At 41.8% G+C, this 72089-nt stretch overlaps 2 protein-coding genes and 2 pseudogenes across 2 annotated transcripts; 2 read left to right on the top strand and 2 right to left on the bottom strand.

Annotated features, from left to right (window-relative positions):
* Positions 1-1941, bottom strand: part of LOC117709215 (oogenesin-3-like) — a 5796-nt pseudogene extending 3855 nt beyond the window's left edge.
* Positions 1942-7312: 5371 nt separating this feature from the next.
* On the bottom strand, positions 7313-10159 carry LOC117708383 (PRAME family member 12-like; annotated as a pseudogene).
* Positions 10160-35018: 24859 nt separating this feature from the next.
* On the top strand, positions 35019-37531 carry LOC117708382 (PRAME family member 12-like). Its single transcript, XM_034501978.2, has 3 exons — positions 35019-35305; positions 35628-36212; positions 37009-37531. Exons 1-3 carry the CDS (start codon positions 35019-35021, stop codon positions 37529-37531), a joined length of 1395 nt encoding a protein of 464 aa, XP_034357869.1.
* A 14582-nt stretch (positions 37532-52113) lies between these two features.
* LOC117708331 (PRAME family member 20-like) lies at positions 52114-63410 on the top strand. Its single transcript, XM_076933503.1, is given in 4 exon segments — positions 52114-52406; positions 53182-53751; positions 62841-63379; positions 63382-63410. Coding segments are annotated over 4 exon segments (1431 nt in total).
* The last annotated feature ends 8679 nt before the right edge of the window (positions 63411-72089 follow it).

Below are 72089 nucleotides of genomic sequence, written 5' to 3'. Positions count from 1 at the left end.
CAAGACTGTTATTGTGATATAATGAATATTATACACACACACAAACACACACATATATATACACACATGTATGTGTATATATACATTTCTTCCTGCAAGTTTGAGGACATCCTGGGTTCGATTATAATGAGAGGCTATTTATCAGTGAGCAAATGCAAATACCATTTGTTTTTTGATATTTTGTGTTTGTTTGCTTGTTTTACATTATTTATTTAGTTATATAACTATTTCTTTATTTAGTGTATATGAGTACACTGTCTCTGTCTTCAGACACACCCAAAGAGGAAGAGGGCATCAGACCACATTATAGATGGTTGTGAGCCACCATTTACTTACTGGGAATTGAACATAGTACCCCTGGAAGAGCACTCAGTGTTCTTAACCACTGAGCCTTCTCTGCAGCCCCTTGTTTCGCCTTTTCAAAAAATATATGTAATATCCAGCTATTTTGACACTCACAGCCTCCCTCTGCCTCCCTGTTGTTGGGATTGAAAGCACACCAAAGAATGCCAGGCTTAAACTGACAGAAAGATCAGCACTCAAGGCACTTGAGTAACTCATATCTGACATTCCAGACTAGAGTGCCGAGAATGCAAGATCACCCTGACATTCTTAGTGCAACTGTCTCAAAAAAACAGAATCAAAACTAATAAAACAAAAAAATTCTACAGAAACCACAATAACCCAGTTAATAATTAGATGTAATTGAGAACACACTTGGATATTCTGGTTAAACAGGCCTCAGGTGGCTGAGGTAGGAGAATTTCTGTGAGTTTATGGCTTGGTGATATTTTTTTAATTAATTTACATTCCAGCCATTGATTCCCTCCCCCAGACCCTCATCTAATTTTTTTCAGTGTTTCCTCCAAGAGAATGCTTCACCCACCCCTAAACCTTCAGGTATCTCTCTTCTCTAGGGCCTCAAGTCTTTCCCACTGAAGCTATATCATGCAGTCCTCAGCTATATATATGTACTGGGGACTTTGGACCAGACTGTGTATGCTGTCAGGTTGGGTGGCTCAGGCTCGGGGAGCTTCCAGGCTTTCAGGTTAGTTTAGACTAGTGGGATCACCATAGGGTTGCCCTGCCCTTCAGTTTCTTCAATCCTTCCCCTAATTCAAAGGTAGAAAAAGCTCTAAAGACCAAGAGGCACTTAAAGAAATGTTCAAAGTCCTTAGTCTGCAGAGAAATGCAAATCAAAATGACCTTGAGATTCCACCTTACAATAATCAGAATCACTGAAATCAAACCCTACAATGACTGCACTTGCTTGTGAGGATGTGGAGAATGAGAACACTCCTCCATTTCTATGGGATTGCAAACTGGTGCAAGCACTCTGGAAATCAATTTGGTTGTTTGGCAAAAAAATTAGAAACACTTCTACCTGAATAGGCAGCTATATTACTCTTGGTCAGATACCCAGAAGATGCCCCGCCATATCACAAGGACACTTGCTCCTCTATGTTCATAGCAGCCTTATATGTAATAGCCAGAAGCTGGAAACAACCCAGATAGCACTCAACTGAAGAATGGATATAGAAAATATCGCTCATTTCCATAATGGAATAAAATCCAGCTAATAAAACAATGAGGACATCAAGAATTTTTTAGGCAAATGGCTGGAACTAGAAAATATCATTCTGAATGAGTTACCAAAGACCCAGAATGCCATGCATGGTGTGTACTAATTGGTAAGTGGATATTAACCAAAAAGTACAGAATATCTAGGATACCAGCTAGGCAAACTTACTTAGAGAGAACTCATCTTAAAAAAGGAGAACCACCAAGTAGAAAATTATATGAACAAAATTTCAAGTGAGGACAAGGCTAGACTAGGTTGCATGAGATGAGGTATCCTCATGGAGCTGAGGGACTTACTTCATCTGGACACTGGGAACAGATCACCATATTCAGGCAGGGGAAGGTTGTAACTCCAGGCTTCAAGAGACTGAGGGTTTCTCTGCCTGCTCTGACTCTTTATATACCTCTCAGCTCTATCCTCCCTTTGTAGCCACACCCTCACCACAAAAGTAGGTCTCTGATTAAATATTGAGTCTCTACCCACTTCCTTATCTTCAGATTTGGATGGTGTAGGTAAATTGGATCAGATCTGTACACAGGAAGATTCTTAGACGAGAGAGATAGTTAAGAACGTATCTACTGAAACCAAGTGGTTGTGCCTCGTGCCTTTAATCACAGCACTTGCAAAGCAGAGACAGGTGGATTTCCGAGTCTACAAGCATAGGGTACTTATCCAAACTCTTTCTGACTATATATTGTGGTCAACTCCCAGGACATGGCCTTCTCTTGTGTGCTCACACAATTCATATTCTAGTCTGAGGCCTGTGAGTATCAGCTTGGACATGATTAAGAACGTGGCTGGAAATCATATCAATGGCTATATCAGGCCAACATGGTGCATGTAGGAAGGTGTATTGCATCCTCCATAAGCACTTCTCCTCATCCCGGTCCCCACCCAGTGATTCCTACGTGTACTCCCTGCTCCAGCACTTCATGGAAAATGAGATTGAAAAAACAAAGTTGGAAATTCTTACTCTTCTCTCCTGGGTAAGGCTTTCTCAACATTCATATTTGTTTGATTCCTTCTTTGTCTCACCATATAGCCCAGACTGGTCTTAAAGTCAAAACCATCCTGTCTCAGTGCACATAGTCCATAGCTACCCACAGAAAGAGAAATGAGAAAGGACAGGAGGGAAAGTGATGTAAGCAGAAGGGTTCACTGGCATGTCTTTCTCAAATTCACAGTCTCTCAGAGTACTCTTGTGTAGTCACATGACTCCAGAGCTGCTTATGGGAAACTTACATGTCTTTGTTCACTTTCAAATTTCAGACACAGTTTGGGTGTGAAGCCAGGTGGTCACTACTTCACAGAACTTCTACCTCACTCTCCAAATTAGTATCCAAAAGGCCAATGTCCCAAAGGACCTGGTAACAACTTTAAAAGTAAAGAGTAATGCCATACATTTCAGAGATTCTCCTCAGTCTGTGCTTGGCAGACTCAATGTGTGGAAAGCAGAACCTGGGTTGTTGGGCCTATGACAGTAGGACTGTCTCTTTTGAGGCCTTTATAGGTGATCAGTGTCTTTTTGCCAGAAGAGGCTGCTCACATCACCTTCTTTTGAATAACCTTTCCAAAGGGAAATGAGATTCAAAGGAGCAGGGTTTGGCCCCTGGTGGGACAAAGGTTAATTGTACCTGGGTCAGTTCTTATTAGAGTCTCCATTTGCTGAGACTGATGAGTGTTTGGACTTGATACCTCTAGAGAGTACAACAGGGCACACTGAGTCCTCTATTATTGCAGAGTGGGGACTCTGGCCTTGGGATGGTGCCTGGGATGGGGGAGACCTATACTTCCTAAGGCATAGCATGAATATATGGCACCTGAGTGCTTTACCAGACCCCCTCTGACTCAGACATGTCCCTGTGGACAGGTGTGCTGAATGATTTCCTGAGCTCCTGGATGCACAGAGCCTACAGGCAACCCAAGGCAGCCCAAGATGCAGAAACCAGTGGCTTCAATCAAGTCCTCTCAGCAGGCAGACACTAGGCAGGAACCTGTAGCTGTAGTTTAATCCTGAAGAAACCACCAGGCTTGGCAATTGGCTTCAGGAGATGGCATAGAAGCAGAAGCTGGCACAGGAATCTCACAAGCAGTTCTTGGCAAGTTTCTCTCAATAGCAGCCTTATTACAAGCTGAGCTCAACATTGCTATGTAAAGCAAACCAATACATGGGTGCTGTATAGTGGAAAAGAGTGGGAAGAGCAATCCAAACCAAAGCTCAGTGCTGGTCTCCTACTGTCTGTAGGGCCATAATTACTCCTTTATCAAGCAACCTTTACATGTCTGCTTTATTAAAGCATCCTTTCACTTGTGCCTGCTTCAGGAAAATATTCTTCACGTGTCTGCTTTACCAAGATATCCTTTCACCTGTGTGGCCCAGAAAAACATCATTTGTTATAACTAACTTTCCAGAGACACTAGTTTCTTCTTCACAAGGGAGGTAGATTCAGGGATATCCCAGAGTTGGAGGTCAGCCTTTTCTATATAGCAGTTTCCTTTACAGCCAGCACTAAACAAATATACTGTCAAAAAAAAAAAAAAAAAAAAAAAAAGAGAAAAACCAAAAACCAAAAAAAGCCAAAATAAAAAAATATGCTTTTTAAATGAAAAGTACTTGTGAGTATTTAATTACAAGATTTTTCCTGGCTACTGTGTATAAATAAAATAGTGCTTAGAAAGCATCTTCAATTTAATTTTACTGTATACATCTGTATATATACATTTATTTATTTATTTATGCAATCATTCATTCATTTGCTAAATTGCTGGAGTAATAATCTCATTTATCACACTTTAAATTTTTTTCTTATATTTAATTATGTGTATGTGTGTCTTTAATGAGAAATGTTAACATGGATCAAAGATCCCAGAGGCCAAAGAAGTAGAATCTCTCTGGATCTGGAATTTTAGGTGTTGTGAGCTACCTAATATGTGTGCAGGGAATTTTATTTGGGTCCTTTGAAAGACTAGCCTGTGCTCTAAACATGTGTGTGTTTGTCCATGCCTGGTTTAGCACAAATTATTGATATCAACCACTTAGTTTCCTAGATGGATTCTTCTGAGACATGCTTTTTTTACTAGGAGACAAGGACACCATCTGTATAAATGATGTAAATTTGAAACTGCTTTAAATGATCCATAATCCTTTGGTATGTCTGGGTCAATTAGGAGAAGCTGAGAAATTGCCTTGAGAAGGTATGACCCTTGAAGAAATATTTTCTCTTTAGAATGTCTGCACGTGGTGCTATGTGAGAGCATGCAGCTGCATTCATCTTGGTACTGAGACACTTCTGGCAAACCTGGAGTTTTTTCTTTTGATTATGCCTAGCAAAGTCAAAGGGGACTGAGATTGGTGTGGGTTGTCTGTTCCAATGAGCAGTAAGAGCAAGATAATCTTGGTAGCTGGAATCTTTCCCATTCCCAATTAACTTTGTATAATGTTTGAATAAACTAACTAGAGTGAGCTAGCTAGGTGTCAGTCTTCCCTGAGAGGCTGTAGCCCTCTGTTCCTTCAGTAATGAAGGCTTAGCATCTTAGTGAGTTTCTCTCTCTACTGTTGCACCTATGACCAAATTCAATTAAGTCCATTTGGAGACTGCATGTCCAGAACTGCTGCCTCACAACAGCAGTTGCAAGCCATCCTCCTGACTCAGCCCTCTTGTGTAGCTAGCTAGTACAACTGAAGAATGACAGAGCATCCAAGTCAGCTACACATTACAGGAAAGAATACACAGTTGTGACGATGTGTCACAAAGTCACATAGTCCTTAGAAAATATTTTTAGGAGAATCTGTGTGCATGTCTAGTGTCAGGAACAGAACAATGCCAATGGGACACACACTCAGGACCATGTGTATCACATGCAAAGGAAACTCAGCCAGGTGTGTTGGTTTACAACAGTCATCCTATCACATGGAATGCTGAGGCAGGAGTGCTGGGAACTGGGGTTTTACATCAACCTTAGCTACAGATCAAGACCTTACCCAAACACAAGTTAAAAATGAGTAGATAAATAGCTACTAAATTAATGAACAAAAACCTTATATTGGGGGAGTGGTTTAGTTAATGGGCACTTGAGTTCCACTCTAGTTTTAGTTTTGTGGTTTTCCCAAAAGGAAATCATTCAGTCTAGACACTATCTTATCAATGCATTTAGATCTGCCTGTTTCTTACTCTGGAGTGATGAGATTTTTGTGAGTGAAATGTAACCATGGGGATTTGTTTGTTTGTTTGTTTGTTTTGAGGCTAAGAGTCTCTATAGAGCTCTGTTTGTCCTAGAACTCTCCAGGTAGTCCAGGCAAGCCTCTTACTATTTATTTTTTTGCAGGGCAGAAAAACGGTTTATATTTTCCTCAGAAAAAAAAAACAGAAGTTAGGGAAACATTTATAACCCACATCAACTTGCAGTGGGTCCAACCCTTTTGAAAATAACTATTAAAAATATTAGGTGCTCTAAGCAGAATGAAGGTGTTCACTTCAGACAGAATGTACATGGAAGATGCTTGAAGATTGCATGTTTTTCCCTGAGAGATGTGTAAGACAAATAGAATTTGCTGAGACCATCTCTCCAAGCAGCCCCTCACTCTTCTCTTTGGAAGATGTGCTTCAACTATACATCTAGTCAGCACTCAGACCACATGCTTCTTCTTCCTCTAAATCAATCCCATTTTCAACCACTTGAGCTCTCCAAATCTCCATGGCCCTGCACTAAAATACCTACTAAGATCCTGTCTGTACTTCCGCTTTCACACCTTGTGAGCTGGGAAGTCAGGCTCCTAGTTAAAAAACTTCCATGACTAGATTATGAGAGGCTAACCTTTTAGTCACCTCAACTGACTCAAGGGCTCCCAGAGACTAGAGGAAAATGTCATTCACCTGGAATTGGAGATACAGGTGGTTGTGGGTACTGGAAATCAACTCTGCTCCTCAGGAAGAGCAGCAAGCTTTGTTTGCCTCTGAGTAACATCTCCAAATGATTCCATATAGGACTTTGAATAGGGTCTCATGAATCAATCATGAGATTACAAAATCTCCCCTAGGAAAAAACATGGTGGTCTTTATTTACTCTGAAAGATCCAAGAGAAGGAAGGGGCAGAGACAAGGGGACACATGATTATAGGGCCAGGGTTAGCACAATACACAAGTATAATGTTGTCAGAAAACTAACTCAGTAAAAGAAGAAAATAAACATGTTCTTACAGAACTGATTTATTGCAATCTATGACAGATTATAATTTGAATGGTGGTGTGAAAAGATAATATAAGGCTGCAGGAGCACCCCATGAAAGAGACACAGCTTAAAAGTGATAGCAGTCTAATACAAAAATACTCCTAGGTTCAGTTCAGCCAATAGGAGGATGTCATCCAGAGGCAGAATGGCACAGAGTCCTCCTAATCAATTCCATTATGCTCTTTATAATGTCCTCTCTATCACCTGTGCTTCCACTACGGTCCCTCATATTATGAAAGTGCTGGGATGGAAGGGCTACAATTATGGAATACTGTTGTTAACCAATGGTGGGTATGTACTGTAGATATTAGGCTGAAAATAAGATCATGGTTCTTCATGTCAACACAACTACTTTAAATCTGAAGAATATGATTGGAATTCAAATGACATGAAATAATTATTTTTCCACAGCTCATCCAGAAATGCTTTAGTACACATGGCCTATGTCTCTAATCAGTCACTTGAGTCCTGTCTTTCATTTATCAGAGCCCAGCAATGACCTTATTTTGTATATTCCCAATAAGAACATAGCCTGGCCTCCACATCATAGGTAAAAAATTTCCGACAATCTAAGCATCTCTTACTCACAAAGTAGACCTGTTTTGGCTGCCTTATACCTTTGAGTGTGTCTATAAACTCAGAACAAAGTTGTACAAATCTGTATGGAATAACATCACCAATGTCACCAGAGACTTCATCAGGGGCAGGGTACTTCTCCAGGGTCAGCTGTGTGAGGTTGGCAGTATGCTGCAGCAGCTTCCTCAGGCTGCCCATGGACAACAAGTTCTTCACAAAATTGACTTCAGTGAGCTGGGAACACTGGCTCAGTGCAGGCAGGAAGGCACTGATTTGCATGTTCATAATCATACAGCCCTTCAACTTTAATGTCTGCAGAGTAGCTCTCAGTCTTTGTTCCTAGAAATGCATCATTTAAATGTACAAAGATGGGGCTGGAGTGGTGGCTCAGGGGTTAAGAGCACTGACTGTTCTTCCAGAGGTCCTGTGTTCCATTCCCAGCAACCACATGGTGGTTCACAACCATCTATTATGGGATCGGATGCCCTCTTCTGGTGTGTCTGAAGACAGATACAGTGTATTCATTTAATAATTATATATAAATAAAAAAAATAAAAAATAAATAAAATAAATGTACAAAGGTGACACCACTCAGGTCCAGGTGTTTGAGCTGCTGGATGCTTGGACACTGGGACAGATACTTCATATCTGATTGTGACAGCAATCATTGAGTGATAGCAAGGGTCTCTAATTGACTTTCCAAGCCCCTAGAGAGAAAGAGAGAAGGGTAAAAGACTTTACAACATTGAAGTTTAATGGTTGCAGAGAAAAGACTGTGAAATCAACATTGCAGAGTCTCCTTAGCTCAAGGTCATTCTCAGACCTTTATTAAGGTCAAGGACAAGATGCTCCCTGTTGAAAAGCTAACAACTAATGTCATGTTCTTCTAGGTAGGACATAAGCAATCACTGTGTCTGCTACTGCCTTAGCTCCACACAGTTCCTTCTGAACTGGTAAGTGGAAAACATATTTTGGGACAGATGATGGAAGCACAGAAACCCAGTAGGATCAACTGGGAACCACTCAGAACAATCCTGCTAAAATTTATCTCAATGTACTCCAGCTTCCACACACACCCTCTGTCCTGTTCATAGGGTTTCTCTTTGACCACAGTCATTCACTCATTTCCCATCTACTCAGCCCCTTCCTGTGCTCAAATTTCCTCTGAATCATGGAAAGACAGGGGGAGAGGAGATGGAATCTGCTTTACTAAGGTGAGAAATCAGGATGCAACAACAGCATAAAGTACTATATCAATTATTCTAAGCTCACATTTGTATAAATTTAAGATGAGCTAGAAAACCACTATATAAACAGATGTTTAATGTAAAACAAACCAACAACAAAATACTTTGCTCACCCCAGCAAAAAGCTCTCTGTCCTTTCTTACTTGAGCACTTGGTCCAGATGACCATTCAGGAAGTAGACATCAATCAAATAGAGATGCTGGAGCTTATTCAGTTTGGAGAACTGGGAAAAGATCTCTGTAAAACAGCAGGCTTCCATCTCTTGGTCCCGAGGCAAATGCACAGGGACATAGATTTCCTTGAAAGTGAGTTTCTGGAGGTTTTTCATCTGGCCCAGGCCAGGGGCTAGCAAAGCAAGGGTGTGAATGTCCCAGCATGTGTTTATTTCCAATTCCTGGATTGAGCCTGTGTCAAAAACCTCCAAAACATCCAGTGGGTCATAGGCAGGAAACGCTCCAAACTCTACCTTCTGACAGATCACCTCTATCACATCTTTCCTCTGCTTGGCCCATCGATAAAAATATTTTAGATATTTGGAGGGACAGTGGGACCTGAGGAAACAGTTCATCAATACAGTCATGGCCTGTTTCCCACCTAGGATGCAATGATTTCCCACTGCTTGGTTGTTGCCATTTACATCTGGAGAGCAAATGATATGCTGTCTTCCAGCCCAAACATTTCCAAAGTTATGGTGCTCATCATGTAAATCAAGCACTTGTAGTTTCCACGTTCTGTGGGTAAAGTAGAAGGAAGTTCATATGACAGGAGACACAATGTGTAATCCGCATAACCCATAATTCAAATTCCCTTAAATCAATTCCTTGAAAATACTTGGGTCTGCCTGGTGGTGGTGGCGCGCACCTTTAATCCCAGCACTTGGGAGGCAGAGGCAGGTGGATTTCTGAGTTCAAGGCCAGCCTGGTCTACAGAGTGAGTTCCAGGATAGCCATGGCTACACAGAAATTCCTTGTCTCGAAAAGCAAAAAAAAAAAAAAAATACTCAGGTCCCATTTCTAGTGCCAGAGCCAGAGGCAGAGACAGAGTCATTGCATATTGATTCTTTCTATTCTAAGCTGTCCTACATACACCACTGTACTTTTTCTTCATTTCTGTTCTAGAAGATACTGACCACTATGATCAGAATCCTCTTCTTCACCTAGGACCACATTGTGAGTACTGTATAAACTTCCATCCATACAAACTTTCCCCCTCCCCCATGCTACCAAGGTCTTACTTACCTGGGTCAATCCTTTTGTGCCAACAGCAAATCCAGGCCATCAAGCAGAGCTTTCAAGGTCTCCAGGTGAGGCATCTCCATCAGGGATCCCACAGGAAGGCATGGGAAGGGCCATGCTGCTACCATCTGCCTCAGGATGTTAGGTTGTTTGCTGGTGAATGCATCCTTGAAGAGTGGTGGGAAATGTTGCAAGGGCAGGTCCTCCAGAGCAGAGATGGCCAAGGCTTCATCTTTCAGCAGGCTTCTTCTTGCCAGCTGCTGGAGTGCTGGTGGGGCCATGAGGCTCATCATGATTTTCAGTTATGCAGATGCTATGGAAATATCCAAGGAAAGAAAATATTTCATTTAAAACTCTTTTAGCAAGCCTTTCACACCCTACCCATGCTAATTACATGAACCAGGAAGGGGGACCAATCGCTGGTCTGGTGACATTGCAAACCTTGTGATTCAGATTACTAGATATCTGTCTTTCTTCTTGTCACAGTTCCTTCAAGGTCCTCCTGGTAATATGTAAGCACCCATTTCAACAGATCTTCCCTGATATTCTACACAATCTAGTGTAGTTTTCCTGTGAGTCCTGCTCTAAGATGTAACAGGAGAGTGACACATGAATCTGACACTTTTGTGGGAAACAATTAAAGTTTTACTATAATCAGTGGAACAATATATTGTATAAAATGAATAAAATTTTTCTTCCATGATATTTAAAAGCAGGAGCCATGCTAAATGCTAACCTGTTCTTTGAGAGACTGAATGCATTGAGGCCCTGAGCAGCCTTCTATCAAAGGCTTCCTTCATTCTTCCCACCATCTTTCCTTCAACCTTCATCAGACCTGGGGAACCTGAACCATTCAGGTAACCCTCCCTTCTCCACCATCTTCCCTGCTCATTGAGTCCTCTCAGGCCTCCTAATCTGCATTGAGCACCGTGTTCCCTCTGGATATGCAATCTCCTGCCACCTTCAGCAGACCTGTGGATCAGAAACCATACAGGTAAGCGTCCATTCCCTCTCACATCTTCTCTGCTTGTTGGGAGCCGACTTTTAGCAGAAAGCCCCTAGAAAGCAGCTATCATCTTTGCAGCCATCTGGAGCCATATACCCTGATAGAGACTTGCTTATCAACAGCCTACAACAACTGAGCACACTCTGACAAACATCTTGTTTATCCCACATAGCTTGTTTTTCTGTTTAGTGACCCCACCTGCATGGTGCATGTGGTAAAATGCCTTCAGCTGTGTTCTCCTGCTTGTGCTTATAAATACCCAGGATTTTCTTGTAATAGTGTCAATAGAGTCAATAGTAGGAGGTCAATAAAAGAAGTCAAATAGTGTCAATAGGAGAAGTCAATAGGAGAGGTCAATGAGAGATAAAAGGTGGTGAATATAGTCTATGGGAGACAGTAAACGATACTTGACCACACACCCTGTCTTGTCTCCATTCTTCAAGTCTCTTGCCCCTCCATCCCCACTCTCTCTCTTGACCAGAGCACTTAGCCCCAAAGGTGGAGCAGTGTGGACAGCAACATAGTAGCCCCAAAGCATGGGGCAGTGTGGTCCCCAACACCTGCTCACTAAGAAGACCTCTGGGACAAATCAAAATACCTAGAACATCCTTCTATCTCAGGGGACCCTCAATTCTCTTGCCACCTCTCCTTCCACGTAAACAGACTTGGGTGTCCTGAACTATACAGAGAAGCCACATGATAAGCCAAGTTATTTTGCCACATGATGAGTCCTCTGGGCCAAGTTAAGCCATCCTAAGCAGAGTAATATCCCAATGATATGCACATTCTCTGGTGACCTCAAACATGCTCCCCCATGTCACAAGGATACTTGTTCAGCTATGTTTATAGCAGCTTTCTGTTAATAACTACAAACTAGAAACAGCCAGAGATGGTCATAGCTGAAGACTGCCAAAGACAATGTAGTACATCTGCACAGTGGAATATTATTCAGCTATTAAAATCAAAGACAGTACAAATTGTGCAGGAAAGTCAAAGGAATTTGGAAATATCATGCTGAGTAAGATAACCCAGTTGGAAAAGGGAATGCATCGTATATACTCACTAAAAAGTGGACATTATACAATATACAGGACATTCATGCTATCCTCCACAGACCCAAAGAAGCTCAACAAGAAGGCAGGAACAAGTGAGGATGCTTGAATCTCACATAGAAGGAGGATAAAATAATCATAGGCAGATGAAGGAGAAAATGGGGTGGGAGTGAGGGTGGGGAAGATAATGCTTGGGGTCAGGATCAGGTGTGGGCAGAGACAGGAAAGATATAAAATGTCAATGAGAATGAATGGAAGTTTCAGCTGACTGGGATCAAAGTTGGGATATGTTCAGGATCAGGCAGTAAACTGACATAAGGCAGGTGCCCAATCATATATGGGGTTGACCTTAGCTGTTACTCTCAGCATAGGAGAAATTGAACATGAAGTGGCCATCTACTTTAGCCAGGCAGAAACACCAGTAATGGGAACAATAACCCAACTACAAAAACATGACTACAAATGTATCCTGTGTACAAGAAATGCCAGGATGCTACATGGAACAGAGACTGAATAGCAAAATAACAATGTCCCCCAACCAGAGACCATTCCCATGGACAACCACCAATTCCTGACATTATTAATGATACTGTGTTCTGCTTGCAGACATGAGGCTAGAATTCCTATTCTCTGAGAGGCTCCACACAGCAGCTGATTCAGAGACTCATGGACAAACAGTGAATGGAGCTTGGGGATTCTTAGAAGAATAGGAGTTAGGCCTGCAGGCCTCAAAAGGGATAGAATAGCCACAGAAAGATTAGCACTGCCAAGTAATGTAGACCCTTGGGGCTCTCAGAGACTGAACCACCATCAAAAAAATATACAGAGACAAAACCTAGGGCTTTACACATATGTGTAGCTTTAATGCAGCTTGTTTCACGTAGGCCCAAACAATTGGTTAAGCAGTCTATCTCAAAGGCAGTAAACTGTATGTGTGATTTATTCATCATGCTGCTCTGCCCTGTGGGACCACAGCAGGGGAGGAAGCACCTAATCTCACAGACTTGATGTATCACCTTGGGAAGATACTTACCACAGGCCTGCACACTCAGAGCAGAAGACTAGAGGAGTGGGAGAAGGGTTGAGTGGGAGTCAGAAAGTAAAAATTAATCACTTGATTAATCAAAAAACAGATTGAATGCTTAAAATTGTCAATTTGATGATTTCCAAGAACTCATGCTCCGGTGTTCTTCCATATAAAAATTTTCTTCTTGTTGGGAGCCGACTTTAGCAGAAAGCGGCTAGATCAACTTTGCAGCCATCTGGAACCATATACCCTGACGAAAGATTTGGTTTTCAATAGCCTACAACAGCTGAAGCACACTCTGATATCCCACATATTTTGTGTTGCTGTTTACTGCCCCCAGCTGCAAGGTGCACGTGGTAGCCACGACTGCAAGGTATTGCAGTTCACGTGCTGTCCACATGCTATCTACACCATACATGCCTGTAAGGCACACATGCTATCCAAGCCTGCAAGGCATTGCAGTGCACGTGCTGTCCACGCTATAGACGCCTGTAAGGCTTACGTCATATCAACACCTGCAAGGCACGTGGTATCCACGCGCCTACAAGGCACGTGGCAAAAGCCTATAAATAGCTCAGAATTCCCTTCAATAAACGAGACTTGATCAGAATCTCTGTCTTGTCTCCATTCTTCGCGTCTCTTCCCCTTTATCCCCACTCTCTCTCTCGCTAGACCCTGACCCTCGGACCGGAACGGGCAGTACGGGCTGCAACAGTTTGGCGTCCAACATCGGGCTCCAGTATGTGCAACAGTTTGGTGCTCAACGAGAGGCAGCGGGAACGAGAGACCCAGTGAGGGACGTTACTGGAAGAAGGTGATCACGAATCTGCTGCATTGAGAAAGGTAAGGAAAATGGGACAAGAAATTAGTCAACCTGAATCCAAAATTAGTCAGCTTGAATTCAACTCTCTGTTTCGGTTTTGTTTGCTGCTCACATGTGTTAATTTTCTGTTTTTGTTCTTGAATGCTGTCTTTTTTGTTCAAAATAAAAAGAAGCGTAAGTTAGAATCCAAAATACAACCAAAGGTTGATGACAATTTGTCAGAGCCAGATTATGCTGACCAAGAGGAAGAGGAAGTTAAATTTATGACGCTGAAATGCCCTCTTTCTATGTGCCTCTACCTCCAAGTGCTCCCCCAATGGAGACAATGGTTGTAGATCCTAAAAAGGAGTTACAGGACAAAATTGCTACCCTTAAACAACTGATAGAGTTAGAAAAAGAGTATCAGGGCTTAAGTAACCAGTTACAGAAATTAAGGACAGGGAAGAGGTCTCAAGAGACTAACTGCGAAAATCCCCCGGATTTTCATGTTCCTCAACCTGGTGTCCAAAGGCAGTCCCTATCCTCTAGCTTTAGTTCAGCTACAGATCAGCCAGAGGAGGGAGACGCTAAGGCTTTCCCTGTATCAGAGACCAGAGACGCTCAAGGGGTTGCTTGGAGACATCACACAGGGTTTAATTTTCAAATTATTAAAGAATTAAAAAATGCAGTATCTCAATATGGTGCCACTGCTCCCTTTACTCTTGCAATTTTAGAATCTGTTGCAGAGGAGTGGCTAACTCCTAGTGATTGGAATATGTTAGTGAGGGCAGTTCTTAGTGGTGGAGACTATCTTATTTGGAAATCAGAGTATCATGAGAATTGTAAAGAGACAGCTAGGAGAAACATTCAGGCAGGCAATGGTTGGTCCTTTGATGCCTTAGTAGGAGAAGGGCAATTTGCTTCTAGTGATAACCAGATGCAATATGACCCAGGTTTATATGCTCAAATTCAAAATGCAGCCATGAAGGCTTGGCATAAACTCCCGGTAAAGGGAGACCCTGGTGCATCTTTAACAGCAGTCAGGCAAGGGCCTGATGAACAATTTTCTGACTTTGTTCATCGATTAATGACAACAGCAGGGAGGATTTTTGGCAATGCAGAGGCAGGTGTAGATTATGTGAAACAACTTGCATATGAAAATGCTAATCCTGCCTGCCAAGCAGCCATTAGACCTTATAGGAAAAAGACAGACCTTACGGGATATATCAGACTCTGTTCTGACATAGGTCCCTCTTATCAACAGGGCTTAGCTATGGCAGCTGCTATGCAAGGAAAATCTGTAAGAGATTTTTTGGCAAATAGAGACAGAAAGGCATGTTTTAAATATGGTAAGCCTGGACACTTTGCAAGAGATTGCAAAGTAGAAAATGAGTTAAGCCAGAGACAGCCCAGAAAACAGCCTGGGCTCTGCCCACATTGCAAACGTGGAAGGCATTGGGCTAGTCATTGTATGTCTAAAAGAGACGCACAAGGTAACACCCTTTCCCATAATCAGGGAAACGGGAACAGGGGCCAGCTCCAGGCCCCGAACCGACACAAGCCAAAACAGGCTTATGGAGCAGTCAGTGTCCTACCAGCAAATACCAATCCCTTTCTGAACTTAGTCGAGCAACACCAGGAAGCGCAGGACTGGACCTCAGTTCTGCCACCCACACAGTATTAACCCCAGAAATGGGACCTCAGGCTTTACCCACTGGAGTGTTTGGACCACTCTATCCAAATGTGTTTGGCCTGATAGTGGGAAGAAGCAGTACTACTCTGCAGGGATTACAAATTTTTCCTGGAGTTATAGATAATGATTATCAGGGTGAGATTAAGACAATGGCCCAGGTTATACAAGCTCCAGTTTCCACCAGTTTTGTGAAAGATTGGGAATACTACATAAAACGGGTATTCCATATAATCCACAGGGCCAAGGTATAGTAGAAAGGGCACATCAAACCATTAAATGTCAATTTGAAAAAATTAAAAAGGGGGAATGGTACCCTACCAAGGGATCCCCCAGAAATATCCTTCATCATGCACTCTTCATTTTAAATTTTTTAAATTTGGATTCTGAAGGAAAATCTGCTGCAGATAGATTCTGGCATCCTAATACAAAAAAAAAAATTTGCAACAGTCCATTGGAAAGACCCATTAACTGGAACCTGGAATGGGCCAGACCCAGTGCTTATCTGGGGAAGAGGTTCTGTTTGCATATATTCCCAAACTGCAGATGCTGCAAGTTGGCTGCCAGAGAGACTGATTAAACAAATAGACAACAATAACAAATCCAGGGAGGAGAAACCTCCTGAGAAGAGTATTTTTACTTCACAGGAAACATAAAGATGCTTCACAATTGCCTTCAAATTGGAACAGATCAACGAGTAAACCTGACTTGGGAAGTTATCAGTGCTGAAGAAGACATCACCACCCATATCTCCAGGGTGGCTCTATTGGACTCTTGATTCCCTGACTTATGATTTAGTGGGGAACTAGATTGTTTTAGATTTAGTGGGAATTTAGATTAGCAGGAAACCCACTACCACAGTTACTATAGTTGTTTTTTGGGTTTGAGATTGACTAGAGCAGGAACAGGGATTTCCTTAGTTTTCTTTAGATCAAAGCTATGATCAGTTTTGTATTTATATAGATTTAGATTCTAATACAAGACATTTATAAACAGAATAGAAGAGGCTTACACTTTTTACTCCTCTGATAGAGGGAGTTATGTGTTACCCTTAAAAAAGAGTGTTGCTTTTATATTGACTGTTCAGGCATTGCTAAGTCTCTTGTCTCTTGGGTTAATAAGGTTCAACAAACTGATGGCTTTTGTACGAGATACTATTCAAATGAAACCCATACAGGTCCACTATTACAGGCTGGAAGTAGGGGACTCTGAAACCTCTGTCATCAAGACTGATGAGGATTAACCCCTAACTTACGCGCTAAGCCGGATAGTCAGTGACGGGTAAGAGAGCATACGGAGACCCTTGCCCCTAAAAGAAGGGAGGCCTCACCATCCTAAGACAGGAGCTCAACCAATGGCTGTTGAGTATCCAAGGACGGAAAAGGGAGGCTGGGGTCCTTTGTTCCAACCTAGGACAGGCACGGTTTCCGTAAGTTTTCCCAGCCTTCCCTTTTGAAAAAAATTTAAAAAGGGGGACCTGTTGGGAGCTGACTTTAGCAGAAAGCGGCTAGATCAACTTTGCAGCCATCTGGAACCATATACCCTGACGAAAGATTTGGTTTTCAATAGCCTACAACAGCTGAAGCACACTCTGATAGCCCACATATTTTGTGTTGCTGTTTACTGCCCCCAGCTGCAAGGTGCACGTGGTGGCCACGCCTGCAAGGTATTGCAGTTCACGTGCTGTCCACATGCTATCTACACCATACATGCCTGTAAGGCACACATGCTATCCAAGCCTGCAAGGCATTGTGGTGCACGTGCTGTCCACGCTATAGACGCCTGTAAGGCTTACGTCATATCAACACCTGCAAGGCACGTGGTATCCACGCACCTACAAGGCACGTGGCAAAAGCCTATAAATAGCTCAGAATTCCCTCCAATAAACGAGACTTGATCAGAATCTCTGTCTTGTCTCCATTCTTCGCGTCTCTTCCCCTTTATCCCCACTCTCTCTCTCGCTAGACCCTGACCCTCGGACCGGAACGGGCAGTACGGGCTGCAACAGTTTGGCGTCCAACATCGGGCTCCAGTAAGCAACATCTTCTTTGTCATTTTATAAATTTATATTTACTTTGAGTGAAAATTTTGTAAGGTAGATTAGAGTAGATCAGGATATGTGGTACTTGTCCAGTATGCCTGAGTCCTTGAATATTACCTCCTTAGCCCACTATACACATGCCAGGCCTGGCTTTATCAGGTCTCAGCAGGTAGAGGATGACCATTTAGAGTTTCATGACACTTGGCTACATATGGACTTGTGGCTATCTATCTCTAAATGAGGACAGCTGCTTCAAAATAACCGCACAAAGAATGCAAGCAAGCATACAATGAAACAAACACACACAAAAAAATTAAGATAAAATGGACACTGTCAAGCCAAGTCAGATGTGGTGTCCTGACTTGTGAGCATAAGTGACTTACCTGCTTTGGACACTGCTCTCAGAAGCTCCAATCTCAGCAAGGTCAGACAACCACACCAGACTCCAAGACTCAGATGGTTTTGTGAAGCCATTTGAGTCCTTATATACTCCTTTCCCCTCTCACCTCCCCTTTGAAGCCACACCTCTCAGGCCAAAGTGGCCACCTGATAGGATGATGAAGATTCCAGCCATTTAATCTTATTTTGACCCAGCTAGAGTGAATCAGATCCTCATGTGGGAATGTATAAAATCTGAACTTATGGTCACAATCCAAGCACAGCTAGGATATGTCTCCTCTAATTCTGAGCTCTGTGATTTTTTTTGTTCTCCCACATCAATTTACAACCTATTTCTCAGGTCTCTCTGGAATGATTAGGTAGCCTGAACTAACAGGTAAGTCTCAGTAACAGGATTTAGTGTGGAGATATGAGATAGGGTGTGTCCAGTATGATTAGGTCTCCAGAGAGGAAAGGGAAGACCCCTAAATGAAGAACCATTCAGCAAGACAATGTACAAACACTAAATATATCACTGTTAGTCTCTCTTCCATTTCCTGTCTCTATCTGTCTCTCTGCCTCATCTCTGCTTCTCTCTTCCCCCCTTTCTGTCTCTCTCTGTCTCTCTATTTCTCTGTCTGTCTCTCTCTGTCTCTCCTGTGATTCTCTTTCTTTGATTTTATCTGTACTATCTTTGCCTTTGATGAAATAATTGCAGGAAGTAAGTTTTAAACTGTTTAGGGACTGTATGAATGGTTGAGACTTTTCAAGAAGATCTGTTCTTCCACAGGACGGGGATTCTATTCCTAGCTTCCAAATGCCAGCTCATAACCAACTACAACTCTTCTCTCACTCTCTTCAGCCTTCTTAGGGTAGGGTATGCTAACATGTCTGCAGGGAAACATATATGCCTAAGATAATACAAAAACTGCTTGATGTGTTTTTGCAGTTATTATCATGTTATATGCCTTTAATACAAGTTCTTAAGAGGCACAAACAGGATGATCTCTCTGAGTTCAAGTCCTTTATAGTCTCTCTGGAGGGTTCAATAATGGCCTTGGATAGACAAAGACACCCTAAGTTAAAATAAGCAAGAATCAAAGAAAACAGAGAACCCAGTGTTTACATTTCACACTTTAACCACATCACACCACAGGAAGAAGCAGGAAGATCTCAATACGTTTGACACCAGTCTGTATAAGATATTTTTCCTTATTTAACTTGAGTTTCTTTTGGATAAGCCAAAAATCTGAGACTGGCTTGATAGCCAAGAGCCCATTATCTAAACCAGACTGATTCGCTTAGTTTTATTTATCCCTTAATTTAGTAGTTCTTTATATACTGCTTTTTAAATTAATTCTTGAGGAAGAGACTTTCACTCTAGCATAGGTGATCTGAAACTCCAATTAGCAAAAAATCCTCCTGCCTCCACATTCTACTCAGTGAGCTGGCTGTTGTAAGCCAACACACCTGGTTGAGTTTTCTTCACATGTGAATTTCTCATGGTTCTGAGTGAGTACCACATTGGCTTTACTCTGTTCCTGACATTAGACATGCACACAAAACCTCCTAAAATATGCTCTGAAAATTTGTGACACCCGTATTGTCACAAATGCACATTATCTTCTAGTATATATAGGTGACTTGAATCCTCTGTCCTCTTAGCTTCTTATCTACTTAGAGGACTGAGGAAGGAGGATGGCTTGCATCTATTTTCACTAGGCAGTTATTCTCCAGAGGCAGTCAATTGGAAATTATTCCTTAGAATCAGGACACCTTAATTTCTCTCTACAGCTCTTTGGTTTCTGTTCTCCGAATGCATTTAGTGAACTAAACATGCTGGATTCGCTCTCTCTCTCCTCTCTCTTCTGTCAGACTCTCTCTTCTCTCTTTCTGCGTGTGTGTGTGTGTGTGTGTGTGTGTGTGTGTGAGACTGAGTGTGTTTGTATCATTTTGTGTGTTTAGACTGTATCACTAGGAATCTCTAGGAAACCTTTAGCTGGTGGCAATTTTGGCAGGGATGACAGGTATTGAACTTTAATAATTTCAAAAGCTGACATTTAATGATGGTTTTTAAATACTTTAACCTCCATTTTATCCCACCATGCACCATAGATAGTGAGAGAGAAAGGGTAAGAGGGGAAGTGGACCTGTTTAGAAAGGTTTTCTGGAACAAGTGTGGTCTCTGTTCACAGGTAGGAAGTGTCAGGTCAATCCAGTCACAAACACTCCATGGATACACCAACAGTCCAGTTCAGTAGAGTCTGGTTAGCAAACATGAAAGAGCAGTGGTAATACTACCTAGCAGAAACAGCTAGGCGACAGCATGGCCTGGAATCAGCAAGAGGGACCAAGAGGAATTCATGGAGAATTTCTTTGCTGTTCCTCTCTCAGGGAAGCAAAGATCAGCAAACAATTGTGACTCACAAGCATTGCAGAGATACATCTAAAAACAACCAAGCTCAGCCTCCATCACTCTCTGTGAAATCCTCTTTATACTCTTTCCAAACATCATGTGTCCTTCATGGGTCTTTCTTCAACACATTCACCTTTCTCGGTGACATCACTACCAAACAGCTCAAAACCTCAGAAGTTGTAAGAAACTGCTATATACAACAAGATTTTTTTTCCCATACCTTTTTCTCTCTGGATTCCAGACCAATGCAACTCAACTATGCCATGTAAAGCATACCAATACATGCATATTATTAGCATAGAATTTTTCATCACTTGTATTTCCCTATGCTTGCATTAGCAGAGTATCCTGTCTACTGTGTCTGCCTCAGAAAATATTTCTTCAGGTGTCTGCCTTAGTCTTTCACCCCTGTCCATTTCAGCTAAACAATTGTTCATGTGTTGCCCCAGCAAAACACCACCTAAACTGGTTTCCAAAGAACAGGTAAATTTCTGCTTCACAGATAGGAAAAACTCAACTGCTTTTAATGCTAGTTTTTATTTCAATTTAGGCCTGAAAATCTTGGATGTTTCTTATTTCCAGCAACAGGTAAGCAGAGGCCAGATTATCCCTGCCATTTCCTTTTTTAGGCTGTCCTGGTCTAATCAGTTTCAAATAGGCTAGGTTAAAACTCTGTCTAAAAACATATCAACAAACATAAATATGAATATGCAATATAGGCAATCTTATGGGTACAATGAAAGTGGTGCTAAGAGTAAGTACATAGAATTAAATGCTTACATAAAATATAGAGAGATCCCATACTACCATATTAACAACACAACTGAAAACTATAGAATATAGAGAAGTAAACATATCCAAGAGGAGTAGATGGCAGGGAATTATCAAAGTGAGGGTTGAAATGAATGAAATACAGAGAGAGAAAGAGAGAGAGAGAGAGAGACACAGAGAGACAGAGAGACAGAGAGACAGAGAGACAGAGAGACAGAGACAGCGAGAGTGATGGGGAGAGGGAGAGGGAAATGAAGAGGGATGGGTAGGAGATAGGAAGTGAGGGAGGGAGGGAGAAGAGATACCAGTAATCAATGAAACAGAGTTGGTTCTTTAAAAAAAATCACCTAGAGCAATAAACCCTTATTGAAACTAACTGAATGATGGAGAGAAACTATTCAAATTGATAAAATCAAAAGAGAAAATGAGAACATAACAAATACTTAAGCAAAATCACAAATAATTGTGTTATATTTAAAATCATGCAGTGACAAACCTAGCAAATCTAAAAGAAATGGGTCATTTTCTAGGTAAATAACACTTACTAAAGTTAAATCAAGACCAGATATACTAAAATTTTGTGTTTGTATTCATTTTGATATAAATGTCCTTAACTATATAGTGTATGAATGTACTCATTTAAATATATAGATGTAAATATAAAATTACTCAAACTTATAATAGGCAAAAAGAAGAAGAAAGCATTAGTGTCTCTGCAGTGACTCTGTGAAAGGGTTCTCATATTCAAGAGGTCTCAGTTTATTTTATTGTCTTCACAGAGATCTAATAAAACTGTATACATTCTATTTTATAACAGTACCCTGAGGCCAGAGGATTACTTTGACCTACAGGTTAGCATAGGCTACATAATGAGTTGCTTATAGCTTTTAGGTATACTAGGAGAAATTACTTGTGGAAAAAATGTCCAAGAGGGAGCCAGTCAGAAGATACTAGAAGGAAAAGTCCAATACAAAGAGGCTAACTGCACTGAAGAAAATACAAGGAATAAATGATTTCACATCACTAAAATCAAAAGAAGAGAACCACACATACATATAGTTTTGGACTTAAACTCTAAAACCAGGGGACATCCTCCCCCAGAAACTCACACAGATGGGATTCGCTGCAATAGCATGAGGTTTAATGATAATAATAATCCAGTGCACTGGGGTTCTCTCACACACAGACAAGAAGAACCCTGAGTTGAGATTAAGAGCAGTTTTTATACAGTTTAAGGTGTGGATGAGAGAAATAGCAACTAGGCATGATATGATTGGCCGAGCAGTGTGACTTTTAAACTGACTGTGAAGACCCCCAAACTCAGGAGACCCTTCCTCAAGTCTTGGGATATCACAAACACCCAAAATCACAAGAAACCATACCTGGATGTGATCAGCAGAGGTTTATTGGGGAGTTGGCTAGCCAAGGTCAAAACTGCTCATCCACGTAGGAACAGAATTTTGACAAAGGGCCAGCAAGCTGAGGGTTTTTTTTTAATAGCATGGGGTGGAGAAAGGAAGGAATTTTCGCGCAATTACACATGAGCGGTTGCATTTTCGTTTTGTTACACATGATTTGTTGTTTTACAAATTTTGAACATCAGGCTGTAACACTGGGAAAACCTCAAGGGGGAGTAACCAAGAACAGTGGAAAGTTAGCTAGTTCTTGGAACCACCCAAATGACTTAGAGCCACGTGAAAATCACTCTGCATTCTCAAAAATGTAGTTTTACCATGTCACTGTGCCCTACCCTGTCATTACCAACTAGTTCAGGTTAACTATTTCTCACTTGTTATAGGCCCACCCTGAGGCTTGAGGAATGTTAATCCAGCAAGTGTCCTCTGATTCAGGGATAATGTAATGTCCTCCACCCGGAATATGTCCCGGGACAGTTAAAATCTTACATTCAGTTCTGCTTTCTGGAACTTGCATTTTTTTGCTCAGGTCCAAGGGCAAAAGGACAATTGGTCTTTGGGGAATGAGGTGCCAAGGGATGGTCTATCTACATGCTCTGGGCCTTCCCCACAGGCAGGTGGGTTTTCTTCCCTGTGGTTTGAGGAATGTTAATCCCTTGTTCCTCTGAATGGTAATCTAGCTGGGTAATCCAGCAGGTGTCCTTTTACTAAGGAACTTGTTTCTCCCAGGATGTGTCCTGGAGCAGTTAAAAATTACCTTTAACTAAAAATTAAGTTTAACCAAATTCCTACAGTACTAGCACCAAAAATATACCAGGAATTAGAAAATATTGGCCATGGTAGGTGTGAAAATAAAATTTGAAAGCAGCGTTGAAACAATAACAAAAAAAATTCATGGTCAGCAAAGACCACCAACAATTTGCTAAATTTAGTCATAATAAAATATTAAGTCCCTGCAGGGGCAGGGTGACCAAAAATAAAGGCATGCAAGGGTGTGCCCAGACAAGTCCAAACAAGCCCAAGTGAGTAATGGGCTATCTGGTGTTTACTTCTCTCTCCCTCCCTTTCTGAGAGGTCCGAGGTTCTGAAAGTTCTGCCAGTTCTGCAAGTTGCTGATGTTTGAAATATCCAATCATGTGTAGCAGCACGAAAGTGCAACCAATCATATGTAACAGCGCCAAATTTTCCTGCTCTCCCCAACCCCTACCCATAAATATCCCAAGTTTCCTGGGTTTCTGGTAGGAACCTCTATCTCCTGCATGAGATATGTTCCGGCCTGAGGGTCCTCGTCATTAAATCTCCTCTGCAATTGCATCAAGATGGGTTCTCATGTGTCCTTGGGTTGGTGCAGGTCCAGACTTGGGTGAGGGTCTCCTTTTGGGGGTCTTTCAGTAGGCAGTGGTGGCACACGCCTTTAATCCCAGCATTTGGGAGGCAGAAGCAGGCAGATTTCTGAGTTCCAGGCCAGCCTGGTCTACAGAGTGAGTTCCAGGACAGCCAGAAATTCATAGAGAAACCCTGTCTCGAAAAACCAAAAGAAATAAAAAAGAAAAAAGAAAAAAGAAAAGAAAACGAAAGAAAGAAAATATTGGCCATTAATGTCTCAGAAATCTGCCTGCCTCTACCTCCCAAGTGCTGGGATTAAAGGTGTGCACCACCACAGCCTGGCCAAATCTTGCTTCTTCTTGATCATTTTTGCAAGTGGTTAGAGAAAGATAGAGATTAAATGTTAGAAAGAGCATAATGGGAACACCAGTGCCTTAATTAGGGGAGAAGGTACACATATAGGTTTATAATTGTCTATTCTTCTAATTATATAAATAGTATACACATCAATATGAGTGCTCTACATGTAACCTTTGCTTTGAAAGTGCATTTCCCAATAAACACATTATTTTATTGTTTATGTGTGTGTGTGTGTGTGTGTGTGTGTGTGTGTGTGCACGTGTGAAGCTTCAAGATGGATTATGGGGACTCAGGCTTTCTAGACATGCATACAAGCACAAGGGCACACCCCATTCCTGTACTTGAATTATTCTACAGTCTTAAAGTCACCCAGTAAATAAAAAACATAAGTTTGAAAGGATCAAATTTTGAAAGAAAGTCAGCTTGTGGGCTGAGCTATACACATCTGACAACTGTAGCTCCTAAGGTATCTAAGACTGCACCTCCATGTCTTCCTGCAGGGACAATAAGAGGCTGAAGTTGTTTGAAGTCAGAAAAACATAGAAAATACTTCCAGTCAAGCCCCACTGTATGAGTTGTACACACTCCCTGTTTACATTAATGTAGTTAGCATCCCAGCACCTTGATATGCATGTCCAAGACACACACACCGTTTTACAAATAATTCATCAACAGCATGCACAAACTTTTCAGCCCTCCCTATACAAAGCTACACATACTTCAACTTGTAAAGTATAGTTTACATTTCTCTGCCCCCAGTAATAATCAATTATAGGGAATTTCTGTTCAAGTGTCTAAGTAAGCATTTCTGGGTATCATTCAATTTGGGGCCAAATCAGCCTGAACTGGATTGAGTAGTGTAAATGAAATTATTTTCATTATTTTGGAAATCTGTGAAGCTCTAAGTTCACTTCTGGACATATCTGTCCCAGACGCATACAACTTGTAACCCTTGCATAACCACTCATTCTTTCATTCCTGAATCCATCCAGGAGAGTGTTTTTCTCTGTAAATGGACCTGACCATAAAACCCCTGTTTTTAATTGTCTTGGGCCATTCACAGTGCTTCATGAAGAGCATCCAGGCACAAACAGTCTCTTTTAAGAAAAAGAGCCCAGCATGGTGGTGCACATTTTTAATCTCAGCATTCCAGATGTTGCAGAGGAGAGGGACCCATAACAAACCTGTAAAGGAGAGGCTCAGGGCATTAAATCCAGAGCAGCAACACCAGCCTGGATGTGAATTCGATTAACTAAAGTGAGGAAGGAGATAGAGATCAATCCTAAGACAATGTCCTCATTTCTTCAGCATTCTTGAGACACTCCACTGCATGGTGTTTCGCTGTGGCAAACATATGAAGGAATGTTTCACTGATGCAGAAACAGGCAGAAGGCTAAGGGAGACTGGTGAAGGAATGTTTAGCTGAAGCAGACACAGATAAAAAGAGCTTCTGCTAACAATAGCATGAGAAAAACCCTACATAATGATGGTGTCTTTGTTAATTCCATCCATATGTTGGTCTTCATTACATTGCCTACTTGAGCTCTGTTTATAGGGACTCCACAGAGAGTTTGTTTATTTTTTTTTTTCCCCAAACAGGGTTTCTCAAGTGTGTAGGTCTAGTATTTGTTTTTCCAGACAGGATTATTCTGTGCCCTTGGATATCCTGAAACATGCCCTATGGATCAGAATGTCCTTCAACTCAATGATCTGCTTACCTCAGTCTCCCAAATGCTGGGATTAAAGGTGTGGATCAACCCTGGCTGGCTGTATCACCAGTAATTGGCCTCAATAGTTTCAATGCCAAAATTCTCCTCTCTAGGCTATGAAAACTCTACAAAGTCTCCTTCTTCCCAGAGACCATATTCAAATCCAACCATAACTTGGGTGAATACATCTGGCTGGGAAAGGATCACCAGGAAAATTTAAGTCTCAGCCCATGATTCCATGATGAATAGCCAGTGCTAAACTCTCCAAGATAGTTGTAGTAAAAATTATTTGGGAGTTTTTACACCATTTTTGATCATTCAGATTCCAAATAAGTGACATAGAACCTTTATATTTCTAGGAAGCCTTAATAACACTGGAGCTTGGCACATATAACTGTCTATACTATTTTGACCATGTCACTGTCACTATCCCAAGGAGATAACTTATCATGGTGTCTCTGCTCTGCTCCTACTTTATCAGGCCAACCCTCTTGCTGTTGTGATTCTTTCTTTTCTCCACTTCTCCTCATTTACTCTCCTCAGACCCCAAGCTTGGGCCAAAGTCTCACACATCTCTCTTCTGTCCAGCTATTTGCTGTAGGTATCTTTATTTAGACAATAGTGTTGAGGCAGGAGGATTGTTGCTAATTGGTGTTTCAGATCACTTCAGCTAAAATAAAAGTCTCTTCCTCAAAAATAAATGTAAAAAGCAATGTATAACGAGCTACAAAATTAAGGAAGAATTAAAACTCAGTGAATCAGACTGGTTTAGTTAATGTGTTTTTTCTATCAAGCCAGTCTCAGTTTTTTGGCTTTTCTTAAGAAAAAACTTTTAATCTAGGTAATAAAAAATATCTTATACAGACTGGTGTCAAACACATTGAGATCTCCCTTCTTCTTCCTGTGCTGTGTTGGTATTAAAGTGTTAAATGTAAACACTCAGTTTTCTGTATTCTTTTATCTCTGTTTATTCTCAGTTAGGGTATCTTTGTGTAGCTAAGGCTGTCCTTGAACTCTCAAGAGAGAGCATGCTGGACTGAATTCAGAGAGATCAACCTTTCTGTGCTTCACAAAAAAGTCGTATTTAAGGCATATAACACAATAACATCTCCAAAACCACATTCAGCAGTTTTTGTATTATTTTAGGAATATTTGTTATCCCTGCTTATGAGTTAGCATGCACTACTCTCAGAAGGCAGAAGAGACTGACAGAGCTCCTATAATTGGAGTTGTAGATGGTTATCAGCTGGCATGTGGAAGCTAGGAATAGAACACTGGTCCTATGGAAGAAGATCTCTGCTTGAAAAGTCTGAGACATCCATACAGTCCCTAAACAGTTTCGAACTCATCTCCTTCAATGATTTCATCAAAGGCAAAGCTGGTATAGAAATCAAATCAAATCAAGATAGACGAGGATTGGAGAGAGAGAGAGGCAGAAGGAGAGGGAGAGGGACAGTGGGGGAAAGAGAGAGACATAAAGAGAAAGAGAGAGACAGAGACAAAGATAGAGAATGACAGAGAGAAAAGAAAGGCAGAGACAGATAAAGTGACCGAAAAAGACAGACAGACACAGGCAGAAAAACTTAGAGAGACAAAGAGATAGAGACAGAGAAAATGACAGACAGATAAACAGAGAGGTATATTTAGTGTTTGCACACTGACTTGCTGAATGCTGCTTCATTTATGGGTCCTTCATTTTCTGCCTGGAGATCTAATCATAGTGGACACACCCTATCTCATGTCACCATACTGAATCCTGTTACTGGGACCTACCTGTCAGCTCTAGCTACATAATACTTAAGGGAGACCTGAGAAACAGGTTGCAAATTAATGTGGCAGACAAAGAAATATCACAGAGCTCAGAGTTTGAGAAAAAGGATCCTGGCTGGACTTGGATCCTGACCATAATATGAGATTTTGTGCATTTCCACATGAGGACATGATACACTATAGTTAGGTCAAACTAAGATGAAATGGGTGGAATCTTCATCATCCTATCAGATGGCAGCTTTGGCCTGAGAGGTGTGGCTACAAAGGGGAGGTGTGAGGGAGAAATAGTATATAAGACCTCAAAAGGCTGCACAAGACCCTCTGAGCCTTGGAGTCTGGATTGCCAGCCTGACCACTCTGGGATTGAAGCTTTTGAGAGCAGTGTCAAAAGCAAGTAAGTCATTAATACCCATCAGGATACCCCTTATGACTTGGCTTGACAGTGTCCATTTCATCTGAAGTGGTTTTTTTTTTTTTTTTTTGCATTTGTTTGTTTCCTTTAATGTTTGCCTGCTTTCTTTGTTTGGTTATTTTCAAGAAGCAAACCTCACTTAGCCCAGGATAGCCAAAAGTCTATATGTAGCCAAGTACCATGAAACACTAAATGTTCAACCTCTACCTTCTGAGACCTGAGTCTTTCCTGTCCTGCTTGTTTATAGTGGGCTAAGTTGGGTATGTGGTGCTCGTGCGTGGGCATGGGCATGGGTCCCATTGGGTGAATTGTGGTTCCTATGTCTCTGTCTCCCATGTGTCTGTGACCACAGCTCAGGGAGGGCTAGAAGCTCAGGAATTTGACTGAATTCACTCCAAGCAGAGCCATGAGAAGTCATAGAACATTGCTTAGGGTGTGGGGAGAAAGCAGTCTGAGACCAGGAGGTGCAGAGCTCTTGGGTGTGGCCCCTGGGCAAGAAGGCATGTGAGGATTGACTGGCCTCAGACTCCTGGGCTCCCAGGTACCACTGGGAGCCTGAGGTCAGGTGAGACTTGGGGCTGGATTGGCCTGCAGCTCAGGGGGACAAGGGAGAGAAGCTCTGGTGGCACCCTGCAGGGTAGAGACTCTTGGTCTAGGTGACTTGCTTGGCTAGGTCATAGCTGGCTCAGCTAGCTTGCTTGAGTTGGTGGCCTCCATGGCTGGAATGCAAAGAGGTCATCAGGCAGGAGATTAAGCAGTGGCTCATTGGTTGAAGGCCCCCTTTAAAGTTCCCTGTTGGGCAGCCATCTCAGGCCATATATACTGACAAGAGACTTGTTTTCAACAGCCTACAACAGCTGAACACACTCTGATAAACATCTTGTTTATCCCACATAACTTACTTTGTTGTTTAGTGCCCCCAGCTGCAAGGTACATGTGGTATCCACTGCTGCAAGACACATGTAGAATCCACGCCTACAAGGCACATGGCAAATTGTATAAATACCCAGGATTTCCTTTCAATGTGAGAGACTAGAGACTTGATCAGACCTTCTGTCCTGTCTCCATTCTTTGTGTCTCTTGCCCTCCACCCTCACTCTTGCTAGATCATGTTGTCTGATCCCCTCAGGCCAGAGTACTTAGCCCCCAAGTGAGGGGCAGTGTGGGCCTCAACAGTTCCCTATGGCTGGCCCCAAAGTCAAGAGGAATTCCATGATTCTAAAACGGTTATTGTCATGGCAGAAAGTGAATAAAGCTGTACCCCATGTCCCCAAGGGAAGCCTGAGGTTAAATAACTTTTGCAATGAGGAGGGTCTGGGGAGGAATTTTTAATTGGCTTTGCCCTCTGGCCTTTAGGTATCTCATTAATATGCAGATTTCTTGAGGCTCTATGGCCTGTAGTTATTCTCTCTTCCTGTACTACCTGTGCAAGTTGACCTAAGGTCACAAACCTTTCTTTGGGAGGGGTTGTAGATAAGTTAAAGGAACCATGGCCCAGGAGCAAGGCCAAACTCCCTCCTTTTTAGAGTTCTGGGGTTCTAGGCCTGCACTCGCCAAAGTACCCAGCTGCCTCTCACAGCCTACCACCCAACAGGCTAAAGAGGCAATATTCAAGGACTCAGGCACACTGGACAAACACCTCATGTTCTGATCTACTCTAATCTAACTTACAAAAATTTTCATTCAAAGTGAATATATTGATTACATGACAAGAAAATTCTTTTTTGTTGTTTTTTTTATTGGATATTTTATTTACATTTCAGATGCCATCCCCTTTCCCCATTACCCCCCCCCCATGGAAAACCCCTATCCCATACCCCCTTTTCCTTTTTGCTTTTATACACTTTTTAAAAATGTGAATCAGAGGCTTTATAAGTTTAGTAATCCTCAATCAGAAGTGTAACCGAATACACAACCTAGATATTTCAACTATCTTTGACTAGTGGAGACATGTGGACATCTGCCTCCATATCCTCCCCCCCCAATTTCTCTCATCACCTAGCTTCTCCTTCTCCTCTCCTTACTCCTTCTCTTCCTCTCAGTACTCCTCCCACCTGAGCTCCTCCTACATGTCACCCTTCCTGTTAAAATAAATCTTTTCTCTCAAAATACAATTAGAGCATAATTATGCCAATTTGTACCATTGAGGTACAAGATAGTCCTAATACAGAGTCCTGGGCTGGAAGGCTGAAGATCAGATGCTCCAATGTTTTGTAGTATAGGGACTGTCCAGGTGTTCAGTGGTCTCTATAAATTGTCTAAGTTTTAGAAGCTATGCTTTGTGCCTCCCATAGTTTTGGTAACTCAGTCATTCTGGATTTCTTCTGGGGTTGAAAACTTATAGTCTCATAGCCAATCTTGGCTATTTACTTTGAGAGAAAAGATTTGAGTGGATGGTTTTCAGCTGACATTCATTCTAAAGCCAAGAAAAAAGCCAGGTTCAGAACTAAATCTTTTATTTCAGAGAGATGACAGAGGTTCTGGTTAGTCAACAAAATGGACTGGGTATTAGAACTATCTTGTACCTCACTGGTACAAATTGGCATAGTTATGCTCTAATTGTATTTTGAAAGAAAATTCTATAGAAAGCACAAGTCTATGAGTTCTAGGAGAGCACCAAATTGATAGTCTGAAGCATTCAGTCTCTTTGTTTCTTTGCTTGATTTTTTACTTACTAACATTATAAGACCTCCCATTAACCCCTTCCCACAACCCTTCCTGCACTCCCCTCCTCTTCTGCTCGGAGTAGGTGTGCCCATACTGGGTATCCCCAGACCATGGCACATCAAGTCTATAAACATAGGTGCTCCCTCCCCCATTGTGGTCCAAGATGGCAGATAACCTAGAAGAATATATCCCACATACAGGCAAATTATCATGGATAAATCTCTTCTCCATTTGTTTGGGAACTATGTGAAATCAAACTGGATTAAAGCTATATAGATTGTGGGAGCCCTAGGCCCTGACCCTGTATGTTCTTTGATTGCTGGTCCCATCTCTGAGAGACTTACGTGTCTATGATTTTTGAATGTGTTTGTCTTCCTATGTAGTTCCTATTCCCTTCAAAGCCTGCAATCCCCCTATACTCTCTAAGAGTCCCCAAGCTCCATCCACTATTTGTATGTGAGTGTTGTAAGACCCCCACACAAGGGGACCCTCACCCAAGTCCGGAACTGCAGAAACCCGAGGACACACGAGAGACCTTCTTGATGCAATTGCAGAGGAGGTTTAATGACGAGGGCCCACGGGCCGGAACATATCTCATGCAGGAGGTAGAGGTTCCGGCCCAGAACCCAGGAAATTTGGGATATTTATGGGTAGGGGTTGGGGAGAGCAGGAAAATTTGGCACGCTTACATATGATTGGATATTTCAAACATCAGCAACTTGCAGAAGTGGCTGCGTGTGAGCTGGCAGATGACTAGTTACTTTTGACCATGAAACCTTGGACTTTTCAGGAAGGGGGAGAGAAAAGTAAACACCAGATGGCCCACTACTCACTTGGGCTTGTTTGGACTTGTCTGGGCACGTCTTAGCATGCCTTTTCATTTGTGTCACCCTGCTCCTGCAGGGGCTTAATATTTTTATTATGACTATATTTAACAAATTGGTGGGCTTTGCTGACCATGAATTTTTGTTATTGTTACAATGCTGCTTTCAAATTTTGTTCTCACAGTAGTCTTAGTCAGGTTCTGGGTGAAGCCTCTCAGGGTATAGGCATTCTAAACTCCTGTCTGCAATCAAAACAAAGTATTGTTGAACTATAAAATCCAAAACCAGAAAGAAAGACGAGAGACAGACAGACAGAGAGAGAGAGAGAGAGAGAGAGAGAGAGAGTGCTTTTGGGGCTGCTTGGAAGGAATACAACATTGGCCAAAGGCAAGGAAAAGTACTTTAGCTAGGAATCTGATATTGGGCCATGATAAGGAAGTCAGTTCAGGCAGGAATCTAATTTTAGGCTAAAATAGAGAAGTTATTTCAGTCAAAAATCCAAGTCTTAAGTTAGAACAAAGAAGTAGGCCTCAGACATGAATATAACTGTGGTAAGACAGGGAAGCAGGCTGTAACACTGGGAAAACCTCAAGGGGAGGTAACCAAGAACAGTGGAACATTTCAGAGGAACCCACCCTAAATGATATAGATCCACTTGAAAATCACTCTGCATACTCATTCTTCTCAAAAATGTAGTTTTACCATGTCACTGTGCCCTACCCTGTCATTAGCAACTATTTCAGGTTAACTATTTCTCACTTGCCATAGCCCCACCCTGAGGCTTGAGGAATGTTAATCCAGCAAGTGTCCTCTGATTCAGGAATAATGCCGCCCTCCATCTGGAATGTGTCCCAGGGCAGTGAAAGCCTGAAATCTTACATCCAGTTCAGCTTTCTTGAACTTGCATTCTTTTGCTCAGGTTTAGGGTAAAGAAAAAGCCTATATATATTTCATAAAATGGTCTTTATAATTTTTCACTCAACACGGCCTTTAGATAACATTAATAACATAATAATAATAGCATTAATATTTTAATCTCTGGAGATGGAGACCTACTAATCATGCCCTCAACCTGTGTGTTACGTGACTGAAGGTGCAGGTTAAATGGAGTTACCTCATCCAAGGCCTGACACATGCTTGCTTGCTTTCTTTGGTTATTTTAAAGCAGCCAACCTCATTTAGCCCCAGATAGACTGAAGTCCATATGTACCCAAGTGTTGTGAAACATTAAATGTTCAGCCTCTACCTCCTGAGACCTGAGGCTGCCCTGCTCTGCTTGTGTATAGTGGGTAAAGGAGGCAATATTCAAGGATTCAGCCATACTGAAAAAACACCACATATCCTGAACTACTCTAATCTACCTTACAAAGATTTTCATTCAAAATGAACATAATCGATTTATGAAATGACAAGGAAGAAAATTCTCTATGGGAGAACACCTGGGTATGAGTTCTTGGAAAGGATCAAATTGACTATTTTAAGCATTCAATCTGTTTTTTGATTGATTGCTTTGTTCTTTCTGACTCCAATTCACTAACCCCTCCCTCAGCATTTCCCTTACTCCCCTAGCCTTCTGCTATGAGTAGGTGGGCCTGTCCTAGGTATATCTCCACCCTGGCACATCAAGTCTGTGAGATTGGGTGCTTCTTCCCCTGCTGTGGTCCCATGAGGCAGAGCAGCCAGATGAATAAATCATACATATAGTCAACTGCCTGAGATAGACCACTTAACCATGTTTGGGACTATGTGAAATCAAGCTGCATTAAAGCTATGTACCATCCTGGTATTTCTTGGACACAAGATAAATTTTTAGTCATGATCTTGTAGTTGGGCATTGTCCCTATTGCTCTACTGGAGTTTCCACCTGGCTAAAGTAGGTGGCTACTTCAGGATCAAATTCCCCTAAACTAAGAGTAACAGACAAATTCAACCCCATATTATTGGGTACCTGCCTTATCTCAGTTTTATGTCTGATCCTGGAGATACCCCAACTACCCATCCCTGTCAGATTTCCATTCATTCTCATGGCCAATTTGCATCTTTGCTTGTTTCTGACCACAACTGGTCCTGACCCTAAACATTATGCTCCCCATCCTCTCTCCCACCCCATTTCCTCCTACCATCTGCCTCTGATCAGTATTTTATCCTCCTATGTGAGATTCAAGCATCCTCATTTGTTCTTTCCTTTTTGTTTAGCTTCTTTGTGTCTGTAGAGCATAGCATGCTTATCCTGTATATTGAGGCTACTATCTACCTTTTAGTGAGTATATACCATGTATATTCTTTTCTGACCGGGTTATCTTACTCAGCATGATATTCTCCTGTGATATCCATTGGCCTCCAAAATTTATTCTGCCTTTGTTTCTAATAGCTGGATAATATTCCATTGTGTAGATGTGCCACAATGTCTTTGTCAGTCTTCAGCTGTGACCATTTCTGGCTGCTTACAGTTTGTGACTATTAACAGAAATCTTCTATAAACATAGTTGAACAGGTGTCTTTGTGCCATGACAAAAAATGTTTGAGGTCACCAGGGATTGTACATTACATTGGGAGAGAATTCCACTCAGGGCAGCTTAACTTGCCCCAGAGGATTCATCATGTGAAGAAAATAAATGGCTTATCTGTATAGTTCAGGACACACAAGTCTGTTTAAGATGAGAGAAGGGCAAGAGAAATGAGGGTCCCCTGAGATAGAAGGATGCTCCAGGAAGCTTGATTTGTCCCAGAGGTCTTAGGGAGCAGAAAAGATGTGAGAGGGAATGGATGCTTACCTGTATGGTTTCTGATCCACAGGTCTGCTGAAGGTGTTAGGAGATTGCATATTCAGAGGGAACACAGGGTGCTTAGGGCAGATTAGGAGGCCTGAGAGGACTCAATGAGCAGGGAAGATGGTGGGGAAGGGAGGGTTACCTGAATGGTTCAGGTTCCCCAGGTCTGATGAAGGTGGGAGGATAGGTTGTGGAAAGAATGAAGGAAGCCTTTAATAGAAGAAAACTGTGGAGGGTCTCAGTTCATTCAATATTTAGATAACAGTTTAGAGCTCCAGTTATGGTTCCTGCTTCTAAACAGTATTTAAGTAAAATTTTATCCATTTAATACAATATACTGTTCCATTGATTTTAGTAAAACAATAATTGTTTCCCAGAAAAGTGTCAGATTCGTGTGTGAGTCTCCTGTTACAGTTTAGTGTAGGACTCACAGGAACATTATGTCAGATTGTGCAGATTTCAGGGAAGATGTGTTTACATGGTGCTTATATGTTACCAGGAGGACCTTGAAGGAACTGTGGCAATGAGAAAGACAGATATCCAGTAATCTGAATTACAGGATTTGCAATGTCACCAGACCAGGGATTGGACCCCTGCCTGGTTTATGTAATTAGTTGGGGGGTGGGGTGTGGAGAGGCTTGCTGAAGTTGTTTTAAATGAACTATTTTTTCCTTTGGGTATTTCCACAGCATCTGCATACCTAAAAGTCCTGATGAGCTTCAGGGCCCCACCAACACTCCAGCAGCTGGCAAGAAGAAGCCTGCTGAAAGATGAAGCCTTGGCTATCTCTGCTCTGGAGGACCTGCCCTTGCATTTCTTCCCACCACTCTTCAAGGATGCATTTACCAGCAAACAACCTAACATCCTGAGGCAGATGGTGGCAGCATGGCCCTTCCCCTGCCTACCATTAAAAGCCCTGAAGAAGACTCTCCACCTGGAGTCTTTCAAAGCTGTGCTAGATGGCCTTGATTTGCTGATGGCACAAAAGGATCGACCCAAGTAAGTAAAACCTTGGTAGTATTGGAGGAAGTTTGTATGAATGGAAATGAATATAGTATTCAATGTCCAAAGTGAATCAGAGGATTCTGATTGTGGGAGTCAGTATCTTCTAGAATGGAAATGAAGCAACAGAACGGTGGTGTATGTAGGACAGCTGAGAAGAGAAATGGCCAATATGCAGTGAGTCTCTCCCTGCCTCTTCCCCAGCACTAGAAGTGGAAGCTGTGTGTTCAAAGAATTTATTTAGAAGAAGTTGAATTATGGGTGATGCAGATTACACTTTGTCTACTGCCATATGAACTTCCTTCTACTTTACTCACAGGAGGTGCAAACTACAAGTGCTTGATTTACGAGATGCCCACCTCGACTTCTGGAAGGGTTGGGCTGGAAGACAGCATATGGACTGCTCTCCGGATGTCGTTGGCACCAACCAAGCTATGGGAAATCATCCCATTCCAGACAAGAAACAGCCAATGACTGTATTGATGAATCATTTCTTCACATACCACCATCCCTCTAATTATCTAAAGTATTTTTATCAGTGGGCCAAGCAGAGGAAAGATGTGATACAGGTCATCTGTAAGAAGTTAGAGTTTCAGGACTATCCTACCTGTGACCCACGGGATGTTTTGGAGGTTTTTGATACAGACTCAATCCAGGAAGTAGAAATAAGGACACAGTGGGACATTCACACACTAGCACTGCTAGCCCCTGGCCTGGGCCAGATGAAAAACCTTCAGAAACTCACTTTCAAGGAAATCTATGTACCTGTGCATTTGTCTGGGGACCTAGAGATGGAAGCCTGTTTTACAGAGATCTTTTCCCAGTTCTCCAAACTGAATAAGCTCCAGCATCTCTATTTGAATGATGTCTCCTTCCTGAATGGTCGACTAGACCAAGTGCTCAGGTAAGAAAGAACAGTGAGCATTACCCTGGGGTGAGCAAAGTATTTTGTTGTTGGGTTGCTTTACATTAAACATCAGTTTATATAGTGTTTTGCCAGCCAGTGTTAAATGTATATAAATGTGAGCTTAGAATAATTGATATAGTACTTTATGCTGCTATTGCATCCTGATTTCTCATTTTAATAAATTCAAACTGTCACGACTGTGTCCATGAATTAGAAAAGGTTTCTTGAAAAACCCAGATCACAGGAAAATGGATCTATAAAAGGTATGAGATCTTATACCACATGTCCTCTCATGTCAACTCTGTCCTCAAAAGTATATGAACAGTTTCCACCTTCTTTGACTTCCAATGGTTCAAAGGAAGTTTGAGCACAGTAGATGGGAAATGAGTGAATGACTGTGGTCATAGGGAAACCCTATGAACAGATCAGAGGCTGTGTGTGGAAGCTGGAGCACATGGTGACAGAGCTGGGGATGGTTCTGAGTGGTTCCCAGTTGATTCTACTGTGTTCTCATGCTTCCATCATCTGTCTCCAAACATGTTTTCTGTTTACCAGATGAGAGTGAACTGTAGAGCTGAGTCAGTAGCACAGACAGTGATAGCTAATGTCCTACCTAGAAGAACATGACATTAAATCATTAGCCATTCTTCATGGAGCTTCCCGCCTTGATGTTAATAATGGTCTGAGAATGACCTAGGAATAAGGTGACTCTGCTACCTTGAAGTTACAGGTTATCTTCTGCCACTATTGATCTTGAGTGATATAAAGTTTTTATCTTTGTCTTTCTCTCTAGGTTTTTGGAGAGTCCATTAGAGACGCTTGCTATCACTCACTGCTTGCTGTCACAATCAGATATGAACTACCTGTCCCAGTGTCCAAGCATCCAGAAGCTCCAACACCTGGACCTGAGTGGTGTCACCTTCGTACATTTAAATGATGCATTTCCAGGAAGCCTGTTACAAAGACTGACAGCCACTTTGCAGACATTAAAACTGAAGGGCTGTATGATCATGGACTCGCAAATGAGTGCCCTCCTGCCTGCGCTGAGCCAGTGTTCCCAGCTCACCGAAGTCAATTTTGGGAAGAATGTCTTGTCCATGGGCAGCCTGAAGAAGCTGCTGCAGCATACTGCCAACCTCACAAAGCTGACCCTGGTGAAGTACCCTCCCCCAGATGAGATCTATAATAACATGGGTCTTCTTCCAGACAGATTTATACAACTTTATTCTGAGCTTATGGACACTGTCCCGAATATAAGGCAGCCAAAACAGGTCTGCTCTGTAATTAATATGTCTAGATTGTTAGGCTCTTTATAATTTGGTGGCCAGGCAATGTTCTTGTTGGGGATATATAAAGTGAGGTCTTTTCTGGGCTCTGAGAAATGGAAGGCAGGAGTCAAGTGATTGATTAGAGGCATTGGCCATGTGTATTTAACCATTTCTGAATGGACTTTGGAAAGAATTATTTCATTTCATTTTAATTCTAATAAAAGTTTTCAGATTTAAAATAACTGTGTAGACATGGAGAACCATAAGCTTATTTTCAGCCTTATGTCTACAGGAAAAACACACCATTGGAGAGCAGCAATATATGAAATTTGTATAGCTTTCCTCCCAGCACTTTCATAGAATGAGGGACACTAGAGGAAGCACAGGAGATAAAGAAGACATTATAAAGAGCATAATGCAATTAAATAGGAGGACTCTGTGTCATTCTGCCTCTGGATGGCATCCACATTTTGGCTGTCCTCTTAGATACTCTTCTGCACTGTATGGACACATTTTTATAAAATATAATTCTGACTTTACCCAGGAGTCTCTTTGTATTAGAGTGTTATGATTTTTAAGCTGTGTCTCTTTCTTGGGGAGGTCCTGCAGCCTGATTTGCTCTTCTCCCACAACCAAGTATAATTTGTCATACATTCCAATAATCAGTTCTGAATATGAGCATTTTTGTTTTGTTTTACTGAGTTAGTTTTTTGACAAATTCATACTTGGGTATTGTGCTTACCCTGGGCCAATAATCATGTGTCCCCTTGTCTCTGCCCCTTCCTCCTCCTGGATTTTTCAGAGTAAATAATGACCCAACATGTTCTTTCCCCAGAAAGACTTTATAATCTTATGACTCATGAGACCCTATCCTAAATGCTATATGGAATCATTTGGAGATATGGCTCAAGGGCATACAAAGCTTGGAGCTCTTCCAGAAAAGGAGGGGTTGATTCCCAGTACCCACAAGTACCTGTATCTCCAATTACAGCTGTCTGACATTTTCCTCTATTCTCTAGGAACACTTGAGTCACCTACACATGCTAAAACACAAAGTCATTTATCTAATTAGAAACAAATTGAAATAAATATTTTAAAATGTAAGTTAATGCATCAAAACAAACATTGGTTAATTTCTTCATACATTGGTTAAACATATTGCGATTACTTTTTACAAAATACAAAAATCTAAAGGTAGTTTAGCTGGTGATGGACCTTCAGGACAGAGGCTGAGGAATATGTGTTTGTGCTTAATGGCTATGGTTCCAACTCAAGAATGAATATGTTCTCTGGATGAGGATTTTATAAATTCTAGCCATGTCCTCCATGAAGAAAGATGACGTTTAGTGCATTTAGGATGCAGGACACAATTTTTTACTCTTGAGAAATGACAAGACATACACAGAAATCTCATCCCAGTCCCTGCTGTCTTGAATGCCTCATAACAAAAGCTCCACAGCAATGTTCTCTTGCTGGCTGTCTCTCTTTCCTTGTCATTATGTCTCTGTCTATCTTTGTCTTCTTTCTTTTTCTTTCTGTCTCTGTCACTGTTTTTCTCTGTTTCTCTGTCTCTTTGTCTCTTTCTTTGTGTGAGTGTGTGTGCTTGTGTGTGTGTGTGTGCACGCATGTGTGTGTATGTATGTGTAGCTCTATAGCTCTATATCTTGCCTGTCTGGAACTCATGGTAAGAAGACTAGCCTCCAGGTCATGATATTCACATGCAATCTGAGTGTGGGGATTAAAAGTGTGTACTACCAGAGCTGGCAGAATAGCTGTTCCCTAGCCCAATGAAAGCCCTGGATGCAGTTATCAGTACTATGAAAGAGGAATCCAAAGAAAGAATGGAAAACAGGAAGCCAAGCTGTAGTCTGGGTACAGAACTAGTATAGAATGTATGCTTGAAGCTTCTCTACATTTTGAGCCATCACTGATTTGAGAACCAACTGTGATGTAAATCAATTATTTTTTGTTTTAAAATTGGGGGATTTATACTGGAAGACCCAGAAGTATCACTTCCTAGCACATTCCCAAAAGATGTTCTACTATGCCATAAGGACACTTCATTAATAATATTCATGGCAAGTTAATTTCTAATAGGAATCACAAGAAACCTACATGTCCCTCAAATGAAAAATGGATAAAAAAATGTGGTACATCTACACATTGGACTACTATTTAGAGATTAAAATCAAGGATATCGGGAATTTTGCAAGGAAATTGATTCAAATAGAATATAAGATAGTGAGTGAGGTAACCTAAACACAAAGACATGTATGCTATGTACATGTATGATAAGGGGCTTCTTTGAAATGGCTCAGCAAGTAAAGTTGATGCCTGCATCAGCATCATCACCCGACTTTAATCTCTGAAAAGAGGGTGCTGATTCCATAAAATATATACTTGACCTCCATGAGAGTGTCATGGAATGGTCACATGCACCAAATCCCAAAACTAAGAAAAAAAAACTTTGCTTTTATTTAACTAAAACAAAAATCTGTCTCCAGTTCCACCAACCTATTGCCCTTTGCTAGCTTCCATGTGATCCATCCAACCACACAATGCAAAAATGTAAAATACAGGCAGGCAGACAGGCATCCATATAGGGGAAACAAAAAGAAAGAATGTTAGGACTTTTTAATCACATCTGTATTCAGACACTGTTTCACAGGCCAACTTTGAGGCAGCAGAGGCAGGCAGATCTCTGATTTCAAGATCAGCCTCTTCTACAAATTCCAGAAAAATAGGTGCTACACATAGAGATCATGTTTCAAAACAAAACAAATATCAACAAAAACCATCAATAACAACAACCACAATAAGAACAACAACACAAAATGAAAAGTAACAAATACAACACGAAACAAACAAATTAAAAATCAAAACTAACACAAGAAGCACAATGAGGTTTACATGTGAAATGGTGGGTATCACGGCCTTTCCCTAAATATTTAAAATAACTTTGATCATATTCCTGGAGAGCCCCCACTTATCTTCCTGTGCCTCATTGCTACTCTGCCAAAACGCTGGGAGTTCATTTTGCATCATTAAGTGGTTTCTCCATTTATGCACATCCAAACCTATAAGATAGGGAAAAAAATGGATAATTTTCTAGATACCACATACCAACGTAAAATCAGAATCAAGTAAACTATCTAAACAGACCCATAACACCTAAGGAAATAGTAGCAGTCATTAAAAGTCTACAAATGAAAAGAAGCACAGGGACAGACCGTTTTAGTGCAAAATTCTTTGACTTTCAAAGGAGACATAATGCTAGCACTCCTCACACAATTCCACAAAATAAAACAGAAGAAACACTACCCAATTCATTTCATGATGTCACATTTACATTGATAACTAAGACACACAAAGACCCAACAAAGAATGAGATTTTCTGTTGGGCCTTGGATGAGGTAACTTCATTTAACCTGACACCTTTAGTCACGGTAGGACACAGGTAGAGGGCTTGATTAACAAGTCTCCACCTCCAGAGATTTAAATATTAATGAATTATCAAAAGGCCAGGGGCATAGCTAATTAAATTATTCCCTCCCCTTTCTCCCTTAAGAGTTTGGTCTCCCTTGGCTTTTGGCGGGAGAAGCGTGTACCACTTACATCCAATAACCAGGTCACGAACAATAAAGCTTTGGAAAACCTGACTCCACGTGTAGCATGGTCTCTCCGCCTGATTCCCAGCTTTTGGAACCCTGGAACCTTGTTGATGTAGCCGCCGGCCCGCCCACCGACAGCTGCATGACCTCCGCTGGTGATGTGGGAAGCCCGCCCGGGACCCTGCTGCTGGATTCCCTCCCCCCCACCCTCGAGATTTCTTCATGTTAAAAGTCTTGAAGAGATCAGGAATTGAAGGCACATGCCTGAACTTAATAAAGACCATAAAGATGAAATCAGCAGCCAGTATGAAATTAAATTGAGTGAAACTTGAAACATTCTCACTAAAATCAAAGACAAGTCAATACTCCCCAGTCTCTATTTTTTTAATACAATACTAGAACTTCTAGCTAGAGCAAATAAGACAACAAAATAAAGTCACCGGGATACAAGCAGTAAAGAATTCTAGGTATTACTACTTGTGGATGATATGATAGCATACATAAGTGACCGCCAAAATTCTGCCAGAGAAATCCTACATTGAAAAACAGGTTCAGCAATGTGGGTAGATATAAAATTAATTCAAACAAACCAGTAGCCTTCCTCCATACACAGGACACATGAGCTGAAAAAGAAATTAGTGAAACAAAATCCTTCACAATAGTCAAATAATGTAAAATATCTTCTTGAAACTCTAAACAAGTAAGTGAAAGGTCTTTATGAGAATAATGCAAAGTCCATGAAAAAGGAAACTGAAGATGATCTCAGAGGAGGGAAAGCTGTCTGATGCTCATAGAATTGTAGGTTTACTATAGTCAAATGGCCATCTTACCAAAAGCAATCTACAGATTCAGTGCAATCCCCATGAAAAGTCCAACTCAATTCTTTGCAGAGCTAGAAAGAGCAGTTCTGAACTTCATGTGGAATAACAAAATAACCCAGGACTGAAAAACAATTCTGAACCATAAAAGCACTTTTTGTTGGAATCACTATCCCTGTCCTCAAGCTCTACTAAAGATTAACAGTGATAAAAACCACATGATATTGGTAATGACACAGACTAGTTGATCAATGCAATAGAATTGAAGACCCAAAAATATACCCACATGCCTATGGATATTTTATCTTTGACAAAGACTCTAAAACCATACAATGAAAAAAGAAAGCATCTTCTACAAATGGTGCTGGTCTAACTTGATGTCTGCCAGTAGGAGAATGTAAAGTGATCTATTTCTATCTCTTTATAGAAAGCTTGCATCCAAGTGGATTAAGGACCTCCACATAAAACCAAATACATTGAATCTAATACATCAGAAAGTGGGAAATAGCACTGGACATGTTGACACAGGGGAAAGTTTCATGAACAGTACAACAGTTACTCAGTCTCTAAGATCAACAATTGACAAATGGGACCTCATGAAACTGAAATACCTCTGTAAAGCAAAAGACACCATCAATAAGACCAAACAGCATCCAACAGATTGGGGAAAGATCTTTACTAACCCTACCTCCAATAAAGGGCTAACATCCAAAAATACAAAGAACTGAGTAAGTTAAACTCTAGAAAACCAAATAACCCAATTAAAAATTGTAATACATAGCTAAACAGAGAATTCTCTTGTAGGAATCTGGAATGGCCTAGAAGCACTTAAGGAAAATGGTGAAAGCCCTTAGTCATTAGTGAAATGAAAATCAAAATTACTCATAGATCTCACCTTATAACAATCACGTTGGGTAATATAAAAAATTTAGGTAGCAGCAGATGCTGGGGAGATCGTTGAGAAAAGCTACACTCCTCCATTTCTTCTGGAATTGTAAGCTGGTACAAACACTTTGGAAATCAATATGGCAGTTCCTCAAAAAAAAAAAAAAAAAAAAAAAACAACTTGAAATAATTGTACCTGAAGACACAGCTATATATCTTCTGGGCACATACTCAAAGATGTTTCACCATACTACAAGGGCACATGCTCCACTATGTTCATTGCAGCCTTATTTAAAATAGCCAGAAGCTGGAATCCACCCAGAAGTCCCTCAATGGAAGAATGGAAACAGAAACTGTGGTACATTTACAGAATGGACATACACCAGGGGCAGACTCAATATGATCCTGTGGTGGCTTTTATTGCTCTTTCCTGTGTACCCTTGTGGTCCTAGGGGCAGCTCTGGGTGTCTGCCTGTCACTGAATAAGTGTAGCTGACAACTGTGCACTCACACACTCCCACATTGACGGTGACACTCATCAGTCTACAATTGAGTGATTTGAGAAAACAACTCTAACAGGGTGAACTGGGAGCTCATTGCCATTCCTGGGTCACTCTGTCTTGGGCATAGTCTCTTTCCCTCCCACTTTTGATCAACATTGCCACTAGGAGAAAAAGTAAGCCCATAGTGCTGCCTTGAGCTGTAAGCACTCCTCCTGCCCTTCCAGACTACCTAGTTCTAGCACTGGGGACAGGAACAAACAGAGGCAGTCTTCTATTTCCTTTAATATGTAACTTCTTGTCTGAGCAATTAAACTCTTCTAGTTATCCTTCTGGTAAATGGAAATACTTTTGTTTCATCATGATCAGGGTCTATTTATTTTTATTAAATGATTTAAATAAAACTTTTGACATTTTTGGCCCAGGCAGTGGTGGCGCATTCCTTTAATCCCAGCACTTGGGAGGCAGAGACGGGTGGATTTCTGAGTTCGAGGCCAGCCTGGTCTACAGAGTGAGTCTCAGGACAGTCAGGACTACACAGAGAAACCCTGTCTCGAAACACCAAAAAAAAAAAAAAAAAAAAAAAAAAAAAAAAAAAAAAAAAAAAAAAAAAAAAAAAAAAGAATTTTTGATATTTTTGACCAACTTTCCCAAGGTTAAATGCTTCATCTAATCCTTTTGACCTTGAACTGAGAGTCTCAGAAATTCTCAAAAGAATTAATGGAGCAGCATTAAGCTAATCAGCCTTATTTCATATGATGGAAAGAACACTAAAAGTCATATGCAGTGGCACACAGCTATAGTCCTAACTATGGAGGAAATTACACCAAAGGTCATGTTAAAGTGCAATAGCCTTCTGGGAGTCCCAGAACTATGGTTAAGAAGAAGATCTAAGATGGGAAGGGACCAGAGCCTGAGAGATGGAGGGCTCAGGGCTTAAGAGGGCTTACTGCTCTCTGAAGAGCCAGAGGTTAGGTCTTGCCACTCACATTAGGGATGACTCTGGAAACAGTAGTTCCACGGAATCAAATGTCCTCTTATGGCCTCTACAGGTAACCTACACACACACACACACACACACACACACACACACACACACAGCAAAATAAACCTTTTTCTTTTTTAAACATTTGGGACCATATCATGAAGGCCTCTGAAAGGATGAGCATTGTTTCTTGAGACAGAGTGTTGTCTTGAGCTGTAAGCACTCCTGTCCCTTCCAGACTACCTAGTGATAGTTCTGGGTAGAGGAACAAACAGAGACAGTCTTTTATTTCCTTTAACATATAACTTCCTGTCTTCACTTTTAAACCCTTCTAGTTATCCCTCTGGTAAATGAAAAGGCTTTTGTTTCATCATGATCTGGGTCTACTTGTTTTTATTAAGTGATTTAAAACTTTTGACATTTTTGACCAACTTTCCCAAGGTTAAATGCTTCATCTAATTCTTTTAACCTTGAATGAAGAGTCTCAGAAATTCTCCAAAGAATTAAAAGAGCAGTATTAAGCTAATTAGGCTTATTACACAAGATGGAAAGAATACTAAAAGTCATGTGCACTGGCACACAGCTATAGTCCTAACTCTTGTGAGGCAGAAGCAAGAGTATAAGAAGTTCAAAGTCACGTTTAGTTACACAGAGAGTCTACGGACAGTCTGGGTTACCTGAAGCAATGATACACATTGCCTGGAGATGTGCCCAGCATGCCTGACACCTGGTTCAATCCTCAGCACTAAAGAAAACACACAGCAGCTCTTAGCATCTAATCCCATCATTTAGGGCACTAGTTCTCAACCTGTGATCAAATACCAAATGTGCTGCACATCAGCTATCTACATTCCGTTCCATAACAGCAGCAGAACTACAGTTGTAAAGTAACAACAAAATAGTTTTATATTGGGAGGTCGCCCCACCTGTCTTAAAGGGCTGCAGGATTAGGATTGAGGAGGTGAAAGTGGAGGTGGGGGCAAGGATCAGGAATTCAAGGTCATCCTTAGCCAGACAGCAAGTTTAAAGGTGGATTGTGCCACTGGACACATTGCTTTGGGGTGGGTGGGTGAGTGGGGTAATGCAAAGAAAATCATGAATGTGTAGATGAATCTTGTCAAATTCCGTTCTTGGACTAGTTGAGATAGCATTGCATTTGTTTTTGTTGATTTAATTAAGTATAGAAATGGATTTCTTTTCTTTGTGGTTTTGTTTTTCAAGGCAGAGATTCTTTGTGTAACCCTGGCTGTCCTGGAACAAGCTCTTGTATGTTGAGAGCCGACTTTTAGCAGAAAGCGGCTAGATTATCTTTGCAGCCATCTGGAACCATATACCCTGATAAGAAATTTGGTTTTCAATAGCCTACAACAGCTGAAGCACACTCTGATATCCCACATATTTTGTGTTGCTGTTTACTGCCCCCAGCTGCAAGGCGCACGTGGTAGCCACGCCTGCAAGGCATGCAGTTCATGTGCTGTCCAGGAACTATCTACACCATACATGCCTGTAAGGCACACGGTGCACGTGCTATCCATGCTATAGACACCTGTAAGGCTTAGGTCATATCCACACCTGCAAGGCATGTGGCAAAAGCTTATAAATACCTCAGAATTCCCTTCAATAAAAAAGAGACTTAAGACTTGAGACTTGATCAGACTTTCTGTCTTGTCCCATTCTTTGCGTCTCCTGCCTCTGCAGCCCCACTCTCTCTCTTGACCAAAGCACTTAGCCCCCAAGAGCCTTGAGGCAGAGTAAAGGCCTCAACACTTGTAGACCAGGCTGATATGGAACTCACAGAAGTTCAATTGTGCTTGTCTCTGGAATGTTGGGATTAAAGGCCCACACCTGACAACCAGAGTGAAATCTCAGGAACCCAAGTAACAGTAGAAGGTGCAAAATGTGTTTGATGCCTATTCTCATGGAGTGACAGGCTTACCACTCCTACCTGACAACCATACATGACATACAGCACACAGAATGTGTAGTTTAGGTGGTGGTGTTTTGAGACAGGTCTTCACTATGTAGGCAGGTTGGAATTTTCTATATAAACAAGGCTGGCCTTGAATTTATAGGTCCATCTGCCTTCTGAGTGCTGAAATTGGGTTGCCTATGCCACCACACCACACTAGACAACAGAGAGAGAGACAGAGAGAGAGAGAGAGAGAGAGAGAGAGAGAGAGAGAGAGAGAGAACAGAAAATCTGAATCCTTGATAATTAAATCAGATGTTAAACATAACTCACCTTTTGTACTTTCAGACTTAGAAACTGTGGTTCTACATGTTGGGATAACAGATACATAGGAACAGCTGTTCTGTTCGAGATGCCAAAATGGCAGCAAAGCTGAATGGTGAGGCCAGAAGACAAACAAGCAGTTTACAGACCCACCAACAGACATTCTCTACCCAGTAGTAGCAGCTGCTATTAACCCAACAGCAAATCCAAGTCTGGATATAACAGTGTCCTGTCTGAAGGGAATCAAATCAAGTGACACTGGCTGCATGGTGCCTTTCTGTGGAGGGAAGGCATGAAGAATGGCTGTCTTCATAGACCTGTTTCTCTATGGAATATTTGTAACCTTTTGATGTCAAAGAATGAAAGGTTTGGGGTTTTGTTATTATTATTTAGATTTATTTCTTTGTGTGTGTGTGTGTTTTACCTGTGTGCATGTATGTCTGTGCACCGTGTGTGTGTGTGTGTGTGTGTGTGTGTGTGTGTGTGTGTGTCTGCAGAAAAGTTAGTTCCCTTGAAACAGGAGTTATAAAAGGTTGTGAGCTGCCATGTGAATAGTGGGAACTGAACCTGGGTCCTCTAGGAAGAACAGCCAGTGCTCTTAACCACTAAGCCATTTCTCAGCCTCTATTTCTATTTAAGGGAATTGTTTGGTAATCGGGCTTGACATAAAGTATCTTTTCTAGCTGAGCCATCTTCTTAACTCTGTGTTTGAGACAGGGTTTCATGTAATCCAGACTGTCCTCTCATTATGTAGCTCAGGCTGTCTCAAACTTCTACTCCTCTAGCTTTTACATCAAAAGTGTTAGGACTACAGGCCAGAGCCTGCAAGTCCACTGTTGTTTGGTATTGGTTTGGTTTCAGGTTTCAGTCTAGGTAAACAGACTAAATGCTTTGTTACATCTGTTCCCTAAGGCCTAAGGCAGTGCTCACTCACTGGGAAGTGTAGGTGTTTGTGGTGTGAATTCCCAAAGGTTTTGAAACTCACTTGGATTTTACAATTGAATTTCACAGTTTCCCTTTTAATTACTAAACACAAGGAAAACCAAACCTCCTTAAGAGGTTTGCTGGGTGGAGATTCCAACTTCTAATCAGCTAGTAGCAGTTTGCCTCTGAGTTCCAGCTGTGAAGGGGAGATTTGAGTAGCAAGGTGTTAAGGCTGCAGCAGAACCAGAGAAGACTTCTGGGAACTTGGAGTCACAGGCAGGCAGCCTGGCTTGGATAGAAAGTTCTCTGTCCCATCTGGTGAGTCACTCACTTCCACTGAGACCCTTCTTCTCTCTTTCCCCCAAATGAGGCCCTTGGTAGTGCCACCTAGAATCCTGCTCCACTGAGGTTGGAGGGTCAGGTTACTTCTTGAGCTCAGGAGTTCTAAGCTAGACTGAGCAATATAGCTGGGCTGCAAGGGGTGCTGGAGGATCTCAGCACTGTCTACAGCCAATCTCTGGTAGCCAAGTGCGTATTCACTTGGTATGCTATGATCTTGATTCAGACCCTTAGGTAAATGGAATATTTCCCTGGTTTGGGGACAATCTTGTTATGTATCCCAGGCTAACCTGAATCTTACAATGGTTGATTTCCTGCACTGTGTATCACATGAATGCCTGGAGCCTGTGAAGCCTAGAAGAGTCCTAGAATCAGAGCTGTAAGCCATCATGTGGCTGCTGAGAATTCAACCCAAGTTCTCAAAGCAGCCAATTCACTTAGGCACTGACCTATCCCTCCACTTTCCGAACCCCTGTTTTTGAGGTCTCACTATGTTACCCTGGCCTGGCCTTGAATTCAAAGATATCAGCCTGCCTCTGCCTTCCAAGCACTGCTGTGGTTAAAAACATTTACAAACATGCTCAGCCTTGCCTAATCATTTTAATTTCTGCTTTTCGCTTATTTTGCATTATTATTATTATTATTATTATTATTATTATTATTATTATTATTATCATTTTGTTGAGAACACAGTCTCTACATAGTCCTGGTTGTCCTAGAACTCATTAGGGAGACCAGGCTGGCTTCCATGTGATCATCATGTTTTTGCCTCTGGAGTGCTGGGGTTAAAGACACAAAACCCCCACACTTGGTTATTTACATTAAATTTAAAGCAAGACTTTAGTGGCACAGGCCTGTAAACTTGCAAAACCGAACCAGGAAAAATATGGGTTAGAGGCCAGCACAAAGTAAATAGGGAGACTCTCATGTTAGAAAAAAAAATAGTAGAGGTATGTTGTGAAATGCTGTCCTGGTGCCCACGAGCCATTAACCTCTTTATCATATCAGCTGTGGTTACTTGATCATGTCTATTGACCTTCCATTCAGGGAGGGACACTAGCCCCTCACCTGTGGTGCACCCATGCCAGCTGTATGCATTTCTGCCCTAACTGTTCCTGCTATCAGGAGGCTGAGTATGTTGGAGCAGATGGTTCACTGAAGGAAGGGTTCCATCTTTGCAGCTATGGGGATGTCATGTTGGGGTGGGACTGTGTTGTCACTATTTGGGGGTCACTTAGGCTTCTGTATATAACCTCACCCAGGATCTTGTATAAAAATCTGATAAGTTCATTGGCTGGCCAAGTTGAACTTCAGTGGGAAGCTCCCATGTCACCATTGGTGGTTTACCTGGGGTGACAACTTATTAGTTCACATCTACCCAGGGATTGTTCATAAAGTTGGGTTGACACAGTAGGCAATTGCTCCATCACTGAGTCACATTCCCAGCCTAACTTGCTTATTTATATCATAATGTTCATGCACTGCTCAGAGATGTCAGAAGAGAGCCCTGCATCCATTGGAACTGGGGTTACAAATGACTGGGCGATCTATGTAAGTGTTGGGCATCAATCCCGGGTCCTCTGCAGCAGGAAGCAAGCTTCATCTTAGTCTTAGGACTAGTGTCATGGAGTTGGGCAGCATTTGGTTCATGTTTGGTAGATTCCTGGGGATAAGATAGCATTACCTTAGTACACTTATTTTTAAGAGAGAAACACTAGAAAGGAAGGGGGTAATGACTTTGCAAGTTTGTAGAAGGAGGCTGTTTAGGGTTGGGGAGCTACAGCTATAGAGTTCAAAGTTCAATGAGGACAGAAACCCAGTCATTGAGAGACTTCTAACATGGAATTTTGACCTTTGTTTTCTGAGTTGGTGGGGCTGGGGGTGGGGGTTTCACTCTTGAGCCCCACATGGGAATCATTATGGAGTCTAGGCTAGTCTCAAATTCAGGGACATCCTCCTGTCTCGGCCTCATGAACTAGTATTACATGTAAGCAGCAGCAGTGAAAATGTACACTTTTCATTAAAAAGTACAGAAAACTTCCAGATGTGATATTACACACCTTTTATCACAGTCCTTGGGTGACAGAAGCAGGAGGATCTCTGAGTCTGAAGCCCGCCTGGTCTACTAAAGAATTCCAGGCCAGGGCTAGATTAAGAGAGACTCTGTCTAAAAAAAAAAAAAGAAATAAAAATTTACAAAAACCCAAGGCAAACAATTTTTTTTAAAAGATTTATTTATTTTATATATGTGAGTATACTGTTGCTGTCTTCAGACATACCAGAAGAGGGTATGAAATCCCATTACAGATGGTTGTGAGCCACCATGTGGTTGCTGGGAATTGAACTCAGGACCTCTGGAAGAGCAGTCAGTGCTCTTACTCCTGAGCCATTTCCAGCCTGAGGCAAACATTTTTATTTTTAAAGTCCTCTCATTTTGGAGTTGAGAATGCAGTACTATACAAGTTATATGATCCTAAATTCTAAGCTACATATTTTACTGAATTAGATTATTATTATTATTATTATTATTATTATTATTATTATTATTATTATTGAGATGGGTCTCTCTCTGTTGAGTTCAAGGTCAGCCTGGACTACAAAGAGAAACCCTGTGTGTGTGGGGGTGGGGGGTGAGAATGGGGGCTTTCTGTCTGGAGACCAAGCATGTTGGTCCATATCTTTAATCTTAGCTCTGGGTAGGCAAGCAGATCTCTGAGTTCAAGTCTAGCCTGGTCTATCTACATCTTCACAGTGATTTTCCATTCTGACTACATAGTAATAACATACATAATAATACATACATAATAATAATAGCCTAGAACTGGAGAGATGGCTCAGTGGTTAAGAGCACTGACTATTCTTCCAGAAGTTCTGAGTTCAATTTCCCAGCAACCACATGGTGGCTCACAACCATCTGTAATGGGATCTGATGCCTTCTGCTGATGTGTCTGAAGACAGCTACAGTGTATTAACATAATAAATAAATAAATAAATAAATCTTAAAAATGACTCAGCCTGATAAGTAAGTATATACATACATATAAACATACATAAGGCTGGGAAACATATACAACATTATATATAGATATACACACTGGTAAAATGCCCATGGACATAAAAAGAAGTATTTAAAACACTTAATTTAGATGGTTGTGGGGACAAAGGCAGTTAATCCCAGCACTCAAGAGGAAGAGGCAGTTTGAGTCCAGCCTCCAGAGTGAGTTTCAGGACACCCAGGATTACACAAGAGACAAAAGCAAAACAAAAATGCCCATCTTAATTAAAACAAACAAGCCTCTTGATTTTGGCGTCTTATAGTTCTGTGTTCTGTGTTTGAAAATACTGTTCTGCTGATTTCCCTTCTTCATCGTTGCCAACTAACCACAAGATGCCTGAGCAAGACACCAAATGTCTGCATCATCAGTGCACTTGAAACTGTGTGGATTCAAATATTTGCTACTGCTTTGCACACATGAGAGAGCCAGTTGGTTCTGCAAGAAACATTAGAGCCTCCATGTCAGATAAATTGAACAAAATATTTAGTTTGTGTACACTTAGTATTTTCATGACTGGTTGGAGAGGCAGAAAGTTAGGGTAAAGATATCTTGTTGAAGTTTCATGTAGCCCAGGCTGATGTCCAGTTTGCAAAGTAGTTGAGGCTGACCTTGATCTCTTGATTCTCCTATCTTTCTTTTGAGACAGGGTTTCTCTGTAGCTCTAGCTGTCATGGAATTCCCTATGGAGACCATGTTAGCCTCAAACTCAGAGATTCACATATCTCTGCCTCCTAGGATTAAAGATGTACAGCACCATGACTGCTTTTAATTTATTTCATATGTATATGAGAGTTTGCCTTCATATATATCAGATTTCCTGGACCTGGAGTTACAGGCAGTTGTGAATTGACAGGCAAAAGCTGAGAATCAAATCCAGGTACTCTATAAGAGCAACAAGTGCTCTTAATTGCTGAGCCATTGTCCTAGCTCTAGACCTCCTGTCTTTCAAGTGTTGGGAACACAAGCCTGTGCACTCTCAGCCATGCAGGGTCTTGAGTGGAGGTTAAGAGAGTTTAAGTGAGCTTCCAGGATCCTCAGGACTCCCTTTGAACTGACAAGGATGAGGATAAAGTGGGCTGCGCCCAATGATGCTTGAGAGAAGACAGCTACTGCAACCAGCAGTGTGTGCTTTGGGTTTAAGCTCAATGGAACCCAGAGTGGACTGAGCAGTGACTGTGGCCCTGTGATGGGTGAGAAGGGTTGTCTAAGTCCTAACATAAAAATAGATGTTCTTTTTTAGATGCTTCTCCAGGATTTTTACCCCTGAAGAACCACCAAGATGAGCAGCAAGCCCCTACTCACTCTCCAGGAGCTGGCAGGACAGAACCTTCTGAGGAATGAGGCCTTGGCCATCATTGCTTTGGAGGACTTACCCATACTATTCTTACCACAACTGTTGAAACAAGCCTATGATGGTAATCATTGTAAGGTCCTGAGGTCAATAGTGTCTTCCTGGCCTTTCCCCCGCCTTCCGCTTGGAGTTCTGAGGAAGAGGACACCCTACTTGGAGACTCAATTACAAGTTGTCTTAGAGGAGATTGATAAGCTGCTTATCCAGAAGGTTCGCCCCAGGTGAGGAAGACTTAGATACACTCAGAGGGTAGCCCAGAAAGTCTAGAGCAGAGATGAAGGGAGTCAGGTGTGGAAGGGTGCAAGGATGGGGTGGAGGATTCTGATGCCATCAACTTGGAGAACCACGGACGATTTGGCCATTGCTGTGCCATCTTGGAAAGGGCTGTGGAGTGTGTGGGACACATGTTGGATACAGCAGTGGCTGAAGGCCTTCCGCTGCTTTCCGAAGGTACTAGAAATGGAATAGGGACATGCCAAAGTCCATGGAAAAAAGTGAGACACAGAATGGAAGGCCAACTTCAGGGATAGAATAAAGACACACTTCAGGGAGTTGGAGAGATAGTTTAGAGGTTGAAAGCACTGGCTGCTTTTCCAAGGGTCCTGAGTTCAATTTCCAGCCACCACAAGGTGGCTCACAACCATCAGTAGTGGGATCTGGTGCCCTCTTCTGGTTTTCATGCATATGTGCAGGCAAAACACTACATAATAAATAAATAAATCCTTTTTTTTTTTTTTTTTTTTTTTTTGTTTTGTTTTGTTTTGTTTTTCGAGACAGGGTTTCTCTGTATAGCCTTTGGCTGTCCTGGAACTCACTCGGTAGACCAGGCTGGCCTCGAACTCAGAAATCTGCCTGCCTCTGCCTCCCAAGTGCTGGGATTAAAGGCATGCGCCACCACCGCCCGGCAAATAAATAAATCTTACACACACTCACACACTCTTTAGATATTGCCCCCTTGCCTACCTGCTGAAACTTGTTTTTCTGTTTTACCCACAGGAAGTACAAACTAAGAGTGCTGGATTTACGGTCTGTGGGACAACACTATTTGGATGTGTGGCCTGGGTCCATGGATGACTGGTTACCCAAGACCACTCAAGCAGATCCTTGCTGTTCTAAGACAGTAGTAACACATCCCTTGAAAGTAGCAGTGGACTTGTATCTCAAAGATAGAGGCCAGAGTAGGCTGTTCTCCTACCTTGTTCAGTGGAGTGATAGGAGGAAAGGGTTGTTACAGCTGTACTGTAATAAGCTTCAGATTTGGTCACCATCCCATCAAAACTACAGGAGGCTCTCACAAAAGGTGAGCCTGGAGCACGTAGAAACACTGGGCCTGCATTCTTCCTGCAGTCCATCCTTTTTGCTTAACTTGGCTCCTTACCTGCGCCAAATGAGGAACCTGTGTAAACTTGCTCTCTCCAACATCCGTGAAGAGAACTTTGTCTCCCCAGAGAAGAGGAGGCGTATCATCACCAGGTTTACCTTGCAGCTCCTTAAGCTGGAGAGACTGCAGAAGCTGCATCTCGATGCTGTCTGCTTCCTTGAGGGACACCTGGACCAGCTGCTTGGGTAAAGACATGCTCTGCAGAGCAAAGCCAAGCCTATTCCTTTACATTAGTGGGTACTTGAGTCCCTGCAGCCACTGTAGGTTGACACTACCAAGGCATTAGCATATCAGGGTGTCATTTTCATGTCTGCTCTGGCCTGGAGAGAAGTCTCACATAATCACTAATGGAAAGATGCAGGTCTAACCTGGGCTTGGTGATCTTCAAAGGGATGCATGCTGAGAAGCCCATTAGAAATCAATGAGATCTAGTGAGTGGCTTCTGTTTTTTCCTTAGCTAGTGTGTTTCAACTAAGAGGGAAAGAGGCAAGTGAAGAGGGCATTGTTACAACTAATTGTATTAGGTTCCCATCTGTCCTCTATTCAGCAGGCATGTGAATAGTCACATCAGTTTGCCTACAATTTCTCATATAGGAAATACTGAAATTTTTCTGTAAATGTAATGGTGCTATTTAAAAAAAAAAAAAATTATCCTGTAGAAATGGAGAAACACTTCTAAGAGCTCTTAACAGGCATTTTCCTTGGCACCAAGCTGAAGTGTGAATCATTTTGCCTCTCTTGATTCTGACTGGCCTATATGTTTTCATTTTCCTCATGACTAGATTTAGTGCAGGCTTATTCATGATGGTAATATCTGAAGTTTCTGAGCATAAATTAAAGTTTGCCCTTTTTGAAGAAATAGGGAAAATTTGCTTTACAGATGTTTTGATATTTTATGTGTATATGTGTGAGTCTGAGTGTAGGTTTGCATATTATTTGCCAGTAGAGATCAGAAGTCATTATGGATTTGATCCCCAGGTACTGTTTCAGGTGAGCTACCATGTTGGTACTGGGAACTGAACCCACATCCTTTCCAAGAACAGCAAATGCTCTTAACTACTCCAGTCAGGCTCTAGCACCTAACTTTGTTTTATATTATTTTGTTTGTTTGTTTGTTTTTTGAAATAGGGTTTCTCTATGTAACCCAAGTTGTCCTATAGACCAGGCTGGTGTCAGTTTCACAGAGATCTACTAAACTTTGCCCCCTACCTTCCTCAGATCACAGTGACAGTGGTCTCTTTATCTTTGTCTCCATTTCCAGTGCTGGGATTAGAAGCAGCTGCAACCTTTATCACTATATTCTAAGCAATTTATTTTGCGTGTTTCAGGAAAATGGGGATGGAGAGCTTCAGCTCTTGTGGAAGTCAAAGGACAATTTGCAGGAGTCAGTTCTCTTCCTTCTATCATATAGATCCCAGTGATAAAATATAGACTGTCAGCCCCTTTGGGGACAGGCTCTTTTATCTGCTAAGGAGTCTTACCCTGGAATAGGCTGGGTTTGTTGTTGTTTGATTAGTTCTTTGCATTTGTTTTGTATTTTTGTTTGTGTTTATGTTTCTCTATCTGTGTGTTTTCAACAAGGTTTCTTTTTTTTTTCAAAAAATTATTTATTTAATTATTTTATATGATACTGTAGCTAGCTGTCTTCAGACACACCAAAAGATGGTATTGGATCCCATTACAGATGGTTGTGAGCTAACATGTGGTTGCTGGGAATTGAACTCAAGACCTCTGGAAGAACAGCCAGTGCTCTTGATCGCTGAGCCATCTCTCCAGCCCTAACAAGATTTCTTTGTGTAGCCCTGGATGTCCTGGAAATCCTTCTGTAAACCTCTGTATATATTATGGCCTCTAACTAGGAACTCTGCTTGCCTCTGCCTCCTGAATGTTGTGATCAAAGGCATGCATCACCACCACCCAGCAGGAATGGGCTTTTTTAAAAATGACTTCTTACTATGTGGCCCAGAATCACCTTGAACACCTTGTTTCTTTTGTCTCAGCTTCCTGGTGTCAATATTACAGTTGTAATACTTAGCTTTTTTTTTCAAGATAGGTTCTCACTTTGTTGCTCTGTCTTTCTTGGAACTTACTGTGTAGACTAGGCTGGCCTCAAATTCACAGATATCTACTTGCCTCTTCCAAGTGCTGGGATTAAAGATGTGCACTAATCTGACTAGTTCCCACACCCAGCTTTGGTGTCTTTTAGTCTGGATAGGTGATGGGTAGTTGGGAGTGTGTAGTAGTGAGGTTGGGGAGGTACAAAGGCATGAAACACTGGACAAATACAGGATTGCTGAGGGTGTGGTTGGTCAATGCGTGCTGCACGGCTTTTGCCAGTCCTTTCTGTGTGCTCCTTGCTTCTTTAGGCATTGTAGAGTGAAAAATTATAAAGGCCATTTTATGAAATATGTGTAGATTTTTTGCCTTACAGAACTGAAAATAAGATTTCAGGCCTTCACATTCCAGGTGAAGGACACTTGCTGGATTACATTCCTCAAGCCTCGCCCAAGGCAGGAAGGCATTCCTGATTACAGATAAAGATGCTACCACCTAGGTGGGGCCCTAGCCCTATAGCCGGAAAAAGTAAAGATAGCAATCTGAAATGGCCGGATAGGGCACAATGGTATGGTAAAAACCACATTTTTGAGAAGAATGCAGGGCGATTTCCACATGACACTAATCATTTAGAGTGAATACCTCTGAATTGTTCCACTGTTTTCATGTTTTGTATCTTTAACAACCCCATCCCACTCCCCTGGTTTGTGGTTTTTCCCTTTAAAACCCTCCAAGGACTGGCCGAGGGGGTCGGACCTTGACTCCAGCGCGAGTACCTGGTCAGACCGCTGGCTGCCAGCTCTTTCCCTAATAAACCTCTGCTGATTGCATCCAGGTATGGTTTCTTGTGATCTTTGGGTGGTCGCGATTCCGGAGGCTTGAGGAAGGGTCTCCCGAGTATGGGAGTCTTCATTTGGGGGCTCGTCCTGGATATGCGACCACCTTAATCCAAGAACCACGCTGGGAGGTAAAGGGACACCGCGGTTTTTTCTGTCTGGTTGTTGTGTGACCTTTTGTATAAATTGCCTGGTTTTTCATGTACTGATTTCTGGTTTTTCATGTGCGGGTTTGCCTAAATCGTCTGATTTCTCGTGTGCTAGGGTTGCCTAAATCGTGTGCTGTTTTGTCTAGGTTTGTTTAAGTTATTTGGTTTCTAAGTTGTTTGTGCCCGTCTGTCTGAATTATTTGGTTTCTGAAAAGTGCACTTCGGTTTGGACTAGCAGCTGTTTCTGTCTCGTGAGGGGCAGTAAACCATTTTTGTTTCGAGAGGAGACAAATGAGTGATTAGCAGACGTGCTGGAGAGTCACTAGCTGCTGCACCCCCAGAGACGTTTGGGGGTTCATCTAGGTGCCGGGGAGGACGTGGAATCCCTCTAGGCTGGCACAGGTTTGCATCTAGGTGCCGGGGAGGACGTGGAATCCCTCTAGGCTGGCACAGGTTTGCATCTAGGTGCCGGAGAGGACGTGGAATCCCTCTTGGCTGGCACTGGCGATTGAGACGGGTTTTTTTGTTAGTCTTTTTGTGTGTTAACAATGAAAACTAGAGAGAAAAGGTCAGAAATGGCCACCGTGGTAGTTGTGCTCTCATGGCAGTGTGTCTATTTTTGGGTTGTTCATTGCTGGTATGTTAGAAATCTGTTAGACTTGGTCCAGCATAGGCTGACCAAGTTGTCTGAATCTGTTAAATCTGAATCTCTGAAGACTGACCGCGTTGTCTGGTTATTGGAGTCTTACTTGGAAGGCGAGAGGACTTCCAGAAGGTCAGGGGATCTGACTGTCAGGTTTCAAGAGACTGAGCGCTCCTACTTGGGAGAAGACGTGGAATCCTTCTCCATCTGGGGTCGTGACCAAATGTAGTTAAGTGTTATTTGTGCCACCCGTGGCAGGGGTGAGCTATCTGTGTTTTATGTACTACACGTGAGAGGGGTGAGTTATTTGTGTTGTTTTTTTATATGTGTGTGTCTTTTCTTGGCAAATCATCTGTGTGTTAGCTGTTAATCTACTGTGTTAAACATCTTGAGTTAAAAATAGGTAACATGATTGCCGGCAGAGAGAGAAATGAAGCCGCCGGTACAAGAATACAACTGCAGAAAGGCGGGCAGGTTCTTTAATAAGGGGCAGCTACCTCGGTTTGTGCTCCTACAGCCTGCCTACCGCATGTAGGGTATGCTTCAGGTAACAGCACATGGAGGGTGCCCTCACCCAGCCCGCACTTGGCGGGCTACAACTCGTGGTTCCCCAGCACAGCAACAGCGTGCAACAGCTACCTAGTTTGGTATTCCTGGCTGTACTGGGTACCTTGAGGTCACTAGTGCAACAAATGGCGGTTTTCCACCTGCCGCCTATGAAGATAGATGAGAACCCAGGTGATAAAAGAAAAAAGAAAAAAACCTGGCAGTGGAGCCAGGACAGCTAGACAAACAGCCGCAGCAAGATTGTTCACCTGAGAGTTAATTATTTTTTTTTTTTTTAAAAAAAAGAGAGACAAGAACTGGTTAAAACTGCTTACTTAATTTAGTTTAAAACTTACTTGTGAGGCAGTCTTGATTTACACAAGAAAAACTGATAATTCGCCCTGCTCTGTGGCTAGGAGAAGGACACCAGCAGAAAGTAGAAAAAAAAGGGGGCCAGCAGTTTTTTAGCTTCTGTAATAAGGAAGTTGATAATGATTTTTCCCAGTTTTATAAGTAAAGGAGTGCTTTTTTCTAAAATTACAGCTTAAAAGTTATAGGCTGCCCTGAGTCAGAAATATATATATATGAGTCAGGAATATATATATATGAGTCAGGAATATATATATATATATATCCTTCAGTTTTGATAAATTTTTTAGCCATTACTGTTTGAGACAATTTCATTATTTGTATGAGATTTTCATTAAGATTTGGTTCAAAGATGAGAGTTCTGACAAGATAAAATTAAAGAAGTGGTGAAGACTTGTGCTCTTACGTTAGACATAAAAATGTTTACTTTATTGTTCTTGTTGTAATCAGAAATAACTCTTTAAAAGGTTTTTATAGAACTATGACCAAAGTTTCTATTTTGTTAAAAGTTAAATTCGAATAAGTGTCAAATGTAACTCAAGTTGCCTTTTAAAAATTGTTAATAACTGTATGAACCTTCAACATCGTAATAGTCCTTACTGTGAAATGCTATAGATAAAGCTATTTGTTCTGATTTGATTTCTTTCTTAGAGCTTCAGAGGTGAGCTCACATTACACCTGTGGACAAGGTTTACAGACTGAATTAGGTTGTGGTTTCTAGTGTGATGTGAACAGCAGTCATGCAGCCTCACAAATGCATCAGTCTACACAGAGTTCAAAGCAATAAATAAGGTAAAAGCCTTGCTTTCACAAGACCTTTGCAGGTTCTGGTCTTCAGATTGGGGACCCCGTCAATTGATCAGGCCGTGGTCAGCAGCAGGTCAATTTGGAGCAGATTTGACTGAGACCTCCATGTGACAGAAGGTAAGGGACACCCAGAGGCCCACGCCAGATTCCGCTGATAGGTCTTGAGAGAGAAGATTATATGAGACCCCACTAAGTTTGATCAGGACACATGAGGTTAAGCAGAGATCAGATAAGTTACCCACAGCCTTTCTAGACTAGCTCATAGAGACATTCTGTCAGTGTAGACAAGGCTCCAGAGGCTACAGAGACTACAAGATAAGTCATTGAAAGATTTAGGAAGTATACTACATATTAAAATGATTGATGGTAATAGCAAGTGAGAGAAGATTTAAAAGAAAGGAATAGAGAAGGTTTAGTGTAAGTCTAGAAGAAAAGAGTAGAGAAGAAGAATAGAGATCAGTTGCTGTGAGTCCACAGGAATAGAGAAGAATAGAGGAGACTAGAGAGAGGTGAAGAAAGAGAAAGGTGACAGGAAAGAATTTACAGAAAGCAGAAAAAAGGGATTCCAATCAAAGAGAGATAAAACTCTTTGAAAAAGACCAGTGTGTGCATCGCAAGTAAAGGAGCCAGCTTCAGGGTCCAAGAGGGGCCTAACAAATAGAAGCCAGGGCCAAGAAATCCCAGGCCTTGAAAAACATCCCAGATGGTGAAGATATTAGCTCTGTGTGAAGACAGTGATTAAGATAGACAGGGTCCTCCTCCAGGCCAATGGGCCAAAATATATTTATGGACTACCCGAAAATGGTGGACTAAGAGATGGGCTGGGTATCCCATTCATTTATGGTCATCCTAGACTGTTCCTACCCTCTGTCGGGTTGAGACTTACTCCCCAGGATTGGGATCCAGACAGGCTGCAACTAACTGACAAGAACTCACGGGTAGAGGAAAGGCTCCTCCTACTGACTCCAGCCGGGAGCCGAGGTAACGTGCTTTACAGACGGGAGCAGTTTTCTCCATGCTGGTCAGAGACAAGCCAGCGCTACTGTGGTGGACACATGCCATCTGGACTGACTCCCCACCCCTGAGGTCATCGGTGCAGAGAACAACCTTGGAACTTGGGGCTGACAAGAAAGCCAACATCTGCATGGACAACAGGTATGCTTTTGCCACAGTCCATGCCTGCAAGGCTATATGCCAAGAGAGGAAACCCTGATGAAACCGGAAGCTGTAAATATTTGTTGCCCAGGATACCAAAAAGGGAGGAGACTCCAGCCTGAGGCAACAACCGGACAGATCAAGTGGCTTGATACAGGAGCCCTCCCAGGTTTGGGGCCTAAAAGAGACAATGGTGCACACAAGAAGGGAGAACTATACTCCCCAGAAAGCAAAGGATTTACCAGGCTAAATAATACACAGATGGACTCTTAAGATATGAGTGCAACCAAGCAGCTAAGAGACTTAAAGCGTATAAGGGACCTTAGGTTCTAAGCCAGAGAAATAATAGGACTTAGAGTAGATAAGAAATACCTAGGAGAAAACAGCCTAGAATAGGGACCTTCCCGAGGTTTCAAGTGTCCTAGGTAATTAGATCAGAGAGCAGTTTTAAGGTAAGTCAGGAATTGAAGATCCACTGTTTATATTGTCTCCGAAGCTCAGGACAGGTAGAGAGAATATACAGGACCCTAAAATTAAACTACCCTTGGGAACTGGCGCTGGCTAGAGTGTCCCTTGTTCTTGCTCCATACCCAGAATGCCCATTTTGTGTGAGAAATGATTTTTCAGGCTACTAAAAGACTGTTCCTGGTGCTGTGGACCATCCGACCTCCTTGAAGTTCACCATCACCACCTGTGACTGATGTCAACTGGAGAAGATCCAGATGCCTGAACAACCCCCTACTCTTTGGCTCCAGGTCTTCTGTTATTCTACAAAGCTAAAGAAGCAGCAGGCCTTGACTCCTGAGACCACCCCAGAGGCACAGGGAAAATGCTGCCTTGGAGGGTGGGACTTAGTGTGTGTACACCCAAGGTTAAATGACAGCTTGTGATTACAAGATTGAAGTTGAAATGTGAATCTAGAGTTATATAGATTTGTTCCTTTTGCAATTTCTCTTTATTATATATGTGATTTTATGTATATGTAGACAGCTATGTGCCACAAAATGTGGAAAAGTCAGAAGACAACTTTGAAAGTGTGCTACAAAGAAAAGGAAATGTTTTGAAACCCCTAGTCAATAGAATAGAGCCCAAGAACCCCTGCTAACAGATACCTAGTGCCTAAAATTGATAAATGGTAGACTTACAGCTCCGGGTTAACACCATGTGTTTCCACTGCTATCTTTGATGAAAACAAAGATTATTGTGTACTTGTCCAGCTAGATCCTGCAGGTACTCTTGAACTGAGTTTGAGATACACCCTAGATGATTCTGCAGACAGCCTATTTTCCTTGACTCTAGCTGTTACATTGTGACTAGGAGTGGCCATAGGTATAGAGACAGGTGTAACTACATTGATACAGACACCTCATTACTTTCATCAGCTGAGGGCTGCCACTGATGTGGATTTGAGAGCCCTAGAACAGTCAGTAACAAAGTTAAGTTGTTACTAGACTTGCTGTTTCTTAAAGGAGAAAGTCTGTGTGCTGCTCTAAGAAAAAATGTTACTATTATGTAGACCATTCAAGAGTGACCAGAGAGTAAATTCAGAAAAAAAGTTAGACCAGAGACAAGATAGAGATGCACCGCAACTTTGATTCGAGAGTTGGTTCAATCCTCCCTTGCTGGACCCCTTGTGATTTTACTTTTGCTCTTAACCATAGGCCCCTACATTTAAAATAGATTAGTAACTTTTGTTAGAGAAAGGATAAATGCTGTTCAGCTTTTTGTGTTGCGCCACCAATATAAGACTTTGGGTCAAGAAAATGGTAATTATTATGACACTGGAGTTTAAACTTTTCTAAAGATCCTAATCGGAAAAAGTGGGGTGAGAATAGACTTATTAATAATTGAGTTTTTATGATTAAAAACATAGCCAAATCGGAAAAAGTGAGGAATGTAGAGTGAAAAATTATAAAGGCCATTTTATGAAATATGTGTAGATTTTTTGCCTTACAGAACTGAAAATAAGATTTCAGGCCTTCACATTCCAAGTGAAGGACACTTGCTGGATTACATTCCTCAAGCCTCGCCCAAGGCAGGAAGGCATTCCTGATTACAGATAAAGATGCTACCACCTAGGTGGGGCCCTAGCCCTATAGCCGGAAAAAGTAAAGATAGCAATCTGAAATGGCCGGATAGGGCACAATGGTATGGTAAAAACCACATTTTTGAGAAGAATGCAGGGCGATTTCCACATGACACTAATCATTTAGAGTGAATACCTCTGAATTGTTCCACTGTTTTCATGTTTTGTATCTTTAACAACCCCATCCCACTCCCCTGGTTTGTGGTTTTTCCCTTTAAAACCCTCCAAGGACTGGCCGAGGGGGTCGGACCTTGACTCCAGCGCGAGTACCTGGTCAGACCGCTGGCTGCCAGCTCTTTCCCTAATAAACCTCTGCTGATTGCATCCAGGTATGGTTTCTTGTGATCTTTGGGTGGTCGCGATTCCGGAGGCTTGAGGAAGGGTCTCCCGAGTATGGGGGTCTTCAGCATGACTTGGGTCTTGCTTGACAATGAGTGAAGTATGTGCAGTTGAGGATGGCGGCAGACCTTAGTACAGATTTTATTATGTAGACTCTTGTGTAGCATCATGGGTACTGATCTGTCAGAGTTACAAAGATTTTGGCCCACATGGTCCTCCTATATTATTCTTGGCCATCCTCCTATACTAGCCATCAATTCCAAGAACTGTTTGCTTTTTTTCTCATTAGGTCTGTGAAGACCTCCTTGGATGACTTGGCAGTGACTCACTGTACTCTCTCAGTATCAGAATGGAACCATCTTTCTGAGTTCCCATGTGTCAGTCAATTGCAACACCTGAATTTGGAAAATGTCAGATTGACTGGTTTAAGTCCTGAACCCCTCCGAGTTCTGTTAGTAAAAGCTGGACCCACCCTGGTGGCCTTGGACTTGGAGGACTGTCACCTTGAGGAGAGCCAGCTCTATGTCATCCTACCTGCCCTGAGCAGGTGCTCCCGGCTCACCAAGTTCAGTTTCTATGGGAACCAAATCTCTATGCCTGCCATGAAGGATCTACTACACCACACTGCCAGATTGATACACCTTAGGCTGGAGCTGTACCCTGTCCCTCAGGACAGCTATGACTACAGCGGTACTCCCCACATGCAAAGGATGCAACAATGCTGTGATGATCTTATGAATTTACTGAAAACCATTAGGGAGCCAGGCAGGGTCTTCTTTGGTACTGACCGCTGTGATCAGTGCTGCAATCGATATATCTATAAGAAAACATTATGTGTAACTGTCAGAGATCTTACTAGCTGTATGCAAATATCAAAAACCTTGGTGGACAGTGGGAGATGAAAGGCAAGGCACAGGTATCTTGTAAGGATATACACAACATATGGTTTTAGGTTGCTTGTTGACTTGTTGACAGTCATGAGAGTGAATTTAGGCAAGATGGATATATAAGGGAAATACTCCAGTATAGTGATTATAAAGTCATATTTGGAACTGGGAAATGTGTATCTTTCCTATCTGTATAATTAACATGGTTTATATTTGTAAAGCTAAGAAAGTTGTGTGGATAGCCACTTGAAATAAAATATACTGAAGTTGCTTTCACATTGTCTCCCTCATTTTGGGAAGACTCTGCTACATCTCAATTGTGTGGCTGGTTGTGGCACATACATGAACCCAAGGCTGTCATCTAATGATTGAAGTAAACTCTGATGAGAGTGTATTGAAGATGCAACCCAAGATACTTGTTGAGCCATGTAGAACATATCAAACAAATTATTTTTTAATTGGTTTGTTTGTTTTTAAAGAAAGAATGTGGTTAAGTACACCAATGATGACTTTTTGTTGTCCTTCCTTCCTTCCTTCCTTCCTTCCTTCCTTCTTTCCTTCCTCTCCTCCTTCTCTTTCTCCATTTTCTAAGAGACAAGGTTACTTTGTATCACCCCAGCTATCAGGAAACTATCTCTGTAGAGCAGGCTGGCCTCAAATACAGAGATCTACCTGCTTCTGCCTCTCTCTCTCCCTCAGTACTGGTATTAAAGGCAAGTACAACCATTGCCCACCAAGGGATTTGTTGTTGTTGTTAATTAAATCATTTGAAATGGGAAGACACCTGTTGGGCCTTGGAGAAGGTAACTCTATTTAACCTGCAAACTTCAGGTAGCACAGGTAGAGGTCTCCACCTCCAGAGGTTTAAATATTAATGAGTTATCTAAAGGCCAGGGGCGTTGCTAATTAAGTTATTTCCGCCCCTTTCCCCCTCCCTATAAAATTAGGCTCCCCTGGCCTTTGGCGGGGGAAGGGCATACCACCTACATCCATTACCATGCCATGAACAATAAAAGCTTTGGAAAACCGGACTCCATATGTCACCTGATCTGCCACAGCCAGGTTCCCAGCCTTTGGAAACTTGAGCCGCCCACCTCCAGCCCGTGGAGGCTGTACCAATGTGGGACCCTCTGCTGGCGGCATGGGAAGCCCGCCCGGGACCCTAATGCCAGACCTACTTGGGACTCGGCTGCCGGACTCCCTCTTCCCCCCACCAGCGAGATTTCTTCCCCACAGACACCCTCCTTTTTTCCCTTTTTATTTATTTTCTCTTTACTTATTTAACACATCCTGATCACAGCCTCCCCTCTCCCCACTCCTCCCAATGCACCCCACTTCTCCTCTCTCCCAGATCCACTGCTCCTCCATTTCCTTTCAGAAAGGAGGCATCCAAGTGATATCTCTGAACATACATAGCAAGATGCAATAAGACCAGGAACAAACCCTCGAGGCTGGACAAGGCAACTCAGTAGGAGGAAATGGGTTCTAAAAGTAGACAGAAGAGTCAGAGACACCCACTCTCAGTATTAGGAGGCCCACAAAAATCACAGGCTAAATAACCACACTATGTTTGCAGAGGGCACAGCTCAGACCCATGCAGGTTTCATGGCTGCCAGAACAGTCTCTGTGAGGCCTTATGTGCTCTTTATAGCTGATTCTGTGGGCTATGTTCTGGTGTCCACAACCTTTCTGGCTCCTACAGTCCGTCCTACCCATCTTCCATGGGGTACCTCCTGTCTAATGTTTGAATGTGTCTCTATATCTGCTCCCATCAGCTGCTGGAGGAAATATCTGTGATGATGATTGGTCTAGGCACAAATCCTAGTCTCTGAGCCATCCAGCTTCTGGTTCTTGGTCATTCAGTTAGTGTTGGTCATGGGCTTCCTCTCATGGCTCCATGTTACACCAGTCATTGGTTGGCCACTTCCACATGCTCTGTACCACCATTGCCCCTGCATATCCTGCAGGTACTAAAGGTATGAGTCAACAGGTTTCGTGGATGTTTCGATGTCCCAGCCACAGCACTGGAAACCTTTCCAGATTATTGAAGATTGTTTATTTAGGATCCATATCATCCATTACTAGAAGTCCTGCTAGGTCACCAGCAGGTTCCAGGAAGTCTCCACTGCTCTAGGTTTCCACATTGCTTACTAAATGCCTCCTTATTCTAGTTGACTCCTGCCACTGCTCTCTCCCTCCCCACCTGATCCCCCATGTTCCCATGTCCACCTGCAGCCAACCCAGCCAAAAGTCTATTCTATTTTCCCTTTCCAGGGAGATCATGCCCCTTGGCAGAGCCCTCCTTATCAGACCCTGTGGAAATGTGTGTTGTAGTGTGATTATACTTAACAGCTAATATACACTTATAAGTGAGTACATATTATTTTTGTCTTTCTGGCTCTGGGTTGCCTCATTTAGGATGACTGTTCTATCCATTTGTCTGCAAATTTCATGATGTCATATTTTTTTTTCTTTCTTTCTTACTTTCATTCATTCTTTTTACTTTTTCTTTTTCACTCATTCATTTATTTTAGACAGAGTTTTTTTTCGTTTGTATGTAGCATTGGCTGCTCTGGAACTCATTGTGTAGACCAGGCAGGACTAGAAATTGCTTCCCAAGTGCTGGGATTAGAGTTAAGAACCACCACCACACAACTGATACTTATTTTTTAAAAAGCTTAGTAATACATCCTTGTGTAAATAAACCACATTTTCTTTTTTTATTGGATATTTTATTTACATTTCAGATGTAATCCCCCTTTCCCCCCCACCCAGGAACCCTTATCCCATCCCCCCTCCTCCTGCTTTTATAAAGATATGCTCCCACCCACCTCCCCCACTCCCACATCACCACCCTTGAATTCCCCCATACTTGGCATCCAGCCTTCATGGGACCAAAGATCTCCTCTCCCACCTATGCCCAATAAGGCCATCCTCCCTTACATATACAGTTGGAGCCATGGGTCCCTCTCTAAGTGCTCCCAGGCTGGTGGTTTAGACCCTGGGAGCTCTGGTTGGTTGGTATTATTTCTCTCCTCCTGGGGCTGCAAACCCTTTCAGCTCCTTCAGTCTCCTCTCTCACTCCTCCATTGGGAACCCCATATTTTCTTCATCTATTTATTTGTGGAGGGACATTTATATTATTTTCAGTTTCTAACTATTATAAAAAAAAAAAGCTGCTGTGAACACAGTTGAACAACTATCCTTGTGGTAGAATGGAGTGTCTTTTGGGTATATGCCCAAGAGTGGTATAGCTGGGTCTTGTGGTAGATTGAGTCCCAATTTTCTGAGAAAATTCCGTATTGATTTCCATCATAGCTGTGCAACTTTACACTCTCACCAGCAATAAAGGAGTGTTTCCTCTCCTCTACATATTCTCCAGCTTGGATTGTCACCTGTATTATTGATCTTAACCATGCTGACAGGTGAAAGATGGAATCTCAGAATTGTTTTGATTTGTATTTCCCTTATGTCTAAGGACATTGAACATTTCTTTATGTTTCTTAACCATTAGAGATTGATCTATTGAGAATCCTTGTTTAGCTCTTTGCCCATTTTTAATTGGCTTGTTTGGTTTGTTAATGTGTAGTTTTTTTGTGTTCCTCAGATATTTCAGATACTATCCCTCTATGGATATGGGGTTGGTAAAAAAATCTTTTTCCATTCTGTAGGCTGCTATTTTGTACTATTGATGGTGTCCTTTGTCTTACAGTCATAAGGTCCCACTTTTTAATTGGCAATCTTTGTGCCTGCATGATTGGTGTTCTCTTTAGGACATTGTCTTCTGGTACAATGTGTTTTCTCTCCTATCAGGTATAGTGAGTCTGGTGTAATGGGATCTTTAATCCACTTGGATCTGAGTTCTGTGCAGGATGATAAATATGCAACTATTTTTAGACTTCTACATGCAGATGTGTAGTTAGAATAGTCCTATTTTTTGAAGATGCTTTCTTTTTTCCATTGTGTATTTCTGGATTCTTTATCAAAAATTAAATGTTCATAGATGAAGTGGAAACTTCTAGTTTCTTTGGAAAATTAGTTATGTCAAATGATGTTTTGCTGGGGCACACAGATGAAAGGATACCTTGCTAAAGCTGACATGTGAAAGAATGCTTTACTGAAGCAGACACAGGTGAGAGGATGTTTTGATATAGCAAACATGTGAAAATACCTGTCATGAGGGAGTATATGAGACAGTGGGAGACCAGCACTGAGCATTGGCTTCGTTTGCTCCATCTTGGTATGGTCTTCTTCCCTAACCACATATCTTTATTGTTTTGACTTATATAGCATTGTTGTGCTCAACTTGTGATAATATCACCATTGAAAGACACTCACCCAAGAACTGCTCATGAGGCTCCTATGGCAGCTTGCTGTTTTATTTTTTTATTATTTTTTGGTTTTTTTATTTTTTATTGGATATTTTATTTACATTTCAGATGCCATCCTTTTTCCCCATTCTCCTCCCACTAGAAAACCCCTATCTCATGCCCCCTTTTCCTTTTTGCTTTTATACACTTTTAAAAAATATTAAGCAAAGGCTTTATAAGTTTGGTAATGCTCAATCAGAAGTGTAACCCAATACCCAACCTAGATATATCAACTATCTTTGACTGGTGGAGACACGTGAACATCTGCCTTGATATTCCCCCTCTTTCTCTCTCTCATCACCTATCTTCTCTCCTCCTTCTCCTCCTCTCCTTCCTCTTTCTTTCCCTCTCAGTACTCCTCCCACCTTAGCTCCTCCTACATATCACCCTTCCTGTTAAAATAAAACTTTTCTCTCAAAATACAATAGAGCATAATTATGCCAATCTGTGCCAGTGAGGTACAAGATAGTCCTAATACCCAGTCCATCATTTTGTTGACTAACCAGAACCTCTGTCATCTCTCCTAACTAAAACACTTAGTTCTGAACCTGGCTTTATCCCTGGCTTTAGAATGAATGTCAGCTGAAAACCATCCACTCAAATGTTTTCTCTCAAGGGAAATAGCCAGGAATTTGCTATGAGACTATAAGTTTTCAACCCTGTCGGACATCCAGAATGGCTGAGTTAACTAAAATTATGGGAAGCACAAAGCATAGCTTCTAAAACTTAGCCAATTTATAGAGATGGCTGAACACTTGGAAACTCCCTATACTACAAAACTTTGGAGCATCTGATCTTCAGCCTTCTGGCCCAGGACCATCTGACAGACCTTAGTGCTGCAGAATTATTAAGGGCTGATTACTCTGTCTAGGCAGATATAATCAGTCGACTATTCTGTAACTGTGTCCTTTTCTGGACAGTAATAGGTCTGTAGATGGAAAGAGGCAATTCTTGCCTAGTGACTCTCTCACCACAACTGGAACTTCAAATCTCTGAAGAAAGAAATAGAAGAAGATCTCAGAAGATGAAAAGATCTTCCATGCTCCTTGATCGGCAGGATTAATTTAGTAAAAATGGCCATCTTGCCAAAAGCAATCTATAGATGCAATGCAATCCCCATTAAAATTCCAAATTAATTCTTCATAGAGATAGAAAGAGCAATTTACAAATTAATTTGGAATAACAAAAAACCTAGGATAGTGAGAACTATTCTCAACAGTAAAAGAACTTCTGGGGGAATCACTATCCCTAAACTCAAACTGTACTACAGAGCAGTAGTGATAAAAACTGCATGGTATTGGCACAGAGACAGACAGGAAGATCAATGGAATAGAATTGAAGACCTAGAAATGAACGCAAACACCTATGGTCACTTGATCTTTGACAAAGGTGCTAAAACCATCCAGTGGAAAAAGGACAGCATTTTCAACAAATGGTGCTGGCTCAACTGGATGTCAGCATGTAGAAGAATGCAAATTAATCCATTCTTATCCCCTTGTACAAAGCTCAACTCCAAGTGGATAAAGGACCTTCACATAAAACCAGATACACTGAAACTAATAGAAGAGAAGTTGGGGGAAGACACTCGAATACCTAGGCACAGGGGAAAAGTTCCTGAACCGAACACCAATGGCTTATGCTCTAAGATCAAGAATCAACAAATGGGACCTCATCAAATTGCAAAGCTTTTTTAAGGCAAAGGAAACTGTCAATAAGACAAATGATAACCAGTCAATTGGGAAAAGATCATTACCAATCCTAGATCTGATAGAGGGCTAATATAGAATATATACAAAGAACTCAAGAAATTAGACACCAGACAACAAAATAACCTCATTAAAAATGGGGTACAGAGCTAAACAGAATTCTCAACTGAGGAAACACGAATAGTCGAGAAGCACCTTAAGAAATGCTCAACATCCTTAGTCATCAGGGAAATGCACATCAAAACAACCCTGAGATACCACCTCACACCAGTCAGAATGGCTAAGATCAAAAATTCAGCTGATAGTAGATGCTGGTGAGGATGTGGAGAAAGAGGAACACTCCTCCATTGTTGGTGGGATTGCAAGCTGGTACAACCACTCTTGAAGTCAGTCTGGTGGTTCCTCAGAAAATTGGACATAGCACTACCTGAGGTCCCAAGTATACCACTCCTGGGCATATACCCAGAAAATGCTCCAACATATAACAAAGACATATGCTCCCCTATGTTCATAGCAGCCTTATTTATAATAGCCAGAAGCCTGGAAGAACTCAGATGCCCTTCAACAGAGGAATGGATACAGAAAAATGTGGAACATTTACACAGTGGAATATTACTCAGCTATTAAAAATAATGAATTCGAGAAATTCTTAGGTAAATGGATGGAACTAGAAAATATCATCCTGAGTGAGGTAACCCAATCACAAAAGAACACACATGGTATTTACTCACTGATAAGCGAATATTAGGCCGAAAGTTTGAAACAACAAAGATTCAATTGACAGACCACATGAAGCTCATGAAGAAGGAAGAACAAGTGTGGATGCCTAGGTCTTACTTAGAAGGAGCATCAAAATACCCAAAAGAGCAAATACGGAGACAAAGTGTGGGACAGAAACTAAAGGAGAGGTTCTATGCAGACCATTCCACCTGCGTATTCATCCCATGTGCAGTTACCAAAAATAGATGCTGTTATGGATGACAAGAAGTGAATGTTGACAACAGCCTGATAAGGCTGTCTCCTTAGAGGTCCTCCAGAGTCTGATATACCCAGAGGCAGATACTCACAGCTAACCATTGATCTGATCAAGGGTTCCCAAAGGAGAAGTTAGAGAGAAGACTGAAGGAGCCAAAAGGGTTGGTGGCCCCATGAGGAGAGCAACAATACCAACCAGCCAGAGCTCCCCAGGGTCTAAACCACCAGCCTAGGAGCACATAGCGAGGGACACATGACCCCAGCTGTATATGTAGGGGAGGATGGCCTTGTTGGGCATAGGTGGGAGAGATTTTGGTCCCATGAAGGCAGCTTGCTGTTTTAGTAGCCTCACCTCAGGCAGGTCTTAGAGCCTGGTGGCTTCTTCAGGATTGAATTACTGCCAGTTCATGCCTGGTCTTTGCCTGCTAAAAAGACTGGACTTTAGCTGCTGGTTCATGCCTGCTGTCTGCCTGCCTAGAGGACTGGTCTGCAGCTGCTGAGTCATAGTTTGCTATGGAACTGAACTGCTGCCAAAGAATTATTGCTGAATAGTTCTACTTCCCCCACACCCTAACAACTTTTCTCTTCCACTACTTCTGGGTGGTGTGTTAGAGGAGAAGGTAGAAGCCTTATTAAAAGGAGTTTGCAAATATTTATGCCTAAGCATAAGTACAAAGATCCATCTTTAATCTGGGCAACACCTTCTTCAAGCAGTCTAAATAAAGAGTATAGAAAAGGGAGGCTTCCTCTTTGCCTGCTTGTTCTTGCTAGCAAGTCCTTACCTTCACTGGCATTAGAAGCACTTCTTTGGGATTCCAGCATGTACTGAACACCTGAGACATCTATCCTCATGGACTGAATGACAACTGACTCTTGGAATTTCAGTTGGTAGAAATCCATAGTTGAATTAGCTGAACCAAAGCCTGTAAACCATTCTAAGAAATCTATTCATTTTCTTGCCACATGGTAGTGATCATCCTAAAATTCCCTACATAGACGAGGCTGTCATCCAACTCACAGATCCATGTGCCTCTGCCTCTCCAGTTATGGATTAAAGGGATGCATCATTATGCCTACATAAACTCCTGTTTAAAAAAAAATCTATTAAGTTATCCTTTGTGCTAGTGAGTTTCTAAAAGAATTTTTCATATGTCTCTGTGATCCTGCTGCCTCAGCCTCCAGGGTAGCTGGAGGATTACTGAGTAGCTCAGATTACAGGCTTTTGCCAACAGGCCTTGTTCTTCATAGGTCTAGTGTTGGTTTCATGTACTTGACTCAAGTCATTATTTTGGTCTTATTTTTTTTTTTTTTAGACATGGTCTCAATCTGTAGTCCAGGCTGGTCTTGAACTCCTGATTCTCCTGCCTCTACCTCCTATGTACTTGGATTGTGGGCATGTGTCACTATGCTTGACTTGCTATAGCTTAACTTGAATGTTTTTGAGGTCAATCTATGCCCTTTTCTGTTTAGTAGTTTCAAAGAATATGTATCTTTCAGCCTTGGAGTGACTCCATTTTATAACATCAGGTTATTCCACTTGTGTTCAAATGTTGGGGCTGAATAATCAGTCTTATATGTTGTTGGTAACCTTTACTCTGTG

The sequence above is a fragment of the Arvicanthis niloticus genome, chromosome 5 (assembly GCF_011762505.2).
Source record: "Arvicanthis niloticus isolate mArvNil1 chromosome 5, mArvNil1.pat.X, whole genome shotgun sequence".
NCBI classification, from domain to species: domain Eukaryota; kingdom Metazoa; phylum Chordata; class Mammalia; order Rodentia; family Muridae; genus Arvicanthis; species Arvicanthis niloticus.
This window is presented reverse-complemented; position numbering and strand designations above follow the sequence as displayed.

Excerpts from the sequence above, each read along its gene's own strand:
- LOC117708382 (XM_034501978.2), top strand. The coding sequence starts at position 35,019 with ATGAGCTTCAGGGCCCCACCAACACTCCAGCAGCTGGCAAGAAGAAGC. Across the intron at positions 35,306-35,627 it reads GCACAAAAGGATCGACCCAA|GAGGTGCAAACTACAAGTGC; the intron begins GTAAGTAAAACC and ends CTTTACTCACAG. Across the intron at positions 36,213-37,008 it reads CGACTAGACCAAGTGCTCAG|GTTTTTGGAGAGTCCATTAG; the intron begins GTAAGAAAGAAC and ends CTTTCTCTCTAG.